This window comes from Cavia porcellus, unplaced genomic scaffold (assembly GCF_034190915.1).
Source record: "Cavia porcellus strain 051 isolate PalLab524CR breed Dunkin Hartley unplaced genomic scaffold, mCavPor4.1 scaffold_17, whole genome shotgun sequence".
Taxonomy (NCBI): domain Eukaryota; kingdom Metazoa; phylum Chordata; class Mammalia; order Rodentia; family Caviidae; genus Cavia; species Cavia porcellus.
Genome location: NW_026947500.1, coordinates 57,735,403 through 57,796,350, shown reverse-complemented (window position 1 = coordinate 57,796,350; position 60,948 = coordinate 57,735,403). Strand labels below are relative to the sequence as shown.

Genomic DNA, 60,948 nt, shown 5'->3' with positions numbered 1-60,948 from the left:
GCCGACCCTGCGGGGTAACTGGACCTGACCCGGCCGGCTGGCAGGGCCTCGGCCGCGGGTATTTTTAGCCGGTAAACATGTTTGCCATTTGGGAGGCCAGGGCCCACTCACGGGCCTGGGAGGAGGGCGCTCGGCCTGGTCCTCACGGGAGGGGTAGGCTGGGAGCTCTAGGAGAGCGACGGGACGGTGGGACTGGGAGGCCGAGGCCGCGCCGTCGCTCAGCCTTTAATAAGATGTGCATGCGCCTGGGAGTGGCTGTGGGAACCGGCTGTAGACCCGGGGACCCAGAGTCCTGCAGAGAGGGAGGTGGGAGGTCTTGGGCAGGGACAGGGACAGGGGCTGGAGTACAGGGGCTGGGACAGTGCCTGCTGGGTGGGGCGCAGAGTCTTTGGGGGTGGTGCCGTGCCGCGGCGCGTGGGCCGCATATCCAGCGGTCCCGGGTCTGCTGGAGGGGGCGTGGAGCTCCGTGGTCCGCCCGCCCCGAGCGCCTGGTGATCCCGGTCCGGCCGGGAGGGGCGGGGCGGGGCGGGGTAGCGGGGGAGGAGAGGGGAGGAGAGGGGGTGGTGCGTCGCCCCGCCCGCCGGGTACAAGAGCCGCCTGCGCGCGCGCTGGGCACCGAGCGCCCGCCCCGCCCGGCCGCGGACGGCGGAGCCCAACCTGAGCCCGACCCATGGGTGCGCGGAGGCCGAGCCAGGTAGGGGCGTGCGGGAGGGCGCGGGAAGGGTCCGAACTGGCGAGCCTGCAGCACGACCGCCGTGCGCCCAGGTGGACGCTGCCCCTGATTCCGTCCCCGATCGCGACCCCGACCCCGTCCCGCTGCCGCCGCCACCCCGTCCTGCGCTCTCCGCGCGGTGGGGCGCTGTTGTGCGCGGGGCCCGCGTTCCCCGAAGTTTTCACGGTGGCCGCCGCCCTTGCTCGATCCCGAACCCGGCTCGGGCCGGCCCTGCTGCAGGATCCTTAGTTTTGGACCGAGCGGGCGTAGCGTGGGGTGGGGTTGGGGGGGTGGAGCGCGACGAGGCGCGGCGCGGACCCCGGCCTCTCCCGGCCGCCCGCCCCCCAGGAATGCGCGGTGACTAATTCAAACCAGACCGCGGGCGCGGCGCGGGGCGGGGCAGTTATGTAAGCGCGCGGAACCGGCCCGGGGCACCCACGGGGGTCGGGAGCCCGTGCGGAGCCCGCGCCGTGACCGACGCCGTTGGACGGCACAGGCCTACAGAATGGCCTCCGTGGGTGGCGCGTCGTGCGTGGGCGCGGCGAGCCACTCTGAGCGTGACGGAGAGTGACCACTGGAGACCCCGCGTGGCTCCCTGGTTCCCGCAAGATGCTGTCGACGGCGCCCACGAAAGGCGCCTGTGTCTTGGAGTCTTGCGTGCCCACAGTGCCTGGGGTGGCAAGGACTTTGGGGCGCGGCGGCGGTGGCGGGCGGTGGCCGTGCCCGGGCTCGGGGCCCTGCCGGTGTGTTTCGGGGCGCGGCTCGGCCCGGCCCCCACCCACGCGGAGGGGGAGAGGGAAGTCCCAAAGGGCGTAGCCCCTTCCGTCCACAGCCGAGGGGGGGCTCCCTCTGCTCCCCAGCACCTTGGGGCGGACGATCCTTCGCAGAGCGTACTGATTGAGGCACAAGGGAGCCTAAGCTGGGGGACACCTGCTTACTGTGAGCTGCGGGCTGAGGAAGCCAGAGAGGTGCCTGGGACCCCAAAACCGTGTCCCCAAAAGGCTATACCCAGGGACGCAGGGGGAGCCTCTGAGGCCACATTCGCGTCCTGGGTGTCTAGGGTCTCCAGCTGACCCCGCAGTTTCGACAGCCCGGTGCAGTGGTGCGAGGGGCAGGGCAGTGGGTCGCGTCCGGCCTGGGCCGGGCGGAGCAGAGCCTGAGGAGCTGGTTCCTGAGGCCGAGCAGAACCCGGGCGGGGAGGTGTGTGGGCTTGGGTGTGGTCACCCTTTTTTAGAGCCTGAGAACCGCCCGGGAGCAGGCAGACCGGGAGAGCGAGTCCAGCTCCGGGAGGCCCTGTGAGCGACCCCGAGGTTCGAGGAGGGGTGACAGGGCAAGGGACTGGCCGAGGTCCTTGGAACTCCTTCGCAGGAGCTTGTGGGTCTCGCCTTCTCACCACCGCTTGCCCCCGCCAGAGCACTGGAGGCTCAAGGTCTGGTGGGCATGGGCAGGCTCCGGGGAGCCCTGTCCTGCTGGCCAGGGCTGGCGCCTGGCTGATCCCGACTCTCCTGGCTGGTTGGTTGACTGTGGCCCTGAGGCCCAGCCTATGCTTAGGGCGCGGCTCCTACACTGCCTGGAGCGGGCGACCCGCGGGTGTGCGGCGTCTATATGGTCATCCTGGACTCGGAGACGGGCAGTGGCCCTGAGCTCTGCCTGCTTGTCATGTCAGCGGAGGGCGGGAGTCACCTGGCCTTCAGAGGGGCATTCTGTGCGGTTTTGGCCGGCGGAGGCCTGGAGCCTGGAGCTGTCCTCGCTGGGCTGGGGGACCCCTGGGCCCTTGCACTGGCGCAGTCTGGCCGCTGGGGGCGAGCGTGGCCCGGTTCCAGGCCAGGCCGGCCAGGGTGGGGCTCATCGAAGGATCCCAGCTGTCCCAATGTGCGGCACAAGGGGTGTTCCCATCCCTGAGGTCTTGGAGAGGCCCAGCTGTTGGTGTCTATGGCCAGGACTGAGATCTCCTGTTAGATCCTGCTCTGATGTTCCCAGGTTGTTATAAGTGGGGCGGAATGGCCGAGTTCTTCAGGGCCAGGTGACTCACTGGAGGTGAGAACCTCGCAGACCTTCTCTCAGGACAGGTGACACAGGCTCAGGGGCTGCCCAGGGCACAGGCTTGGTGATAGGTGTCTGCGAACCAATGAAGGCAGGGTCTCTGGGGAGATGCATGTGTTGGTCTAGATCCCCCTCCCTGTGAATCTCACTTGCCATTGTCACTTTCACGGTGGTGGTTGTAGCAGGTGCCCCTGTAGGTATGCAGTGGTTGTCAGGGACCACCATGGGGGCTGCCCAGGTGGGACTGAGTGTGTTGTGGGTCAGTGCCTTCTTTGAGGGAAGGACTGGTGTGGTCCCTGCCATGGCCCCCCAGGAACCTGGCAGGCAGTGAGCGGAGTTCGGGGACACTCTGGTCTGGACCCCACAGTCCTTGTGGCCCCTTCCCTGAAGTGTGCCTGGGGACTCGTCCTGCACAGCTCCTCGGGGCATCCTGTGGTGTGTTTTTGCTCCCTGTTCCTCTGCTGTTGGCCTTCATTGTCATCAGGCCCTATCGCCTTGGGGTGTTTCCTGTCTTTTTGGTGCCAGCTCTACCATAAAAGGCTGCTGGGGTGGGTGCAAAGCCCTGGCATGGACATGGCCAGCATAGGACCTTCATCCCCCCTTTGTTGCTGCTTCTCCTTGTCAGCGCAGGGCCTGTGTGGGATGTGTGTGAGTGTGCTGTGTGTGTTGTGTGCAGTGTGTGTGGTATGCAGTGAGCAATGTGTTGTGAGTGTGTGTTATGAGTGTGCAGTGTGGTGTGGGTAGTATGTGTGGTGTGGTGTATGTGGTGTGAGTATCCAGTGTGTGTATTGTGTGGTGAGTGTGCAGTGTGAGTGTGATGTGCGGCGTGTGAGTGACGAGCAGCTCCCCCAGACACGTGTTCCCTGTGTGTGTGTGTGTGCATGCGTGCACATGCGTGTATGTGTGCGTGTGTGCCTTCGATGGCCCAAAGCTTTCCCCTGCCCCCACCTGCAATTTGCTCGGACTCCCATGGTGGCTGGGGTGGGCTTGGCTTTTCCCTACCTGTGTGTCGTGTGGAATGTGTAGTGCCTATGGGATCCCATTGTCCCCCTGGAGGAACATGCTGTGCTCATGTTCAGTGTGGGTTTGGGTGTGGGGTTTCAGTTCCTCTGGTCAGTGGCTGGGAGCCAGTGTTCTCCAGAAGCCACCTTGGGCAGAGGACCTCTGTGGGCAGCACCCCGTCCCAGGGTGGCACCCCTGGCAGGTTGGGATTGAGGCTGGCTGTCCTGCCCCTGCCCCTACTCCTGCCTCTGCCCCATGCATCTTCTCACTGGGTAGCCATGTGCCTCCTGCCTGGGCTCTGGGTCTGCTGCGCCTCGCTGTGGTGAGCTTGGAGTGCCTCTGCTGGTTGCCAGCAAAGGCAGAGTTTGGATTTAGTCACCTGCGCCACTGTGCAGGCCAGCCACAGTGCCCAAGGTCTTCCCTGGCCTGGCTGGGGTGCTGGCAGTGACCCTGGAAGCAACAGAGGCCCCCAGTTTGGTCTCCACTACAGGGTACAGCAGAGAGGGTACTTGAGGCCCACCCAGGCTGGGGTCTGGCCACCAGGGCCTTGCCTTCCCTCCCATACATCTACTCACACCCCTGCCCTCAGGGCCCAGCCCCACTGAGGGTGGCATTGTCCAGGATTCTGAGTTTTAGTCAGAGTCTGGGGTCTGGGCCCAGTACTGGGCGTTACCGGCAGAGCCCTGGAGCTGCAGTTGCATGGCTGCATGGGGGTGACTCACAGGCCTGGAGGAGGGGCTGAGTGGGCCTGCGGTTGAAGGCAAGGATGGTGCCATATTGTGGCTTCAGTCCGTTCCTGCAGGGCGGAGTCCACAGTCAGCCTCGAGGTCAGATGCTCCTGGCTGTGCTGCGGCTGGGGAGGGGTCTGCCTGAGGCTAGCTGTGTGGACCTAAGACTCCAGGGCCTCCAAACCGCTTGGTGTTACCTGCTATTTTTAAACATTTTTGGAGTTTGAGGCCTGTTTTCCCAGGCTGAGCTTGAATTTTTATCCTCCTGCCTCACTCTCAGTGCTGGGCTCTGACCCCTGCCCTCAGCTCCTCAGGGCAATCTTGGTACTTGCTGGAGAGCCCCTTGCTCTCAGCTCAGGCTTGGGACAGGCCTGGGACTCGATGACGATGATGTGATGATGTGTGGGGCTCTGCTCTGGTGTCTAGCACCTCGATGGTCGTGGTGGGGGCTCACTTGCTTGCACCCATCCTTTGCTGAATCTCTTGGGGTGGTGCTTTGGGCATGGCACCCCTGGTGTCATGGTGCCACTCATGAAGTTTCCAGGCAGAAGTGTGACATCCCACTTCATAACTCCTCCAGTGTATGCTATTCCTCCCTCATATCCTGTGGTGGAGCAGCTTTGCCTGTGGGCCCGGCCCTGGCCAGAGATGCTGGGGTGGGGAGGTCGAGGTGGCTTTGAGGGCCAGTCCTGACCCCTGATTGGGCGGCCCAGGAAACCTGTCCTCATGAGCTGCTCTGTTCCTGGGGCCCTTATGAGTTTCAAGACATGGAGATAGGGGTGGATGGGACCACCGCCCGAGGATGTGCTGAGCAATAGGGCGTGGAATCTGGTGTTGTTGCTGCAGCGCCTGTGAACCTGTCTCCCCAGGCTTCCTGAGTGACTCTAACGCCAGACACCTTGGGAGAGCACGAAGGGCGGGCTCTTGGCCGGTGTCTGCTCAGGATCGGGACACAGAGGTCAGCGGGGTGGTGGTGGTGGTGGTGGTGGTGGTGGTGGTGGTGGTGGTGGTAGTGGTGATGGTGGTGGTGGGGAGGCCAGGCCTGGGAAAGGGGGACAGGGTCACAGGCACAGGCCTGACCTGAGTGTGCCTCCCAGATGGAGAAGGAAGAAGAGACAACTCGGGAGCTGCTGCTACCCAACTGGCAGGGCAGCGGCTCCCACGGGCTGACCATCGCACAGCGGGCCGATGGCGTGTTTGTGCAGGAGGTGCTGCAGGACTCACCCGCTGCCCGCACTGGTGTGGTCCAGGAAGGTGAGTACTGGGCATGGGTTTGGGCATGGAGAGGGGGAGGGGATACATGTGGGCCCAACTGATTGCTCCTTGTACCTGAGAGGGAGGGGTCTGCCTGGCCCCATGACATCAGTCATGGTGATGAGCATTGCCAGGCCTCAGTTTACTCAGTACACACTTGGAGTCTTGTGGCTGTGGGGCCAGTAGGCCTGACCTCTGGCTGTTTGTCATGTAGGAGACCAGATCGTGGGCGCCACCATCTACTTTGACAACTTGCAGTCGGGGGAGGTAGCTCAGCTGCTGAGCTCCGTGGGCCACCACACCGTGGGCCTGAAGCTGCACCGCCGAGGTGACCGCTCCCCTGAGCCCGGCCAGGCCTGGACACATGAGGCCATGGGCCCCCGCAGCCCAGAGGTAGTTCTGGTGAGTACTGGGTGGCAGCAGCCTGGGTCCCCCGTGGGGCTGCTTGCCCAGCTGGCTCCATCTGCCCCATGCTCCCCAGGCTCCTACCTGCCAGCTGCTTCTGCTTGCTTGCTGGGGCACAGGGGATGTGCGGCCCAATCTTCTCCCGGTCCCTGTAAAGCATCTTGCAGGTACAGTGGCCCCAAAGCTTGGGCCCAACACAGGGGGACAGGGCAGCTTTGCAGGTGGCACCCATCTGGAGCCTTGACATTGTTGTCCTGTGTGTCTGAGGCTGGGGCCCTGCCTGCAGGGTGTATTGTGGCCCTCTATGGAGCTGTGCCTTGGCCTTGCAGATTGATTTCAGTGTGAGAGCAGCTGGGGGGCTTGCTGTTCCCAGTTGGTTTTTTGTGTCTTTTGAGATGGGGTCTTGCTGTATAGCTTCTGCTGTCCTTGAACTCAGGGGAACCTGCCTGCCTGCCTGTGACTGCTCAGATGGCCGCAGGTGCAAGTGGGGGCCTGTAGGCCCCTCTCAACCTGCATGGCTCCTCCCCACTCAGGCCCAATATTCTTAGATGAGGCTGATGTGGCCTTGATGCTTGGCTCCACAGGGACCCTGCATTTCGTGGTCTCTGTTTTTCTGGGAAGCAGTGCTGCATCCCTGGTAGTTGAGGGGGCTCTCTGTAACCTGTGCCTGGCGTGTCTCTGCAGAGCGGGGCTGACGAGGAGTACCAGCGCATCTATGCCACCAAGATCAAGCCGCGGTTGCGGTCAGAGTTTGGGGTGACAGGGGACCCCGGGGAGACTCAGAGCCGCACTATCACTGTGACTCGGAAAGTCACTGCCTACACTGTGGACGTCACTGCCCCCGAAGGAGCCAAGGACATCAACATCAGCAGCCCAGAGTTCATCGTCAAGATTCCAAGGCACGAAGTGACTGAAATCTCCACGGTGGATGTGGAGACCCGGTCTGGCAAGACGATGATCAAGCTGCCCTCAGGGCCAGAGCTCCAGAGTGCTGGCACCTCAGAAGTCCAGGTCTCCGTACCTGGGGACAAGGCAGGGAGCCCGGGTATCAGTGTTAGTGCAAAGGGCTCGGACTCGGGTGGGTGGGCAGCCATCCACCTTCCTGGAGAGCATGTCTCCTCTTCTCTTGACGTAGGGGCAGCAGAGGTGAATAATGGCAAAGTTAAGATTCCCACCTTGAAGATGCCAAAGTTTGGAGTTTCTCCAGGGCCTGAGGGCCAGACTGCTGTAGGCAGTGGCCTGGGTGTGGCTGGAAGTGGGAACATCCAGGGTCCACAGGTGGATGTCAGCATTGTAGGCTTAGAGGGGACACTTAAAGGCCCCCAAGTCCCTGGGCCGTCCCTCAAGGGCGAGGTAGGACTGAAGGGGGATGAACCACGGGGCAGTGTTGGCATGGACCTCTCAGCCCCCCACCTTGTAGCCAGCATCCCAGGCCACAGCACAGAGCTGCCCAAGGTGAAAGGCCCTCACTTCCCCACACTTGCTTCAAATGCAGGGGGCGCTGGCCTTGATGGGGCAGTGGTCTCAGGGAGTGTTAGCCTGCCTGAGGTTGCCCCTGGTGGGCTGGAAGTGAAGACGAAGGGTGCCAAAGTGAAAACTCCTGAAGTGATTATTCAGAAACCCCAAATTTCCATGCAGGATGTGGATCTGAGCCTTAGGTCCCCCAGACTGAAAGGTAGCATTGAAGTTTCAGCTCATGAGGTAGAGAGTGACATTAAGAGCCCCCAAGTGGTACTGAAAGGCTCAAAAGTGGACAGAGAGGCTCCAGACCTGGTGGGGACCTTGACAGGCCCCAAGCTTGACAGTCTTCCAGGGAAGGTTGGTTCGTGCAGGATCTCCATGGCAGATGTGGACTTAAATGTCACTGTGCCGAGAGTGAGAGGGGGTGTGGATGTTTCCCTTCCAAAAGCAGAAGAGAAGGTGAGGGTGCCTGGAGCTGATGTCAGAGGCCCCAGGGTGAATGTCAGTGGCCCAGATGTGGAGCTGCATGGCCCAGAGTGGGACTCGAAGATGTCTAAAGTGAAGATGCCTTCGATCAGCACTCCAGGAGTACAGGGTGATGCCTTGCACATGGATGTGTCCGTCCCCAGAGGGGACATCAGTGTTTGCGGGCCGAAGGTCACTGTGGCAGAGCCAGGGCTACACATGGAAGGTCTTGGAGGCAGAATTAAAGGACCTGATACCAAGCTGCCCAAGGTGGGAATGGAGACACCTGAGGTCTCTATGCCTGGTATGGGTTTGGGTGCTGTAGGAATGGAGGCAGAAGGAGAGTGTAGTGCAGCAAAGCATGAAGCTGATGTGAGAGGCCCCGGAGTGGATGTCAGTGGCCCAGAGGTGGATGTTAAAGGCCCAGACTGGTACCTGAAGATGCCCAAGATGAAAATGCCCAAGTTCAGCGTGCCTGGTTTCAAGGCAGAGGGACCTGAGATGGATGTGACTCTACCCAAGGCTGAGGTGGACATTTCTGGGCCAAAGGTAGAGGCTGGTGCTCCAGATGTGAGCCTTGAAGGACCAGATGGGAAACTGAAAGGGCCTAAATTTAAAATGCCTGAAATGAACATCAAAGCTCCCAAGATTTCCATGCCAGATGTGGACTTGCATTTGAAAGGTCCTCATGCAAGGGGGGAGTACGATGTCACAGTGCCAAGGGCTGAAGGTGAAATTAAAGTACCTGATGTTGAACTTAAAATGGCCAAAGTGGACACTGATGTCCCACATGTGGAAGCTCAGGGCCCAGACTGGCAGCTGAAGATGCCCGTGATGAAAATGCCCAAGTTCAAAGCAGAGGGTCCTGAAGTGGATGTGAACCTGCCCCAGGCCAGCGTAGGTGTCGCAGGTCCCAAAGTGGAAGGAGGAGCTCCAGATGTGAATGTTGAAATCCCTGAAGGGAAGCTGAAGGGACCTAAGCTTAAGATGCCAGAGATGAACATCAAGGCCCCCAAGATCTCCATGCCCGACGTGGATTTGCATGTGAAAGGTCCCAAGGCAAAGGGGGAATATGACGTCACGGTTCCAAACCTAGAAGGAGACCTCAAAAGCCCCAAGATAGATGTCAGTGCCCCAGATGTTGATGTTCATGGTCCTGATTGGAGCCTGAAAATGCCAAAGATTAAAATGCCCAAGTTCAGCATGCCTAGTCTCAAAGGCGAAGGCCTAGATGTGGATGTGACCCTGCCCAAGTCTGACTTGGACATTTCTGCACCAAAGGTCGATATTAGTGCTCCAGATCTGAACCTTGAAGGACCAGAAGGCAAGTTGAAAAGCCCGAAGTTTAAGATGCCAGAGATGCACTTCAAGGCTCCAAAGATGACACTGCCAGATGTTGACATGGATCTTAAAGGGCCGACAGTGAAAGGAAACCTAGCTGTGTCTGCACCAAAAATAGAAGGCGGGATGAAGGTTCCAGATATGGACATCAAAGTACCCAAAGTAGACACTAAAGCACCAGATGTGGATGTTCAAGGCCCAGACTGGCACCTGAAGATGCCCAAGCTAAAGATGCCCAAGTTCAGTATGTCTAGCTTCAAAGCAGAGGGACCTGAGGTGGATGTGAACCTGCCCAAGGCTGACATTGATGTCTCAGTACCCAAGGTGGACATTGATGTTCCCAATGTGGATATCGAATGTCCAGATGCAAAACTGAAAGGCCCCAAGTTCAAGATGCCTGAGATGAACATCAAGGCCCCCAAGATCTCCATGCCTGACATTGATCTGAACCTGAAAGGTCCCAAAGTGAAGGGTGATGTGGACGTTTCTCTGCCCAAAGTAGAAGGTGACCTCAAGGGTCCTGAAGTTGAACTCAAAGGGCCTAAAGTGGACATTGATGTTCCAGATGTGGATGTTAAAGGCCCCGACTGGCATCTGAAGATGCCCAAGGTGAAAATGCCCAAGTTCAGCATGCCTGGCTTCAAAGCAGAGGGACCTGAGGTGGATGTGAACCTGCCCAAAGCTGACATTGATGTCTCAGTGCCCAAGGTGGACATTGATGTTCCCAATGTGGATATCGAAGGTCCAGATGCAAAACTGAAGGGCCTCAAGTTCAAGAAGCCTGAGATGAACATCAAGGCCCCCAAGATCTCCATGCCTGACATTGATCTTAACCTGAAAGGCTCTAAAGTAAAAGGAGATGTGGATGTTTCTCTGCCCAAAGTAGAGGGTGAAATGAAAGTTCCAGATGTTGATGTCAAAGGGCCTAAGTTGGACATTGATGTTCCAGATGTGGATGTTAAAGGCCCTGACTGGCACCTGAAGATGCCCAAGGTAAAGATGCCGAAGTTCAGCATGCCTGGCTTCAAAGCAGAGGGCCCTGAGGTGGACGTGAACCTGCCCAAAGCTGACATTGATGTCTCAGTGCCCAAGGTAGATATTGATGTTCCCGATGTGAATATTGAAGGTCCAGATGCAAAACTGAAAGGCCCCAAGTTTAAGATGCCTGAGATGAACATCAAAACCCCAAATATCTCCATGCCTGACGTTGATCTTAACCTGAAAGCACCGAAAGTGAAGGGTGATGTGGATGTTTCTCTGCCCAAAGTAGAGGGTGACCTCAGGGGCCCTGACCTTGACATCAAAGGGCCCAAGATGGACATTGATGTTCCAGATGTGAATGTTAAAGGCCCTGACTGGCACCTGAAGATGCCCAAGGTAAAGATGCCAAAGTTCAGCATGCCCGGCTTCAAAGCAGAGGGACCCGAGGTGGATGTGAACCTGCCCAAGGCCAACATTGATGTCTCAGCACCCAAGGTGGACATTGATGTTCCTGATGTGGATATTGAAGGTCCAGATGCAAAATTGAAGGGCCCCAAATTTAAGATGCCTGAGATGGACATAAAGGCCCCAAAGATCTCCATGCCTGACATTGATCTTAACCTGAAAGGACCGAAAGTGAAGGGTGATGTGGATGTTTCTCTGCCAAAAGTAGAAGGTGACCTCAGGGGCCCTGAAGTTGAACTCAAAGGGCCTAAAGTGGACATTGATGTTCCAGATGTGGATGTTAAAGGCCCTGACTGGCACCTGAAGATGCCCAAACTAAAGATGCCCAAGTTCAGCATGCCCAGCTTCAAAGCAGAAGGACCTGAAGTGGATGTGAACCTGCCCAAGGCTGATATTGATGTCTCAGTGCCCAAGGTGGACATTGATGTTCCTGATGTGGATATCGAAGGTCCAGATGCAAAACTGAAGGGCCCCAAGTTCAAGATGCCGGAGATGAACATCAAGGCCCCCAAGGTCTCTATGCCTGATGTTGACTTAAACTTGAAAGGGCCCAAGGTCAAGGGAGACATGGACTTGACTCTGCCTGAAGTAGAAGGGGAAGTCAAAGTTCCAGATGTGGACATCAAAGGGACCAAAGTGGATATCGATGTTCCAAGTGTGGATGTCAAAGGCCCCGACTGGCACCTGAAGATGCCTAAAGTAAAGATGCCCAAGTTCAGCATGCCCAGCTTCAAAGCAGAGGGACCTGAGGTGAATGTGAACCTGCCCAAAGCTGACGTTGATGTCTCAGCACCTAAGGTGGACGTTGATATTCCTAATGTGGATATCAAAGGTCCAGATGTGAAACTGAAGGGACCAAAGTTCAAGATGCCTGAGATGAATATAAAGCCTCAAAAGATCTCCATGCCAGATGTTGGTTTGCACTTGAAAGGTCCAAAAGCCAAAGGAGATTATGCTGTTACAGTGCCACGTGTGGAAGGGGAGATCAAAGCCCCTGCTGCTGACCTCAAAGGCCCCAAAGTAGATATTAATGTTCCAGATGTGGATGTCAAAGGCCCCGACTGGCACCTGAAGATGCCCAAGGTAAAAATGCCCAAGTTCAGCATGCCCGGCTTCAAAGCAGAAGGCCCTGAGGTGGACGTGAACCTGCCCAAGACTGACATTGACATCTCATCGCCTAAGGTGAACATTGAAGCTCCAGCTGTGAATATTGAAGGTCCAGAAGGAAAACTAAAAGGCCCCAAGTTCAAGATGCCGAAAATGAATATACAGACACATAAAATCTCAATGCCTGATGTAGGACTTAATCTGAAAGGTCCTAAACTGAAAACTGATGCAGATGTTTCCCTTCCCAAAATAGAAGGAGACTTGAAAGGTCCTGATGTTGAGGTTAAAGTGCCCAAAATGCATGTGGATATTGGTGATACTGATATTGAATGTCCGGAAGGAAAGTTGAAAGGGCCCAAGTTCAAAATGCCAGATTTGCACTTCAAAGCCCCCAAGGTCTCCATGCCAGATGTAGACTTACACCTGAAAGGGCCCAAAGTAAAGGGGGACGTGGATGTGGCTGTGCCCAAAGTAGAGGGTGAAATGAAGGTTCCTGATGTGGACATCAAAGGGCCCAAGGTGGACATTGATGTTCCAGATGTGGATGTTAAAGGCCCTGACTGGCACCTGAAGATGCCCAAGGTGAAAATGCCCAAGTTCAGCATGCCTGGCTTCAAAGCAGAGGGACCTGAGGTGGACGTGAGCCTGCCCAAAGCTGACATTGATGTTTCAGCACCCAAGATGGACATTGAAGGCCTTGATGTGAATATTGAAGGACCAGAAGGAAGGCTGAAAGGTCCGAAGTTCAACATGCCGGAAATGAACATCAAAGCCCCCAAGATCTCCATGCCTGATATTGATTTTAATCTGAAAGGACCCAAAGTGAAGGGTGATGTGGATGTTTCTCTGCCCAAAGTGGAAGGTGACCTCAAGGGCCCTGAAATTGATATCAAAGCCCCGAAAGTGGACATTGATGCTCCAGATGTAGATGTTAAAGGCCCCGACTGGCACCTGAAGATGCCCAAGGTGAAAATGCCCAAGTTCAGCATGCCTGGCTTCAAAGCAGAGGGACCTGAGGTGGACGTGAACCTGCCCAAGGCCAGCATTGATGTCTCAGCACCCAAGGTGGACATTGATGTTCCCGATGTAAGTATCGAAGGTCCCGATGCAAAAGTGAAAGGCCCCAAGTTCAAGATGCCTGAGATGAACATCAAAGCCCCCAAGATCTCCATGCCTGATATTGATTTTAATCTGAAAGGACCCAAAGTGAAGGGTGATGTGGATGTTTCCCTGCCTAAAGTAGAAGGTGACCTCAAGGCTCCTGAAGTTGACATCAAAGGGCCCAAGTTGGACATTGATGTTCCAGATGTGGATGTCAAAGGCCCCGACTGGCACCTGAAGATGCCCAAGGTGAAAATGCCCAAGTTTAGCATGCCCGGCTTCAAAGCAGAGGGACCTGAGATGGATGTGAACCTGCCCAAGGGTGACGTTGATATCTCAGCACCCAAGATGGACATTGATGTTCCTGATGTGAATATCGAAGGTCCTGATGCAAAACTGAAGGGCCCCAAGTTCAAGATGCCTGAGATGAACATCAAGGCCCCCAAGATCTCCATGCCTGACATTGATCTTAACCTGAAAGGCTCTAAAGTAAAAGGAGATGTGGATGTTTCTCTGCCCAAAGTAGAGGGTGAAATGAAAGTTCCAGATGTTGATGTCAAAGGGCCTAAGTTGGACATTGATGTTCCAGATGTGGATGTTAAAGGCCCTGACTGGCACCTGAAGATGCCCAAGGTAAAGATGCCGAAGTTCAGCATGCCTGGCTTCAAAGCAGAGGGCCCTGAGGTGGATGTGAACCTGCCCAAGGCTGACATTGATGTCTCAGCACCCAAGATGGACGTTGATGTTCCTGATGTGAATATCAAAGGTCCAGATGCAAAACTGAAGGGCCCCAAGTTCAAGATGCCTGAGATGAACATCAAAGCCCCCAAGATCTCCATGCCTGACGTTGATTTTAATCTGAAAGGACCCAAAGTGAAGGGTGATGTGGATGTTTCCCTGCCTAAAGTAGAAGGTGACCTCAAGGGTCCTGAAGTTGACATCAAAGGGCCCAAGTTGGACATTGATGTTCCAGATGTGGATGTTAAAGGCCCCGACTGGCACTTGAAGATGCCCAAGGTGAAAATGCCCAAGTTCAGCATGCCTGGCTTCAAAGCAGAGGGACCTGAGGTGGATGTGAACCTGCCCAAGGCTGATGTTGATGTCTCAGCACCCAAGATGGACATTGATATTCCTGATGTGAATATCGAAGGTCCAGATGCAAAACTGAAGGGCCCCAAGTTCAAGATGCCAGAGATGAACATCAAGGCCCCCAAGATCTCCATGCCTGACATTGATGTTAACCTGAAAGGTCCAAAAATTAAGGGTGATGTGGATGTGTCTCTTCCCAATGTGGAAGGTGAAATTAAAGTTCCTGAAGTGGATATTAAAGGCCCAAAAGTGGATGTCGATGTTCCAGATGTGGATGTTCATGGCCCTGACTGGCACCTGAAGATGCCCAAGTTAAAGATGCCCAGGTTCAGCATGCCCAGCTTCAAAGCAGAAGGACCTGACATGGATGTGACCTTGCCCAAGGCCGACATTGATGTCTCAGTGCCCAAGGTGGACATTGAAGGCCCTGATTTGGATATGGAAGTGCCAGAAGCAAAATTGAAAGGCTCCAAATTTAAGATGCCAAAGTTAAATATCAAGGCTCCTAAGGTGTCCATGCAAGATGTGGATTTAAATTTAAAGGGAACTAAGCTGAAAGGAGAGATAGATGCTTCTGTCCCAGAAGTCGAAGGTGACTTCAGAGGTCCACAAGTTGGAATCAAAGGCCCCAGTGTGGATGTGGAGATGCCCGATGTTGATCTGCAGTGTCCTGACCCAAAGTTGAAAGGGCCTAAGTTCAAGATGCCAGACATGCATTTCAAGGCTCCCAAGATCTCCATGCCTGATGTGGACTTACACTTGAAGGGCCCTAAAATCAAGGGGGACGTGGACGTGGGTATTCCCAAGGTAGAAGGTGAAGTAAAGATGCCAGATGTGGACCTCAAGGGGCCCAAGGTGGACATTGATGTTCCAGATATGGATGTTAAAGGCCCCGATTGGCACCTAAAGATGCCCAAGGTGAAAATGCCCAAGTTTAGCATGCCTGGCTTCAAAGCAGAGGGACCCGAGGTGGATGTGAACCTGCCGAAGGCCAACATTGATGTCTCAGTGCCCAAGGTGGACATTGATGTTCCCGATGTGGATATTGAAGGTCCAGATGCAAACCTGAAGGGTCCCAAGTTGAAGATGCCTGAGACGAGCATCAAGGCCCCCAAGATCTCCATGCCGCATGTGGACTTACACCTGAAAGGACCTAAAGTCAAGGGGGACATAGATGTGACTGTGCCAAAATTGGAAGGAGATTTAGAAGGACCAAGTGTGGATTTGGAGGTGCCTGATGTTGATCTTCAGTGTCCTGACCCAAAGTTGAAAGGTCCCAAGTTCAAGATGCCAGACATGCACTTCAAGGCCCCCAAGATTTCCATGCCTGATGTGGATTTCAATTTAAAGGGACACAAAACCAAAGGAGACATTGACATCTCTGCTTCCAACCTTGAGGGGGAGTTCAAGGGTCCTGAACTGGATGTCAAGGGCCCCAAACTGGATGCCGAGATGCCGGATGTAGCTGTGGAAGGCCCAGATGGCAAATGGAAAAGTCCTAAGTTTAAGATGCCAGACATGCACTTTAAACCTCCCAAAATCTCCATGCCAGACATTGATTTACACTTAAAGGGTCCCAAGATAAAGGGTGAGGCAGATGTAGATGTTCCCAAATTAGAAGGAGAGTTTAAAGGGCCATCTGTGGATCTCAGTGGGCCAGATGTTGACACTGATGGACTAGAGGGAAAACTAAAACATCCTAAGTTCAAGATGCCTGAGATGAACATCAAGGCCCCCAAGATATCCATGCCTGACATTGATCTTAATCTGAAAGGCCCTAAAATGAAACGAGATATGGATGTGTCTCTGCCCAAAGTAGAGGGTGAAATGAAAGTTCCGGATGTTGATATCAAAGGGCCCAAGGTGGACATTGATGTTCCAGATGTGGATGTTAAAGGACCCGATTGGCACCTGAAGATGCCCAAAGTGAAAATGCCCAAGTTCAGCATGCCTGGCTTCAAAGCAGAGGTCCCTGATGTGGACGTGAACCTGCCTAAGGGCAATATTGACGTCTCAGCACCCAAGGTGGACACTGATATTCCTGATGTGGATATTGAAGGTCCAGATGTGAAACTGAAGGGCCCCAAATTCAAGATGCCTGAGATGAACATCAATGCCCCCAAGATCTCTGTGCCTGACTTTGACTTAAACCTGAAAGGTCCAAAAATGAAGGGTGATGTGGATGTGTCTCTTCCCAATGTGGAAGGTGAAATTAAAGTTCCTGAAGTGGATATTAAAGGCCCGAAAGTGGATGTCGATGTTCCAGATGTGGATGTTCATGGCCCCGACTGGCACCTGAAGATGCCCAAGCTAAAGATGCCCAAGTTCAGCATGCCTACCTTGAAAGCTGAGGGACCTGAGGTGGACATGAACCTGCCAAAGGCCAACATTGATGTCTCAGTACCAAAGGTGGACATTGAGGTTCCTGATATAGATATCGAAGGTCCAGATGTGAAACTGAAGGGCCCCGAGTTCAAGATGCCTGAGATGAACATCAAGGCCCCCAAGATCTCCATGCCTGACATTGATCTTAACCTGAAAGGTCCCAAAGTGAAGGGTGATGTGGATGTTTCCCTGCCTAAAGTAGAAGGTGACCTCAAGGCTCCTGAAGTTGACATCAAAGGGCCCAAGTTGGACATTGATGTTCCAGATGTGGATGTCAAAGGCCCAGACTGGCACCTGAAGATGCCCAAGTTAAAGATGCCCAAGTTCAACATGCCCGGCTTCAAAGCAGAGGGACCTGAGGTGGATGTGAACCTGCCCAAGGCTGACGTTGATGTCTCAGCACCCAAGATGGACATTGATATTCCCGATGTGGATATTGAAGGTCCAGATGCAAAACTGAAAGGCCCCAAGTTCAAGATGCCTGAGATGAACATCAAAGCCCCCAAGATCTCCATGCCTGACATGGATCTTAACCTGAAAGGCCCTAAAGTAAAAGGAGATGTGGATGTCACACTTCCCAGTGTGGAGGGTGATTTGGAGGGGCCTAAAATTGACTTAAAGGGCCCAGAGTTAGGTGTCGACATTGCAGATATTGACCTCCATGGCCCAGAGGGCAAAATAAAAGGACCAAAATTAAAAGTACCTGACACGCATATCAGTATGCCCAAGATTTCCATGCCCGAAATTGACTTGAATTTGAAGGGCTCAAAGCTGAAGGGAGATGTTGATATAGGTGGCCCCAAATTGGAAGGTGACATTAAAGCTCCTAAACTGGATGTAAAGGGTCCAGAATTAGACATTTCTGGGCCTAAACTCAATGTTGAAGGCAAGTCAAAGAAATCTCGTTTTAAGCTCCCCAAGTTCAATTTTTCTGGCTCCAAAGCTCAGACACCTGAGGTGGACATCAAAATTAAAAAGCCAGATACTGATGTATCTGTTCCAAAAGTTGATATTAATGCTCCTGATATTGAAGTCCAAGGAAAAGTGAAAGGATCCAAGTTCAAAATGCCTTTTTTGAGCATTTCATCTCCCAGAGTGTCTATGCCTGATGTAGAGTTAAACCTGAAAGGCCCGAAAGTCAAAGGAGATTTGGAAGTTCCAGGTGCTATCGTGGAAGGAGACATTAAAGGTCCAAATATGGATATGCAGGCCCCAGATGTCCATCTCAGTGCACCTGATATGGATGTCCACAGTCCTGAGTGGAACCTGAAAATGCCCAAAATGAAAATTCCCAAGTTTAGTGTACCTGGCTTCAAAGCAGAAGGGCCTGATATGTCTGTGGATATACCAAAAGGAGACATTGACATAGGTGCTCCAACTCTGAACATTGAAGGTCCAGAAGTCAGTGTGGAAGGTCCAGAAGGAGGTTTAAAAGGCCCCAAATTCAAGGTGCCTGATATGAACATCAAAGTTCCCAAGATCTCCATGCCAGATGTGGACTTACACCTAAAAGGACCCAAGGTGAAAGGTGACATGGATGTTTCTCTTCCCAAACTTGCAGGAGATCTGAAGGGGCCAGAAGTTGACATCAAAGGGCCCAAAGTAGATGTGGATGTACCAGATGTGGATGTTCATGGCCCAGACTGGCACCTAAAGATGCCCAAAGTGAAAATGCCCAAGTTCAGCATGCCTGGCTTCAAAGCAGAGGGACCTGAGGTGGATGTGAACCTTCCCAGGGCCGACATTGACGTCTCAGCGCCCAAGATGGACATTGAGGTTCCTGATGTGGATTTCGAAGGTCCAGATGCAAAACTGAAGGGCCCCAAGTTCAAGATACCTGAGATGAACATCAAGGCCCCCAAGATCTCCATGCCTGACATTGATCTTAGCCTGAAAGGTCCCAAAGTGAAGGGTGATGTTGATGTTTCCCTGCCCAAAGTGGAAGGTGATCTTAAGGGCCCTGAAGTTGACATCAAAGGGCCTAAGGTGGACATTGATGTTCCAGATGTGGATGTTAAAGGCCCTGACTGGCACCTGAAGATGCCTAAGGTGAAAATGCCCAAGTTCAGCATGCCTGGCTTCAAAGGAGAGGGACCTGAGGTGGACGTGAACCTGCCCAGAGCTGACATTGATGTCTCAGCACCCAAGATGGACATTGGAGGCCCTGATGTGAATATTGAAGGACCAGAAGGAAAGTTGAAAGGTCCGAAGTTCAAGATGCCTGAGGTAAACATCAAAGCCCCCAAGATCTCCATGCCTGACTTTGACCTGAATCTCAAGGGCCCCAAAATAAAGGGTGATGTAGATATGTCTTTGCCTCAAGTGGAAGGTGATCTGAAGGGTCCTGAAGTGGACATCAGAGGGCCCAAGGTGGACATTGACACTCCTGATATTAACATTGAAGGTGTAGAGGGAAAATTAAAGGGTCCCAAATTTAAAATGCCTGAGATGAACATCAAGGCCCCCAAGATCTCCATGCCTAACGTTGATCTTAATATGAAGGGTCCAAAAGTGAAGGGGGATATGGATGTTTCTCTGCCCAAAGTAGAAGGTGACTTCCAGGGCCCTGAGGTTGACATCAAAGGCCCAAGAGTGGACATTGATGTTCCAGATATGGATGTTAAAGGCCCCGACTGGCATCTGAAGATGCCCAAGGTAAAGATGCCGAAGTTCAGCATGCCCGGCTTCAAAGCAGAGGGACCTGAGGTGGATGTGAACCTGCCTAAGACTGACGTTGATGTCTCGGCACCCAAGGTGGACATTGATGTTCCCGATGTGGATATCCAAGGTCCAGATGCAAAACTGAAAGGCCTTAAGTTCAAGATGCCTGAGATGAACATCAAGGCCCCCAAGATCTCCATGCCTGACATTGATCTGAACCTGAAAGGTCCCAAAGTGAAGGGTGATGTGGATGTTTCTCTGCCCAAAGTAGAAGGTGACCTCAAGGGCCCTGAAGTGGATCTCAAAGGGCCTAAAGTAGACATTGATGTTCCAGATTTGGATGTTAAAGGCCCAGACTGGCACCTGAAGATGCCCAAGGTGAAAATGCCGAAGTTCAGCATGCCAGGCTTCAAAGCAGAGGGACCCGAGGTGGATGTGAACCTGCCCGAGGCTGACATTGACCTCTCAGCACCCAAAGTGGACATTGAAGGCCCTGATGTGAATATTGAAGGGCCAGAAGGAAAGCTGAAAGGTCCGAAGTTCAAGATGCCTGAGATGAACATCAAGGCCCCCAAGATCTCTATGCCTGACATTGATCTTAACCTAAAGGGTCCCAAAGTGAAGGGTGATGTGGACGTTTCTCTGCCCAAAGTAGAAGGTGACTTTAAGGGTCCTGAAGTCGATATCAAAGGCCCGAAAGTGGACATCGATGTGCCTGATGTGGATGTTAAAGGCCCTGACTGGCACCTGAAGATGCCCAAGGTGAAAATGCCCAAGTTCAGCATGCCTGGCTTCAAAGCAGAGGGACCTGAGGTGGATGTGAACCTGCCCAAGGCTGACATTGATGTGTCAGTACCCAAGGTGGACATTGAAGGCCCTGATGTGAATATTGAAGGGCCAGAAGGAAAGCTGAAAGGTCCGAAGTTCAAGATACCTGAGATGAACATCAAGGCCCCCAAGATCTCTATGCCTGACATTGATCTTAACCTGAAGGGTCCCAAAGTGAAGGGTGATGTGGATGTTTCTCTGCCCAAAGTAGAAGGTGACCTCAAGGGCCCTGAAGTGGATCTCAAAGGGCCTAAAGTAGACATTGATGTTCCAGATGTGGACGTCAAAGGCCCCGACTGGCACCTGAAGATGCCCAAGGTGAAAATGCCCAAGTTCAGCATGCCTGGCTTCAAAGCAGAGGGACCTGAGGTGGATGTGAACCTGCCCAAGGCTGACATTGATGTCTCAGTACCCAAGGTGGACATTGAAGGCCCTGATGTGAATATTGAAGGGCCAGAAGGAAAGCTGAAAGGTCCAAAGTTCAAGATGCCTGAGATAAACATCAAGGCCCCCAAGATCTCCATGCCTGACATTGATCTTAACCTGAAGGGTCCCAAAGTGAAGGGTGATGTGGACGTTTCTCTGCCCAAAGTAGAAGGTGACCTCAAGGGCCCTGAAGTGGATCTCAAAGGGCCTAAAGTAGACATTGATGTTCCAGATGTGGATGTCAAAGGCCCCGACTGGCACCTGAAAATGCCCAAGGTGAAAATGCCCAAGTTCAGCATGCCTGGCTTCAAAGCAGAGGGACCTGAGGTGGACGTGAACCTGCCCAAGGCTGACATTGATGTCTCAGTACCCAAGGTGGACATTGAAGGCCCTGATGTGAATATTGAAGGGCCAGAAGGAAAGCTGAAAGGTCCAAAGTTCAAGATGCCTGAGATGAACATCAAAGCCCCCAAGATCTCCATGCCTGACCTTGATTTAAATCTCAAAGGACCAAAGGCAAAGACAGATGTGGATCTTTCTCTACCTAAGGTGGAAGGTGATCTTAAGGGACCAGAGATGGATATTGATGGTCCTGAAGGCCAACTCAAGGGTCCTAGATTCAAGATGCCTGATGTCCATTTCAAAACCCCACAGATCTCCATGAGTGACATTGATGTCAACTTGAAAGGACCTAAGGTAAAGGGAGATGTGGATGTTTCCATTCCTAAATTAGAAGGAGATCTCAGATGCCCTAAGGTGGATGTAGATACTCCTGACATGGACATTCAGGGTCCAGAAGCGAAACTGAAGGGACCCAAATTCAAGATGCCTGACTTGCAGCTCAAGGCCCCCAAGATCTCCATGCCTGAAGTTGACCTGAATCTGAAGGGTCCAAAGCTGAGGGGTGATGATGTTTCTCTGCCCAAAGTGGAAGGTGAAATGAAAGTTTCAAATGTTGATATCAAAGGGCCTAAGGTGGACACTGATGTTCCAGATGTGGATGTCAAAGGCTCCGACTGGCATCTGAAGATGCCCAAGGTAAAGATGCCTAAGTTCAGCATGCCTGGCTTCAAAGCAGAGGGACCTGAGGTGGATGTGAACCTGCCCAAGGCTGACATTGATGTCTCAGTACCCAAGGTGGACATTGATGTTCCTGATGTGAATATCGAAGGTCCAGATGCAAAACTGAAGGGCCCCAAGTTCAAGATGCCTGAGGTGAACATCAAGGGCCCCAAGATCTCTATGCCAGATGTTGAGCTGGATGTGAAAGGACCTAAAGTGAAAGGAGATTTTGATGTGTCTGTCCCTAAGATTGAAGGTACTTTCAGAGGCCCCAAAGTGGATCTTAAGGGCCCAGATCTTGATTTTGAAGGACCTGATGCCAAACTCAGTGGCCCTAATTTGAAGTTGCCATCACTGGACATGTCTACTCCTAAAGTAACTGTTCCTGACGTAGATTTGCACTTGAAGATGCCCCAAATTGGAGTTTCTGTTCCCAAAATTGAAGGTGGTGAAGTGGACCTCAAGGGGCCTAAGGTTGACATGGAAGTGCCGAGCTTGGATGTACATGCTGAAAGCCCAGATGTGAACATTGAGGGACCAGATGTGAAAATTCCAAAGTTTAAGAAACCCAAATTTGGATTTGGAGCAAAGGGTCCTAAAACTGACATCAAGCCACCTTCACTTGATATGACCGTGCCTGAGGTAGAGCTGAGCGTGGAAACTCCTGAGGTTGGTGTTAGTGGTAAGGGCAAGAAAAGCAAGTTTAAGATGCCCAAGCTACACATGAGTGGGCCTAAGGTGAAGACCAAGAAGCAGGGCTTTGATCTGAATGCTCCCGGGGGTGACATTGATGCTAGTCTCAAGGCTCCTGACATGGACGTTGGTGTTGCTGGCTTGGACACTGCAATCAGAGTTGACATGAAATCCCCCAGAACCAAGAAGACTATGTTTGGGAAAATGTACTTTCCAGATGTAGAATTTGACATTAAATCACCTAAGTTTAAAGCTGAGGTTCCCCTGCCCAGCCCCAAGATGGAGGGTGAGATCCAGGCGCCTGATCTGGACCTCTCTTCACCAGGGATCAGTGTGGAGGGTCCAGACGTGAAGGTGAAGGCCCCCAAGTTCAAGATGCCAGGTGTGGACATCTCAGGGCCAAAGATAGAAGGGGACTTGAAATGCCCCAACGTGCAGGCCACACTGTGCACACCAGAAGCCACCATGGAAGGCCCAGATCCTGAGGTCAGAGCTCCTGCTTTTGGCATTTCCACTCCGCAGGTCTCCATGCCCCATGTGAGTGTGGACTTGAAAGGACCAAAGATAAAGGGCGACGTCCCCAGCGTGGGACTCCAAGGACCAGGCGTAGATTTGCAAGGTCCAGAAGCAACAATCAAGTTCCCCAAGTTTTCAGTGCCCAAGGTTGGCGTCCCTGGTGTTACCATGGAGGCTGGGGGCACTGCAGCTGAGGTGCAGCTGCCTTCTCTTGAAGGATGCCTGAGCGCTCCAGACCTTGGGCTCCAAAGGCCCCAGGTTGTGCTAACCGGGCCTGGTGTGGACCTGCCCTCCATGAGCCTCAGTATGCCCAAAATCTCTGGGCCTGACATTGATCTGAACTTGAAAGGACCAAGTCTGAAGGGAGAGCTGGACACCTCCGTTCCCAGTGTGAAGGCACACAGCCCAGGACTAGGCCTTGGAGGTGGAGCTGGGAGGGTGCAGGTGGGAGGAGATGGTATGAAATTGCCAGGCATTGAGGTTGGAGCCCCAGACGTGACACTGAAGGGACCAAGCCTGCAGAGAGATCTGGCCATCTCTGGTGACATCAGTGGTCCCAAGATCTCCATGTGCAGTCCTGACCTGAGCTCAGCAGCCCCGGAAGTCGGAATTAAACTTCCCCAAATGAAGCTCCCCCAGTTTGGTGTCTCTACGCCAGGTTCCAACGTGGACATGGGTGTCAAGGAGGCACAAGTTGTAGGGGAGCTCCAAGGAGTGGATGTGAGCCTGAAAGGGCCACGGCTTTCTTCGCAGGACATGGACTTGAACTTTCGGGGACCAAAAGTGACAGGGAGCCTTGGGGCAACTGGAGAGGTGAAAGGGGCTCTTCCGGGAGTCAGCAGTCAAGGCCTGGAAGGAAATCTGCAGATGCCCGGAGGTGGTGTGGATCTGCCTGGAGTGGCAGCAACTGTCCCAGTGGGGCTCGTTGCTGGTCCTGACATCCAAGGCAGCCTGAAGCTCTCCGGGCTGGACCTCTATAGGGCCGCTCCCGAGGTCAGTGTCAAGGGGCCGTCCTTAAGCTTTGTCTCCCCAGAGTCGGATTTTGCTGTCAGCTTGAAGGGTCCGAAAGTCAAAGGTGGCATGGACATGTCAGATGGTGTCAGCGCCCCCAATCTCAGTGTCAGAGGCTCTGGGGCAGAGTGGAAAGGACCCCAGATCTCCTTGGCTCAAAGTGCGGGCCTTCACTTCTCGGGACCAAAGTTGGAAGAAGGTGTGAAAGAGGGCGAGCTTGGGCTGAACATGTCGGGGTCCCAGGGCCATATAGAGAGTGGGTCCGGAAAAGTAACATTCCCCAAGATGAAGATCCCCAAGTTCACCTTCTCTAGCCGCGAGCTGGTAGGCCGAGAGGTGGGCGTGGACGTCGCCTTTCCTGAGGCAGAGGCCCGAATACAGGCTGGTGCTGCAGAAGGCGAGTGGGAAGAATCTGAGGCAAAGCTAAAGAAATCCAAGATCAAGATGCCAAAGTTCACCTTCTCCAAGTCCAAGGGCAAGGGCAGCACTGCAGGCTCCCCCGAGGCGTCTGTCTGTGGGTCCAGAGGGGACTTGAAGAGCTCCAAGGCCAGCCTGGGTTCCCTGGAGGGGGATGTGGAGGTGGAGACGGCATCTCCCAAAGGCAAGTTCTCTCTGTTTAAGAGCAGGAAGCCGAGGCACCGCTCCAGCTCCTTCAGTGATGACAGGGAGCTCTCTGCACCTTCCACCCCAACGGGGACATTGGAGCTCGAGGGCAGCGAGTTGGCCGCAGAAGGTGGAAAAGCGAGAGGCAAGCATGGCAAGCTGAAGTTCGGTACCTTTGGTGGGTTGGGATCGAAGAGCAAAGGTCACTATGAGGTGACCGGCAGCGATGAGGAGTCAGGCAAGTTGCAGGGCAGTGGTGCATCCTTGGCCTCGAAGTCCCGACTGTCCTCCTCTTCCAGCAATGACAGTGGGACGAAGGTGGGTATCCAGCTTCCCGACGTGGAGCTGTCACTGTCTGCCAAAGAGTAGCAGCCACATCGTGCATGCACCTGTGTAGACTCAGCCGCGGAGGAGTGTGCAGTGAGGCTGGTAGCCTCGGTGATGTGCAGGGCTGGCTGCTCTGGTGCCAGGGTGGCAGCTGGGTGGCCACCACCGCCCTGGGCTCCTGGACAGCGTGCTCCGTGAGGTTCTGTTCGCCAGCCCTGGGCAGAGCCAACAGTATTTGCCTTACGATTTCAGTTTTCTTTCTCTTTTTTTTTTTTTGTTTGTTTTTTGTTTTTTTTTTTTGCATTGAACGCTGAGAGCTCCTGTTTACTAAGCAAGCTTTGTGTTTATTACCCTCATTTGTACTGAAAATTTAATGTTGGGATAATGGAGACCCACTTTTCTCATTGCAATAACTTTCGGGGCTTTTGTTGCTGAGGGAGGGTGGGAAGCAGCCACTCTTTGGGGATGAGACCTGTGCCAGTGGCCCCGCCTATGCAGCCTGGAGCAGTTGGCTACCGGTGGTGAGGTGGGTGGCAGGCGGTCAGGAGCAGGGAACTGGGATCTGTGTGCAAGCTACTCGGCCTGCTGGCTGGACATGCGGGGCTTCCCTCCTGGGTTTTGTAAGGGAAAAGTTCCATTGGTGAGAACCATGCTCCTGATAATAGTTCTGGTTTCTTTTTAACAAATGTTACTATGATTAAGAAAATTTCCGGCACTTTAATGGCAAAATTAATTGAGAATGTAAGGAAGTGGATGCTGTACAAGGTAAATAAAGCTGTTTATTAACCCTGATGGTCGTACCTTGGCATTCTGTGTTTGGGGATGAGGTTGGGGTGGCTCCAGTGTGGAGGAGCCCCTGGCCCAGGCTGTTGAAGGTGGGTGTTGGAACCTTGCTGAGTGGGCAGGAGGCAGGTGCATCTCAGACAAACTCTGCACTCAGGCGTGGTTCCGGAGGGATGAAGATGAGCATGGTGCAGCCTCTCTGCCTGCAAGCACTTGGCCTCAGGTGCCACCCACCTTGCTTCCTTTCTGCATCATGGATGTAATCTTGGGTTGGACAACATCCTGGTCCCCTCTGCTCCCTCCAGGCCTGCCTGGTGGAAGCCTTTTCCTACCCGAGCCCATTGAGGTTCCTGGTCCACAGTGTGAAGGTGTGGGAGGCATCTCCCTGCCAAGGCAGGAGTGGTGGTGGTGCTGCATGTGATCCCAGCTTGCAGGGCCCAGGGTCCTGGTGCATGGTCTAGCATGGCTCCAGGCTTTGGAAAGAAGTTGGGCAACTTGGAAAACTGGACCAGACCTTCCTGTCCCAGTCTCCTTCTCACTCCGAGATGAGGGTGGCATTGCAGGGCCAGGGCCCTGCAGGTGTGGAGCAGTGTGGGTACCTTCGGAGATGTCCAAGTTGGAAGTGTTTGTGGTTACACTGTCTTGGATTCGGGCCCTCTGCACATACATCAGAAGAGATCTGGGGAGGGGACCCAGATCTAGCTGTGAGAGTCCTTCATGCTTTGCTGCCTCATGCATAGCTGCAGATAGTCACATGTGATATTTCAAATAGTTTTGTGCATAAAGCAAGCCCTGGTGTGGCGTTTTCCTCCGTGGTTCAGGTCAGTGCTCTGGACTTGGGGCATTGTAGGGGCAGGTTTGGGGCTGCTCCCCAACCCTGGTGTGGGGGTGCAGTGAAGGGGTCTCAACAGGGCCCTGAAGAGCAGACTGCAGTGCTCGTCTGCAGCCAGATGCCTCCTGGCCCTGCACGGAGCACATCCTGCCAAGCGCCCCCCACTGCTTCTTCAGGGTTCTGGCAGGGTTTGTGAGTGCCTTGCTGTGAGTACCCCAACAGTACACAGGTAGGGCTGCAGGACTCTGGGGACATTTGTTGTTTCTGAGCTCAGAGAGGGCTGGGCTGGTGAGTGGAGTGAAGCCCGGAAGTCTCCAATCCCTGATAAGATTCGTCTTGCAGGAACAGTGACACTGGTGCTGGGTCCCAGGTCCCCTGGCCGGACCAGATGGGTGTGTGTGTGTAGTGCTGGAGAAGGCACTCAAATCGCTCCTTGCCCCTCACTGCTGCCCACTTCTGCTGCAACCACACCATAGCCCTTACCCTCCCTCCCTCACTGGGGACTCCTCCTGATGCCCTCACTGCCCCTTCACTGATTGGCTGGGCTGGCCCATGTCACGAGGTCTTGCAGGGCCCAAGTGCTTCCCTCTGAGGCCCCAGTTCCTATCTTTATGCTATCAGTAGCCCCAAGTCCTCCCTGAGATCCCCCCAGCCCAAGCAGCACAGCTGGATGAGCGTGTCCAAGGCCACAGCTGGGTTGTGGTCCAGTCTGGGAGCATTTCCATCTCTGTCAGGATCCCCATACCCAAGTTCCACCCAAATGCATCAGTCTGAGGCCAAAGCTGGGAGTTGGGGAGGGGCAGGGAGACCCTGGGATGGGACCCTGGCTGTATCCCTGGGCCTGGAGGGAGCAAGACAAGAGCATAGGACAGGGAATCAGGGTTTTTCTTTTAGACAGAGTCTCACTATGTAATGTAAATTGGCCTTGAATTCTATTTTGTTGCCCAGGCTTTCCTCAAACTCAGAGCAATCCTCCTGCCTCAGCCTCCTGAGAGCTGGGATTGCGATTGCATGCCATCACACCTACCTAGAGGTAATTATTATTGTTCTTGCTGAACTCTTGGAGAGTTAATTGTGCCCATCACTTCACTGTTTGTACTATGTAACTCCAATAATTATAACTAAATTCAAAAACCCATGTTATACTTTCTGATATGGAACCCAAATCTAAATTTCTCAATTGTCCAATAATTTCCTTCATAACAGTTTTTCTTTTAAAATCTTCCAGCGAGGCTTCAAATGTCTCTAACCCCACTTGGCAGTTAGCATTGGTCTCTCTGGGCTTTTCCCTTAGCCTGGCTCTGTGGCCAGGGCTGGTTTCTCGGTGCTCTCTTGCCTACAGCTCTGGGGCGGGGAGTCAGTATCATCACTGCCATTTGGCCCTGGCTCTTGTAGGACGTCCCTTGGCCTATGTATCACTGCAGTTCTGGGAATCTGGGGTACCAGGCTGAGTCCATCTGGGTTCAGCCCCCAGAGGGGGGCCATTTCAGTTTTGCAGCCTCTCTGTCATTATCTGGCCTTGTTTTCCCACTGGAAGTGAGATACCACTTTTGGGCAACCTGATTTCACAAACTGGCTTTGGAAGGCAGCTGGGGCCTGGGCCCCGAAGCACAGAGCAGTCAGTGCCTCGAGGGCTGTGCTGTTTACTGGCTCACAGTGGCCATGGCCATGTGTGGAGCCCTGTGTTCCTGCAGCCTCTGCCAGGAGCTGAGAGAGATCCCAGGCACAGCCCAGGATGCAGCGGCTAAGCTCGGCTTGGCATGGGCTCGGGCAAGGCCCGTGCATCCTCCCTTTGGACCTGAGTCCGCAACTCTGCCCAGGAAAGCAGCAGGAAGATGCAGCTCCGGAGGAGGCCAGGTCTCCAGGTCAGAACCCCAGAGCCCTGGGGTAGAGGGTTCAGCCAGCCTGGCTGGCTGGCTTTTTGCTTAGGCAGGAAAGGGTGTTTTTCTTCCACATTTCTTCCTGAGGAAGCTGGGGGACCCAGGGGGAGGCTCAAGAATGGGACTTTCTCCTGAAACCTGAGAGTCCTGCGCCTTCCACAGCCCCAAGAGACCCTGAGTACCTGGCCGGAAGGACCCTGGGCAACAATGGTGACAGCAGCTCAGACTTGCTCCCTTGCTGTTGTCATGGGAGGCCCAGGCTTTCCCAGCCTCAGTTTCCCAATCTGCAGGCTGATGTGAATTAGCAGGCATAAGGTCTTAGGTTTGGGAAACGCAGGGTGAGCTGTCCCCACATGGCAGGGCACCCACCAGCCCAAATGTGTGTATTGTAGTGAAGGGCGTGTGGTCAGGGCTGGCACGCTTGTCTGAAGGAACCCAGAGTGAGAAGTATTGGAGGAGATTCATAGCAATGTTTTACTGTTAGAATTTTTTTTTTTTTTTTTTTTTTTTTTTGCAGTACCAGGGATTGAACTCACAACCTCGTACTTGCCAGACAGGTGCTGTAATGAATTTTTAAAAAGTAAACATTCACCATATTTTTCGATCACCCCCTCATTGATCAAATGTTCCTGGCAGTTCCTGTCAAATAAAAACATTATTATGTCCTCAGCCACCTCATCCCCTGGATCTGGCACCATGTGACCTTCAGATCTTGCCCAAGGTCACAGTGACCAGGCAAGGTCAAAGTCCAGAATCCACTCAGGACATCTAAGCTTCGAGGACAGCACCCTGAGGACGTCAGGCAGGAACCAGCCAGAGCTTCCAGAAGTGGTGGGGACGATGGACCAGTGCGCCAACGGCCAGGGGGAGGACTCTGAGGTAGCTCATAGCGTTACTGTCATAGGATTCTTTGAGACAGGGTCCCACTATGCAATTCTGGCGGGCCTTGAACTCCCTGTGACCCTCGTGCCTCAGCTCCGGAGTGCTGCGATTACGGGCTTGCAACGCAGCCTCCGGCTCTGGCACGCATTTTAAAAGTGTACCTTCGCCAGTCACCGATCACACCCGGTGCGTGCCGCCCCGACTTCGCGCCACCGCACTGTGTGTCGCACTTTCTCTCCGGGCTCCCACAGCAGGCCCCCCGAGGGCGGTGTCGGCCTCCGCGGCCGGGTCCGGTTGGATTGGGCTCGGGGGCGGTGCCGCGGTGTGTGGGCTCCTAGGAAGCGGGAGGCGCCCGGAAACTCGGTCTGCACTGAGCTGCGCTCTTGGCGACCCACAGGAAGCCCGCGATCCGCGGGAGGGCGGGGCTGACGATAGCCTTGCCCTTCGCCGCCCCCTCCCGGTCTCTCCGCCGTGGCCCTGCCAGTCCTCGCTTGTTCATCCCAATGCGTCACCTGTTGTTGGGCAGGTGCCTTACCCCGCTGGGCGGGGCCGGTATGGGCGGGGAGGGGAGGAGCGCAGCCGCCCTAGGTGGGTGCTTGGGGCAGCGAAGACAAGGGTGAGTCCGGGAGCCGGGGTGTGGCCCGAGGGCGCCCAGAGGCTTTAGCCTTTGCAGGGAGAGCGACTTGCTCCTCTCACCATCCGAATTCTCCTTAAACATTAATGCTTTAAGCAGAGGGCCTTAAGTTTATTTTTCCAGTGTCCAGGATGGAGCCAGGGCCGCCACGTGGCCCGGAGCCACCAGCTCTGTTTAGAATTTTATTCGGAGACTGGACCGAACCTACCTCGGCCTGCTGGTTTGAGGAGGGAACTGCAGACCTTTGGTGAAGGTGCAGGTGCCCTCTACACCCTTTTTGGTGACTGCTGTTTGTTTTGAAGTCATTGTTATCCCTGAAAATGGAAAACCACACAGGACTGTTTAGCAAGGGGAAATTGATGCCAGTATCAGCGGGCTCCCCAATGGAGATCCCAGCTCCGATCCAGGCAGGTGCAGTGTAACCTGTGCCCTGTACCCTATGAGGAGGTGGAGGTGGGGCCCCTTACTCGTGGGACCTGTGTGTCTGTGACCTGTGGGGGACTCAGGGGCTGTCCTTACTGAATGGGGAGCTTGAGTATAGTCTGAGCTTCGTCTGTCCATCTGTCTTATCTCAGAGGAAGGTGACTGAGCCTGTGTGCCTGTGACCCTCGGGGCCTGTTTTCCCTCTGGCCTTCTTCAGCCAATGTGGCTCTGGGCTTGGTCACCACGCCCAGCTCTCTCCAAGGTGGCCCTGCCTCTCCTTGGGGTCCAGCCTGCCCAACTGTCAGGGGCTGTAGGGTGGCAGCTGGTGCCAGGGGCTTCATGGGGAAGGAGCATTATGGTCAAGCCAAGCTGAACTGAAAGGAATACTCTGCACCGAGGAGATAAGAAGGCAGCATTTAGTCTTTACACCAGTGGACGATTAGGTCTTCATTTTTTTAACCTTTCTTTTCTTTTTTTTTTTTTTTTTTGGTACCAGGCATTGAACTCACGACCTCATGCCTGGCAGGCAGGTGCTGTGCCACGGAGCTATGTCCCTGGTCTGACTGTTGGATCTTCAGCTGGTGAATTTGTGGAATAATCATTCAAAGGCCACATTTAGGAAGAGTTTAGTTTATACAGAAGTTTAGTTTAATTTAGGAAGAGTTTAGTTTATACAGAATTTAGAAGTGGGAGGTACGAAGCAAGTGACAAAACCTTACACATTGAATCACGTGCTGACAGGCAGTCTAGTCTTGAATAAAGAAATTGTATATCATAATATTGAAACACCCCAGGAACCAGGGGAGGGGCCTTACAGAGTGATCGCAATGAGGGGCATTACCATAACACAGGAGCAGCCCAGGGTACCATAAGAAGGTACACACAGTTAGTGTGACTCAGTGCTCCTCTGAGGTGTGCAGCTGGGCTGTAATCAACGGCAAGGTCAGTTGTATTCAGCAGAAGCTTGGTCAGAGCCTTCTAATTGATCATGAAATACCTGTAAATTTGCTGTCTTATAAATGTGCTCTTGGGGCTGGGAATTTAGCTCAGCGGCATAAGTGCCTGCCTTTCAAGCAGGCAGTCATGAGTTCGATCCCTGGTACCGATAAAAATGAAAAAGACAATAAATAAATAAATTAAAAAATAAATAAATAAATAAATGTGCTCCTACATTATAATTGTGTCCCAATAGGAGGACAGCAGATGAGGGTGAAAGCTGGTCAGGCGAGTGGACGAGTGCTGGGGCTGGGACATATGACTTTGGATCGTTTGGTTCCCCATTGATTAGTTTTGTTTTTAAAAACAAGTTGTGGGGGCTGGGGATTTAGCTCAGCGGCATGAGCGCCTGCCTTGCAAGCAGGCAGTCATGAGTTCGATCCCTGGTATCGATAAAAAGGAAAAAGACAAAAAACAAAACAAAACAAAACAAAAAAACTAGTTGTGGTGGTGCATACCCAGCTACTTGGGAGACTGAGGCAGGAGAATTGTTTGAGTTTAAGAAGTAAGACCAGTATAGGTAGCATAACAAGACCTGTCTTGAAACAGAAGTATTAAAATTAAACACAATTTTATTAGGTTGAATGCCCTGAGCGAGCTTTGTCTCATTAAAGGAATAAAACAGTACCTTCATGTTCCCCCTCCCCAGCTGCTTGCCCAGAACAGCCCAGCCAGGATGCAGATGGCTATTTGCCACCTGAAGCCAAATGAAGCTGCTTTGATTTTTTTTTTATTGTTGTGGGATGAACCCAGGGCTTTTACAGTGAACTACTTTTCTAGCCTTTTAAAATGTTTATTTGATACAGATTCTTGCTAAATCACCAAGTTGCTCATGTTGAACTCAAACCTGTGATCCTCCTGCCTCAGCCTCCCAAGTACTAGGAATACAAGCGTGCACCACTATGCCCACCAGATGATCCTCTAGTTTGAGTTCCAGGGTGTTAACCAGTTAACTAGTTTGAGGGCTCAGGGGCCACTTGGATTTTACAAATTGCTGGTGCAGTCCAGCTGCCTATCGCACCTGCGTCTTGGGGCTCTGCCTGCATGTAGGCAGAAGGAACAGGTTGGAGACCTTCTCACCGGTATTAAGCCCGGCAGGGACGGGCTCCCTGCACCTGCTTGCCGAGCCCCAAGAAAGCCACTGCTGACAGCAATCTGGGACGACACCTTGGGAGAGGCAGTTGGGAGTGTTGGCAGTGGCAGCTGCCCTGCTGCCTGAGTGAGAAGCTGGTGCTTCCTGTCTGAGACGCACGTCCTTGCCTGTCCTCTGTGGGGGTCCTCTTGCCTCTTTCACTGAAGCTTTCCTTGCACAGCCTTGGCAGTGGCTCTCAGGATAGCCACAAACTCAGTGCCCCCTCCCCATCCCTCTTCAGCTCCATGCAGACAGGAAGCCTCGGGGCCATGACCTGGCAGGGATCATGGCCTCTGACTAGGACTTTCTGGCCCTGGAGGGCAGGTGGGGCCAGGCCTGGGGTCAGCTGGGCAGGACAGGAGACCACCTGCCCTCTGGCCACAGTGAGCCTATCTGAGACTTCCCTGTTCCATGTCCCCTTCCACCTGTGCATGTCCCCACGCTGGTTGTCGCTGTCCTTTGCCTTCCCCCTCTGTGCCACTGTCATCCTGTGTGGTAGTGTACAGTCACCGGGCGCCCCTCACCCAGCACACCCCGTGCTGCTTCCGTCCCCCAGCAGGACAGAGACCACAAAAGGAGGGGCTAGCTGGCTGCTGTGGTCTGCACCAAAACCTCAGAGTACAGTCCAGTGTCCGGCTCAGCCATGCTCAGTGAATCCCTGCTGCAGGAACCCCTCTGGGCGATCGTGGCTGGCGGGCACTCTCAGCAGGTGGGCAGGTGGAGAACTGATGTCCCGAAGACTGATTGACTGATTAATCTCCAGTCCTGAGGATTGAACCCAGGGCCTTCACACTGAGCTACCTACCCAACCCTTCTGTCCATCTTTTACAAAACTTTTTGAGATACTAGATTTCTCAGACTGGGTTTAAACTTGCAATTCTCCTGCCTCAGCCTCCAGAGTGCTGGGGCGACAGGTGTGTACCACCATACCTAGTTTAATTTTTAATTATTTGTCAGTGAAATTGTTTTTTTTTTTTTGACAGTGAAATTCTGTATTTCTTAATTTCTTTAGTTTTTTTAAAGATAGAGTTTCACTATGCAGTTCAGGCTGACCTCGATCTCACAGTGATCCTCCTGCCTCAGCCTCCTGAGTGCTGGGATTACAGGTCTGTGCCACCACACCCCATCTTTCTTTTCCTCTTCCCCTTCTCTTTCCCCTTCCTCCTCGTCCTTTTCCTTCTCCTCTTCCTCCTCTTCTTTCTCCTCCTCCTTCTTTTTTTGGAAAATTCAGACAATAGAGGGAAAGTTCCTGTGTCCCACCCCATTGTACCCACCTCCTCTTCTGTCCTGAGCACTGGGTGGGTGATCAGCTTTGTGATCTGAGACTCATCATGGAATCTCACTGCATGGACAGTGCTGTCTGTGCTCGTCTACCTGCTCTCTGGAAGATTCATGCCTCCCACTTCTGGGCACAAAGGCCTGGCTTCTTGGTACCCAGTCCATCTTCAGGTCACTTCTTGTCCACCAGTCTCTGGGCCCACACAGTTGTAATAAAATCCTCCAACTTCTCCTGTGGTGGCTGGAGGGACCACATGGTGTGCTGGAGGCTTTGGGTGTCCCTTTCCGATGCCTGCAGTCACGGGTCTCCTCCAAGCTGCTCGATGCTCAACTGTGAACTTCAGGTCAGGGCTTGGAGAGTTGTGGGTCTCAGCCTCGATCCTTTCTGCTCAGCCTCCTACTGGATGGGCTCTGAGGATTCCTCTTGCCCCAGCTCTCTCTGTGGCCTCTGCACAGCAAACCATGGTGGGCACCTTCCATGCCTGCCTGGCCTCCCTTTCTGTCCACTCTAAGTGCCTCAGCCAGTGTCGCTGGGTGCTGCCACCCGTGCAGCCAGCCCTTGAAGTTCTGGAGTGAAGGACCTTGAAAGGATGACAAAATAAGAGACAAAGCTGGGGTCAGGTGGAGCCCTTGTCTACCTGATGGGAGGAAAGGAACTGCTCAACCAGTGCTGCATGTTTATATACTGGGGAGGATGATGTCAATTTCATCCCCTCTGCCCAGCAACCCATTGCTTGGATTGTCTAGGAGCTTGGTACTTTTCTGAGCTGTAGCAACCTCTTCACATGGCTGACCTGGTTGGGTGCTCTTTGTTTTTGGGACAGTCATACCCAGCCATATGGCAGCCTCGCATGTGTAGTCAATTTCCAGCTTCAGTGGCTCCCAAAAGCTGGGTTTGCTCTTTGCCCAGCTCTGATGGTTTTGAGCATCCATGGAACTTTTTTGGGTGCCTCAAAATCTTGGCTGGACTAGCACCAGGTCACCCCTCGCCTGTCCAGTTTACCACTGATGGCTCTGGGCACCAACTGCCTGAAGCCAGGTAGCCTGACATGCCTGGAAGTGTCACCTTTCCTTGGCCTCCATAGTGAATGTGATACCAGCAGAAGGCTGATCTCACGCTCGTAGGAGACCATTTTCTAAAGTGGACGGTGCCACATTTGTGTCTGACCCCTTCATTTCACCTGACTGCTACAGTGTCTGTAATGCCCTGTTACTTCATTTTTTAGTTTTTAAAATTTTATTTAGAATTAGTAAAAATACAACAGAACAAGATAAAACAAAGCCAATTGAGACAATGTAGTGACATTGGTACAGAACTTCAAAGCAGGATTCCAGGATAGTAGTAAGAGGTACTACAATACATCTCATTATCTTCACAATAGTTGTCCGGTCAGTTAGGTATAGCAAAATCAAACCAGTAACAGACCATTGTAAAACCAATTGAAGGAGAATATTGAATAGAGCATAACAATCATTACAAAACGTAACAGTGAAAAAAACTTTGCCTTCAAACAGAGCATAGAAGGAAATCCCCTTTATTTGCCATATTGCATGCGGTCATCCTCCCAGGAGATGCTCAGAACTCTGTCCCCAGTTGCTGGGGTGGGGAGATGTTTGATTCTCAGCCCACACACTAGTAGGCTCACAAGGAACAGCTGACTGGTTCTCCTCCCAGCTGGCACCAGGAGCGCTTACTAAGAGGGTGGAATGCCCTGTTACTTCTAAAATGCTGTCCTCTGGGCCAGGAATTCAAGGAACAGGACCCTAAGTGAGCAGGGCTATGTTTTCATGAAGTCGCTTCTCACCTGGAATATACTGGCAGCTGTGCTGTGGGCTTTTTCTTCCATTTCTTTCAAATCTTGGAAACGTGCAGCATGTGAGTAGATGGTGTGGGATCAGATGTGGCTCACAGCACTGGGTTCCCTGCTCCACCACCATCTTCACTGTGACTGAGCTCAGCCCGCTCACACCTCGAGCCTGTGTCTGCCAGGAGCTCTGAAGTTGTGAGGAGTCAGCGAAGCTCAGGGTTAGGCATACAGTAAGCGATGATGCATCTGCTGTTACCTTTGCTTCCAGAGGGGAAAATGTTCCTTTCTCTGATTATTTGGACTCATTCTGAGATTTGTTTAAAAATAATAAATTGAAATCCAGGGAAGAATCATCAAGTGTTTTTTTGAATTTGTTTTTTTCGTTTTTATCGGTACCAGGGATCAAACTCATGACTGCACACTTGCAAGGCAGGCGCTTATGCCGGTGAGCTAAATCCCCAGCCCTGTCAAGTGTTTTTTTGAGATAGAGTCTTTCTTGTGTGAGTGAGCTTAAATTCACTTATGTAAACCAGGCTGGCCTCAGACTCTCGTAAATCTTCTTGCCTCAGCTTCCCAAGTGCTAGGATCACAAGTGCACACTGTGCTGGGTTTGAATCATCAAATGTTTAGTCAAGCAAGCAAACCCTTTTTGGGAAAAGCAAGGTTTTTTTTTTGTAAAATAATTCGTGTCTGATTAATTAGAGTTTTTAAAAATTTATAAAACCCCCCCAACCCACTGTGCCCCAGAAGAGTCTGGGGTGGGACTGATGGGGCGTTGTTATTGAATGCCTTGCAATTCTCTGGCCATCGATGGCTAAAAGGGATGCAGCCAAAGGTTATTTAATTGTTCACTCTTCCATTTGTCACTCAGCTGCCCGAATCATGACATCCCAGAAGGCCTGGGACTGTGCTGGTGGAGGTCCAGGTTCCACATTGTTCCAGCCCTGAAGAGGTTCCCATGATGTGGTGGATCTTTCCTTGCAGAGATGAAGACCCTAAGCAGCTAGCATGGGCCAGTAGCCTGGGTCAGGGAGCACAGACCGCCGCAGGGAAGCATGAGTGGGGGCCTTGTGTAAAGGCAGGGCTCCAGACTCACCGCGCATCTGCGTCCTCCAGGAACCAGTGTCCTGGTTACCCTAAATGGACACCTGGCCCAGCCCAGGAACCCCGTGGGACCCTGCCTCAGTGTGGGGACCCCTAGTCTGAAGATCTGCCACACTGGCCTCAGAGTACATGGGGTTCTATGACCTCGTGGCTGCCCTGGCCCCACCCTGTGCTCCATGCTAGATGAGGAGACACTTCCTGGCCCACGGAAATCTCCTTCCTCATGGTTCCTCAGTCAACTCGGCCTTCACTTATCTGCCACTGCAGAGGCCCTGGGGACGGGGCCAGGCTCTGGTGGTCAGTGAATCTGCAAGACCCTCGTACCTTGTCCAGGCCTCAGGTCATGTCTGGTCCTCGGGCTCTGCATGGCCAGAGCTTTGGGCTAGGGTAGCTGGGGGTGCAGTGCCTGAAGTCAGGAGCCTGGGTCTGCTCCTCCCTTCTGTGAGTTCCTCAGTGGTGTCCGTGGCTTCCCACCTGGGCTGAGGCATCGGTGTGGGAAGCTCTGGGTGGAGAGGCATTGAGGCTGGGATTTGGAGGGCACATGGCCTCTGTGCTCCTGAACCTACTCATTCCATGCCTGGCCTCCACAGGTGCCCAGGGCCGAGTCCCATACAGCTAGGGCTGATCTGTGTCTGTCTGTCGGGGCCTCCTCCCAACAGTGGCCCAGCCCGGCTGTTCCTGGCCCTGCTCTCTGGCCTGCCTGGCTGTCCTGCCTAGTCCCCCCTCACCGTGATGTCCACCCAGCCTTCCTGGCCATGGAGCCTCTTATGGGAAGATCTCCTTGGGAGATGCAGGCAACTACTCTCTGTGGCATGGTTCTCTGGGTCCTCGAGGGCCTGCAGTGATGGACCTGCCCTTGAGGTCGCTGCTAGCTTTGGCGTGGCATCCCATTTATAGTCGAGTGTTTATTCTGTATTTGAATTCACTGGGAGCAACCACAGTGCAAGTGTGGAGAAAGCTCCAGATAACAGTCACTGTGCAGCCCTCACGGCATGCAGCTCCGGGCTCGTTCCATGTCCCCCACTAAAACCCCAGAGCCCCGCACTCCATCCTCCTCCCTGGCCCCGGCAGCTGCTGCCCCATCTCTGGCTCCGTGAATCTGACTGCTCTGGGTCTTTGTGGAGTGGATCCCACAACATTTGATGTCTGCCCTTTGTGTCTGCTTCCTTCTCTTAGGGCAGTGTTATCAGGGTTCAGCTCTGCTGTGGCCTGTGTTGAATTTCATTTCTTAAAGTTGAGTGAGTTGGGTGTTGAGCCACATGCCTATGATACCAGGGCTCAGGAAGCTGAGGCAGGAGGAACACCTCGAGTTTCAGGCCAGCCTGCACTACACAGTGAGAACTTGTCTCAAAAAAACAGAGCACCAGGGCTGGGGATGTGGCTCAGCATAGAGTTCCTTGCCTCGCATGCACAAGGCCCCAGCACCACACACACACACACACACACACACACACACACACACACACACAAAAAAAAAAAAAAGTGGAGACAGAAAGACAGACAGAGCAGGAGGGTGGCTGCCCCTTGCTCACCACCCGTGTGTGACCAGCTTCAAGCTGGACCTGCCCTCTGGCCATTATGAGAGTTGGGCTAGGCCCTGGCCCCTTGCTCCTTACTTCTCCAGGCCTCCTGTGTGGCAGGGGTGCAGATCAGATGCAGGCTCTTAACCTGATGCTCTTTACACACCGGAGGTCTGAGCCTGAGGACCCCCCAACCCCCAGGCAGGGGCTTGGAACACGCACTGATCACAAGGTGCTAGGCAAACACCTTGCATTTTTTACAGGCTGAAACTTGACATCCTCTGGTGCTCCTCTTATTTTTCTCAAAGATCCTCCTGGCTCAGCCTCTTGAGCTCTAGGATCACAGGCATGTACGATCAAGCCTGGCTTTCCTGTGTCCTTTGTGTCTGATACACCCTTGCCATTCCCATGGGCTCCCACTTCCACACCCAGTTGCTTTTCCCATCTGGGCCACTCTTACCAGAGCCACCTGGATGTGGCCATGGCTTCCTCGCCAGCCCCACTTCCCCACAGGCTTCTCGGCTCCGCTTCTTTCAGCACAAGACCAGAGGCCTGAAGACGTCTGCATCTGCAGTTCTCAGTGCCCCATGCTCCAGACTGCACCTTTCACTTTTCATCCTGCTTCCCGGTCTGTGGCTGCTGATCAGTACTTCTGTTGGCCATGGCTGTGCGTGGGTGTCATCTGCTGTACCTGCTCTGCCTTGGCGAAGACATCCCATGTCCCTTTACAGGCCGTGGCCATGTGCCCCTCTCCTGCCCTCTGCACACCAGCCTGTTGGCCTTGCCTGTCACTTTCTCCTGCTCTCTGGTGCTCAGGCTCCAGGACAGTGCCCTCTCTTCTCCCTGGGCTCCTGGCTGCATTCCCATCTGCCCGCAGCTGCAGATCCTTCCTTTCAGTGCAGGTGCCAGGCAGAGGCACCTGCTGGATCCTGGAAAGCACCAGCACTGAGCCAAAGTGGTGCCCTGAGGATGACCAGCAGCCAGGGCCTCTACCCAGCCTGGCTTCTTCCTGTGGCTACTCTGGAAGGCAAAGACTATGGCCTCCCCTGCTTACCTACCCTGCTTGCTTCGTTCCTCTTCTTTCCTGTGCAGGTGAAGAAGGGACCTAGTTGATTCCTCTGGGTCATTTCTGACCCCTGTCTTCTTTCCAGAGCTTGGGAGTGGAGCTCATGTGCAGCCGTGCCTGCTTCCCGTCTGTGCTCATTTCCTGTGCCGAGTGGAGCAGGGGCTTCCAGTCCTGTAGAGGGCTTTCCTCTGACCTGGCTCCACATATCCTCCCACAGCTGGACCTGTGCATGGAGGTCCTTCACTGTGGCACTGTGGGCCAGGAGGGATGAGAAACACATCTCATTCCTATGTGCAGAACTGCCGAGGTGCAGGCTTCATTTCCACTGCTGATGACAGAAGCTGGGGCTTGCACCCACTGCTGCTCGCTAACCCAGCTGTGTCCACCCTGTCCATGCCAGGAGGCCTGTGCAGGCCGGCGCCGGAGACTGCAGAAAGGACGACTGGCACAGGTCAGGACACTGTGACCAGCTGACCTGCTACTATCCTCTGCTTGCACGTAACCCTCCCATTTGGAGCTGGAAAAGTTGGGATGCCCCAAGATGCAAAGGGGTCACTGAGGAGCCTGGAGCCCACCCGACCCTGCTGCTGCTCTGCGACCCTGGCTGTGGGTCTCCTGTGACCTTCAGCACAGCCCCACCTCTGTCTGGGCCCCATGCAGGCAAGAGCCTCCAGGGAGACACCAAGTTCCCATGCTCTAGGGTGGGGAGCATGGGCCCAGGGCCGCCCAATGTTTGGAGCTGCATCCTCAGGCTCCTGAGTTTGCCTTTGGGGGTTAAATGCCATCAGGAAGCCACAGAGCCAGCTTTCCTTGGTTTTTCACAAGAATGAGAAGCATTCGAGTCCCTCCCTGGACCACTGCTTATTGGAGTGATGACTACAGATAAACGGTCCAGCTCTGCTTGCTCCCTGTAGAGTCCTGGTGAGCAGTGTCAGGTGGCCTGTGGCGTGGGCTCTGTTACAGGAGGGAAACAGGCAGGGGAGGAGGATGGAAGACAGCAGAGCCAAGTGGAGGCTGGGCCCTGGTGAGTGCTTTCTGGGGACCTCACCCTTAAGTGCAGGGGAAAGGTCAAGCACTGTCTTGGCTACTTTTCTCTCCTTGCTGAGTCAAAATACCCAACACCCAAAATGAAGTAAGGAAAGGATTACTTAGCTCACAGTTTGTGGAGGTTTCAATCCATACTCTGCTAGGTCCAAGGCAGGGTGGCGTGGCAGAGTGTGACGGTTCATGGCAGCAGAAAAGAGCAGAGATGACAAGCAAAAAGGGAGGAGCACTGAAGACTCTTTTTGTCCTTGATGTAGGCCACCCACCCTAGGACAGGCATAGCACTGACCTGTAACCCCAACACTGGACTGTGAATCAGTCACAAAGTTTAGAAGCTCACCCCAAGATGGCATGGGGCTTTGGGAGGACATTCAGACTTGAACCATAATAGGCACCGAAAGTTCCTAGATTTGCTGAAGTCTTGGGAGCCGGGCAGTCAGGACAGGGATCCATTTGCTGGCTTCAATCCTGCCTCTCACTTGTGCTTCCCTTGCAGCAAAGGCTGTAGCAAGAACCAGGCCCTGAGCTCACACTGGGGCGAGCAGGTCCCCACCAAGGGACAAACCTGCGGCTGGTGGCCAAGCTGGATCAAGCAAGCAGATGCCATGGGCAGAGTGCCACCTTACTCTGCTGGAGCCTAGGGATTCAGGGGGTCAATGGTCCGGGTTTATCAGCCGGGCAGAGGAACTGGTCTGGCACCAGTTCTGGAGATGGCTGGGGACTCCTCAAGAGCAGAGGTCTGGGGAGGTTGGGCCATGCAACTGGGTCTGAGGAGAGTGTGGGTGCCTAGTTGGTGCAGAGGAGCAGGGAGGGAGCCCCAGTCCTCATGGCCCAGCCTGGCCTTCCCAGCTCCACAGCCTCTCAGGGTGTGATAGGGAGCACTCTCTGGGGTCTGGTTCCTCCACAAGGCCAGAATAGAACCAGAACTTGGCAAATGTAGGGGGGTGTTAACTGTTGTAGAATTCCTTGCATAGCGCAGTGCTCTGAAAGAAAGGCACTGTTTGGGGACAAAGGTCAGAGCTCTCATTCACGACTCATTTGGAAAGGTTCAGGCCTTTCCACACTTATCCTGGATTTGCTTGGTTGGCCTCAGAGTGGATGGGCTGAGTGGATGGTGAGGGCTGCATTTAACCCTTGAGCTGGATTTTCTTGCAGCATCAGCGATGGAATTTGGGAAGGAAGATGATGAGGGTCATGGGATGGGGTCTGGGTAGGGCAGGAAGCAGCCTCTCCCTCCTGCTGGATGTGTTGCCTCCCTCCAACAGGGCCACCCTGCACCTTATCTGCTAACCCCATTCCAGCTCTCTGCAACAGCCAATGAGTTTTTATTGACGTGAGAAGCAGTCGAGTTATGCGTGTTCCCTGGAGCTGTCCTGGAAGAGGTTCAAGAACAGTTTCACAGCAAAACAGGCGAAAGGACAAGCCAGCACACAGCGGTTCAGCTGCCTGCCTGCCGGGGGAGCTGAGCTGCAGGGGGGGCCTGGGGCTCTCTTCTGGAATGGGGCTGGAACATCCCCTCCCCTCCACAGGGTACCCAGACTGGGGGCGCTGTTTTTTAGAAACCAGCTCTGCAAAGTCCAGCCTCCTCCTGACCCTCCTTATCCCCAAACAAAAATGTTGGCCAGGTCAAAGTGTGGAGGTGATTTCCAGACCCCAGGCTATGCAGGTAGTGGGTCTCTTCAAACATCGACATTCTTCAGGAAGCGCCTGGCTATCCTGTCAGTCAGCGCTGGAGCAAGTGGGCTGTGTGGTGACCTGGTCAACATGGGTGAAAACCGAGGTTTGAAGTGGGCAGGGATCTGTTTTTGTGATGTCCATGGTGGCACCACCATCCACTCTCCTAAGCACTGAGTTCAGCAGGCAGAGTGGGACAAGTGACAGGAGCAGACAGAAGGAGCCTTTGCCCCTGCGTTCTGGAGTCCAGAGGTTCCCCTGCGGCAGATGTGGGCCTCTGGGACCACTGGGCCTCTGGAAACGCTGGCTTGGATTTTCTTTGGGGAACCAAGGATTGGCCAAGACTGATCTTGTCGTAGTTTTTAAAAAGTGCAGAAAATGCACGTAATCAAATTCACCACTTGGCCACTTTCAGGTTTGCTGTTGGTGGTGTGATCCGGTGGCTGCTGGAGCTGGCCTCTGGATTTCCATCTTTTCCAGCTTCAGTGCCAGTGCCTGTGTGATCCCAGCCCCCACGTATCCCCTGATGTCAGCTGCACGGTGACCTGGAATTGGGGAGGCAGAGGATAGGGTCCTTTTGATCCTGGTCTTTCTCTCTGCCCTGCAGTGCACACAAGCCTCCAGGTCCCTGTCTGGTCTGGGCCTTTCTGTGCATGGGTGTAATGGGTGGAGGGAGGGTTGGGAGGGATGCCCTGATCCAGGTGTGGAGCCCAGGGTGGGGAGGAGGAGGTGGCCAGTGGTGACCCAGGGCCCATCTGGCAGGCACTGCTGAGGGCCAGGTCACTGGCCAGCCCAGACCTGGGGAACTTGGGACCTGTGAGCAGCACCCAGGAGGTGAGAGGGGCTGGGGAGCATGGGTGAGCACACAGCCACCACCCAGGCACAGGTGCTGGGACCCACTCAGGTCCAGAGGACACTGTGGAAGGTGGCACAGGGCAGCAGGGTCAGGAGCTGCCTGAGGAGGCTCTCTGGGGCTGTGTAGCAGAGGGGATGCCATGTCTGCAGGCTGCAGTTAACTGAGATGCCCCAGAAAAACCATCCAAAGCCCATGGGGTGGGGGTGGCCTTGCTGTCACCATGGTCCTGTGGGGCCTTTTGACACCATCACCACAGCTTCAGTGCATCCTAGGCAGCTCATCTTCAGGCACTCAGCAACCAAGCAGGGATGTGCAAAGCAGCGTCTCTTGTTGGGCCTGGTGTCTGCCAGGGTACTTGGAATCCTGAGCCTGCAAGGGGACCTGGGGTCAGCATGTATCCTGCTGAGCTGGTGTTGACTGGTATCCTGGGTCTGCAGGGATGGCAGGGCCTTTGTGGTGACGGGAGATGTGTTGCACGGGCCTCACCACCATTTGCTTTCCTCCCCCGACCCTGCCCTCCCACTCCCAGCTCCCCTCTCCTCCTGGGCTCTCTGGCCTTCCCTGGAATGAAACGAGCCTGCTTTCACTGTCCCACCTACAGCTTGCAGTCACCATCCTGCCTCCTCCACCCTGGCCTCCTGGCCATAGGCAGCTCCACTTGTCTCTGTGCCTGTTTTCTCAGCAATGTCGCCTGTGTGGCCCGACCCGGGTAGGTGAGAGGGTTTGTGTACAGGGCTCAGGATGGTGCTTGGACTGGTGTTAGCACCAGAAAAGGTCTCCCACATACCTGGAGGGGTATGGGGGCTGTTGGAGTCCTCTAGCCTAGTCTTCTACATAGCTGGAGGCAGAAGGGCTGAGGCCACGCAGTGAGTGCGGTGCTGGCTGGCTGGAGCCTCTACTAGTATTCAGTGCCTTTGGGATCAGGGCAGCCCTCAGAAGCTGAGATGCTGGAGAGAGAGCAGGTGTTCGTGTGGTCAGGTCCTTATGGGGACTGGGAAGCACTGGGTGGCCTTGGCCATCATGCATGGCACAGGATGGCCATCCTGCTGAAGGTTCTAGAGCAGCAGGAGCTTCAGCTTACTCAGTGAACCATGCAGGTGGTGACCAAAGAAAGGGACACTGGAAGGACCCAAGGTAGATCCTTCCTGGAAGCACTTTGGGAGGACGCAGGCAGCTGTCTGAGTGGAGTGTGTGTGTGTATATGTGCATATCGTGATGCATGTGTATGCACACACGGGTGCATCAGTCTGTCTATATGTGCACACACACATAAACAAAGGTGTGTATATGTAAATAACTGTGCATGCACGTGTATATTTGAATGCACGCACATGTGTACATGGAGATATATGCATGTGGGTACATTATGCACACTCATAGCCACACATGTTTTACAGTGCATATGTGTGCCTAGGTATGTGTACAATGTACTGTGTACATACTTGTGTGTGCATGTGTTTGTATACCTGCATGTGTCTGTGTAAGTGTAAGTGCACATGGGGATGCAGTGTGCATGAGTGTCTGTGTGTATATGTGTGTGTATGTATGCTGGGGGTGGTGGAAGCCAGGGCCCTACACAGCCAAGAACCAATGACAGCTGTGTCCTTGAAGATGCTCCTCTTTTATTCTGGCCCAGGCAAGTGAAGTTACACAGTTACTAGTCAAAGACTGTGTTGCCTCTGCAGGTTAAAAATTAGTTTTCTGGGTTTTTTTGAAAAATTTGGTGCAGGCTACTTATCTTAGTTACTTTCCCCTGTTTTGTTTTGATTTTAGTTTTGTTGAGACGGGGTCTCACTATGTATTTCAGGTTGGCTTTGAACTCTCTATGGAGGCCAGGCAGGCCTCAAACTCATGGTGAAAGTCCTGCCTCAGACTCCTGAGTGCTGGGATTACAGGTGTGCACTATCGTGCCTGGCTTAGTCACTCTTCTTAATCCTGGCACAAGATACTCAATATCCAGGAGTTAAAGAAAGGAAGCCTTATTTTAGCTCACAGTTGCAGAGATTTCAGTCCGTAGTTGCCTGGCTCCAAGGCAGGGTAGCATGGCAGAGGGGCACTGCAGAGGAGAAACAATCCATGGCAGGGCAGGCAAGAGTCAGTGAGCAACCGGCCTCCGTTTACCTTTATTCCATCCCTCCTACAAGCCTTTTGGATAGTGCCCTCCATACACATAAGGAGCTTCCAGTTATCTACAGCCATAACTATGCTAAGCCAATCCTGGACTAGTTTAGCGCACACATCCTTTTTTTTTTTTTTTTTTGTCTTTTCGTTTTTTTTTTTTTTATCGGTACCAGGGATCCAACTCACAACCGCACACTTGCAAGGCAGGCACTTATGCCGCTGAGCTAAATCCCCAGCCCCAGTGCACACATCCTTAATCCCAGCATCACACACCAGCCAGCTCCCATGAGCCCCACCTCTGACCACAAGAGCCTATGGGGGAGCTGGGTGTACTGGTGCACACCTATAATCCCAGCACTCAGGAGGCTGAGGCAGGAGGATTGTTACAAGTTCCAGACTAGCCTGGGCTACCAAGTGAGCTTGAGGCCAGCCTGAACTGCATGGCGAGACTGTGTCTCAAGAAAAAAAAGGAGACTATGGAGGACACTAGATACAGGTCATAGCTTGAGAGCTGTCAGAGGGCCTAGCTCTTCTCCTTGAGGGTACAGATATAGATCTAGACTGGATGGAGGATCCCTCCTCTCCAAAAGGTAGAAGGAGCCCTGCAGGGTCATCTTGGGGCTCTGGCCTGTCTTCATTCCTGGGCCACCCTGTGTCTGTTTCACCCTGCGTTCTCCCTGTCCTTTGTCCTTGCTTTGTCCTCTGGACACTGTCCTCATCTGAGTGCTTCCCCTCCCAGGAGGATGGCATAGGCTGTTACCACCGGAGTCCAGCTGGTGTCTAGGGGCACAGGGCAGGGAGCGGCTCTAGGGCCAGCAAGGCCTCCCTTGAGAAAGAGCTCACTGGCTCAAACGTCAAGTGTCACTGCTGAGAAACCACTTTCGGGCCTTGTGAGCCTGGTTCCTATCAGGAGGACTCTGGTAAGCACCAGCCAGGCCCTCAACTCAGGTCAGGTACTGGTGGCTCTGTCCTCAGCCTGTAGCTCCAGGATGCAGAAGTGTTCCTAGATCCTCGGAAGGGATGTGCGTGTCCTGGAAGTGCTCCTGCCTGTGTGACCTGGAAGTCCTCCTGCCTGCTGATCTGGTTGGTGTGTGAATGGAGCAGGCCCAGCTTCCTGTGTTACTATTGTTGCTTTGAGCCCCATGGGCTGGGAAGCACCTGCTGTGGCTGTCATGAACAAGGCAGCTGGTTAGATTTTACTTCTTCTTCTAGAGAAAGGGCTGGGAGACACACCTTGGCTGCAGATGGGTACGTGATACAAACTGTGCTGCCATGGTTCCAGTCCTACCTGCACCGGGCTTCTTGCGGCCCACGGAGCTTCTGGACATCTGTTGTCAAATTCTCCGTCTTTGTGGGTTTGGCAGCCGGGAACCAGGCCTTAGTCCTCTCCAGCGCCACGAGGTTTTTCCGTGTGAGATTTGGTTTGTAATTACATGCAGACCTGGGAAACCATGCTTCCTGCACTGTCCACCTTGAGCTGCTCTGTCCTTGAGCCTCCATCCCAGTGGGGTTACCTGGCTCTTTGCCTGTGAGCACACACACCCCTCAACTCCAGCTCCTAGGGCAGCGTGGTTGTGGGAAAACAACTCCTGGATAATCACTGTGACTCACCCCGCTCCCCCCGGAGGCGGGGGAGGACGCTGAGGCTGGGCGCTGCTGTGCGCTCACCTTGGAGCCCTCAAGCCGTGTTTGAGGCGTGGTGAGGCCGCAGGAAGTCTGTGTGAGCGGAACTGAGCTTCAAAGGAGGGAAACGCGCCAGCACATTGCAGCCACCAGCAGGGCTTCGGCAGGGCAAGCTGGATGGCCAGAGAGAACATCCGCAGTCCTTTCCCAGGGCAGTGGAGCTGCTAAAACCATTTCCTGTGTCAGAGGGTTGGGCAGATTCCAGGACCATAAACACTGAGACTTTCAATGAGCACCTTCTAATGAGATCTCTGCAAGGTGTAGATTATAGAATGTGTATTTTCTGCAAATGCAATTTACATAGTTTCAAAAAAATACATTAAAACCAGGTGTGGTGGCGCATACCTGTAATCCCAGCACTTGGAAGGCTGAGGCAGGAGGATCACTGAGAAGTCAAAACCAGCCTGGCCTACAATGTGAGCTCAAGCCCAACTGAACTGCACAGTGGAATCCTGTCTCAAAAGACAAGATGTACTGACATAGCATTTAAGAAATAGTTTAGGCTTTGCAGAACCACCAAGGAAATGAAAGGTCTTGAGAGAGTTCCTCCCGTGCCCAGTGAGTACAGGCTGAGGCATAGCTGACAGCAGCTCTGCAAACGGCTTTTTACACTGTGCGGCTGCCGTGCGCCTGGGCCTTGGTTATGCTGCTTGTTTACTTGGCAACCCAAGTTTAGATGACCCCAGACTCAGTTGGTAATGTGGGAATCAGCATGGTGTGATGCCCTCCCCAACGGCTGTGTGTCCAGCGCCCCTGGTGTCCAGGTCCCACGGAGGATGGAGGGCAAAGAACAGCCTGAGCCCTCCTCCCCTTCTTCAAACATTCACAGCCACCAGGACCACAGCAGGTGGGAGAGGGAACACCTTGGGTACAGAGCTGAGGGCCTGGCAGTGAGGGCGATCAGGGTGACTCCCTGGGCTGGGTCTGGATGGTAGAGGGTTAGGGCCCAACTCACTGAGTTGGGGATTGAAAAGGGGAGGCTGGGTCAGGAGATGCAGGCTGTTTTGGACATGTTAAATCTGAGATCTTGGGGGTGGGAGGGTGACCAGGCAAAGCTGTCACCTACAGGGCCAGGGACTCTGGTGTTAGGGGTCGGTCCAGCTGCAAGAGAGAAAGGGTTTGCAGGTTCCTTAGGGCCGCTAAGGGCTGCTAAAACAGGCACACCCTTGGGGGGTCGTCACAGCAACAGAGATCTACTGTTTAGGATTTTGGAGGCTGTGGGTGCCGAGGAAAGTGGGCAGGGAAGGGAGGACCCTTCCTCAGTTCTGGCGTACTCCACACTCCTGGCTGAGGCTGCCACCCAGCACCTGCCTCTGTCCCTGAACAACCACATCTCTTGTGTCCTGGGAGGAGGATGCATCTGCAAAGACCCTGTTTCCATATAAGGTCATGCTAACGAGGGCTGCTGGTTAGGACCTGGCTGTGCTTGGGGGACGAAGCTCTGCCCCTGGCGGAGGTCAGCAGTGGCAGACATCTTTACAATCAGGACAGGTCAGCAGGAGTCTGGGGAGCACGGAGATTTTAGTAGAGAAGAGCTGGGAAGCAGGCCTGAAAACCCGAATTCCCCAGGTGGGGCAGGAGGATCAGGGCAGCTTTGGGAGGGGGAAGCTTGCTGCTGATTTCTGGAGGTGCTGTCCTGGCTGCTGATCCCAGTCCCTCCTCATTGCAGGAGTGGGGCCGGCAGCTTTTACCGCATCTGACACAACTTGGACCCTGTAATAGGGGTGGATTTTCCTGTATTTAAGACATTTTAAATAAACACAAAAATTAAGTGTATCATTGGGTGCGGTGTGATGCTTTCTCGCATGCGTGCCATGCATGCTGTGAAGGACAGGACGTGGAGCCTTCTCCATGGGGCGTCCAGGGCCGCTCTGCTGCTGTTGTGCCTGCCTTTCCTCCAGTTCTTCCTCCCAGTGGTCTCCAACCCGCACTCCTCAACCCACGCTGACTGCTGGGTAAGGCCAGGGCCATGACTTGTTCTGCTGTGAGGGGATGGAGCCTGGTGGGTGCTGTCGCCCAAGAGCAGCAGCAGGAAGAGGACTCAGCCCTTTCAAAGGGCTGTGCTGAGGATGGCTGGGAGCTTGGAAATGACCCAGCGGCCAGAAAACAGGATCCAGGACAGGAGGATGCAGAGCTGCAGCCCTGAAGTTGGGGAGCAGAGAGGGACCCAGGCTCTGTACCTGGACAGTGGCCTCCCATAGGAAGAAATAGGGAGGCTCCAAATTTAGAGTAACCTGCTAGTTTAGGTGCTGAAAGTCCACTTTAAAACAGAAAGTTCCACATCCCAGGCAGCCTTTAGCCCCACACCTACTGGGGCAGTCCATCACCTAAGCAAAGGACAGACCTGAGCCAGCAGCAGGAGGGGATCACACCTCTCATCCTGGCACTCTGGGAGGCCGAGACAGGAGGATCGCAAGTTCTTGTGCAGACTGTGCAGTTTCATGAGACCCTGTCTCAAAATTAAGAAAAAAAATCAAGGGAGCTGGGGCTAAGCTCAGTGGCATAAGTGTCTGCCTGGCAAGGTCCTAAGTTCAGTTCCCAGTTACCCCCCCCCCCCCCCGCCGCCCAAATCATAAAGGGCTGAAGATGTGGCTCAGTGCTGCCTGGGTTCAGGCCCAGTGGGGCAGTGGGAGCCAGGATAGGGGGGCCAGAGGTCTTGCTGTGGCCTCCAGGTTCTGGAAGATGCAGGGATGAGGTTGCAAACCGCAGCAGAGGGAGGGGCTGGGCTGGATGCAGCAGTGTGCTGCCTTCCTTGAAAAGCGGGGCATGCAGGATGTTAAAACGGGCACCACAGGGAGCATTCTCTGTCCCTGGGGCAGGCAGCCATGTCTCCCCTCCAGCACTGGCCTCTATCTGAGTCTGAGGTCATCCACAGAGTCCAGGCAGCCTGGGGCGTGGTGTGTGTGTGTGTGTGTGTGTGTGTGGGGCCTGGGTCAGGTTACAGCTCTGGTCACTGGCCAGGGCTGGGGCCAACCCATAAACCCTAGTGTTATCGTGGAAATGCGGTACAGCAAAGCTCCTGCACTGGCCCCCTGAGGGTGTGAGGTCTCAGACACTAGGGTGAGAGCCTGTTGGGTCAGGGGGCTGCTGGCGGCCGTGGGGCTGGCCTCAGTGGCTTCTGGGACACAGGAAACTGCTGAGCTGGGTGTGGCTGGCAGCTTTTTCTTTTTAAAAATGTTTTTTTCTTCAGTGCTGGGTGTTGAACTCAGGGCCTTTGCACTGAGCTCCCTCGCCAGCCTTTCTATTTTTATTTTGAGGCAGGGTCTCTATCAGTTGCCCTGGTTGTCCTTGGACTCTCCTGCCTCAGCCTCCCAGGTAGCTGTCATTATAGACAGGCATGTGCCACCAAGCCTGGAGGCAGCTGAATTGAAATAAGCGGCAGTGGTCAGGAGGCTGAGGCTGGGGCTACATTTATTTATGATGGAGAACTTGGAATATTTTTGAGGAATTACCTTGAAAATCCTCAGGCATTGCCCTTCTTTTACCTCTGAGGGAAAAGTGGGGATGTTGCCTGCTCTCTACCAGCATCCTCAATGTGGTCCCCCTCCTGGTGCTGGAGAGTCAAAGTTGGGACCTTGCACATGCTGGGCACCAGCTCTACCACTGAGCTGCACCCCCAGTAACCCTTTTACAATTTATTTAGGAAGGTCTTGCTGAATTGCCTAGGCTGAGACTGGGCGTGGTGGAGCACCCCTGAAATCCCAGCACTTGGGAGACTGAGCCAGGCGGACCTCTGCAAGTTCCAGGTCAACTGGGCTACAGAGTGAGATCCCCCCGCAAAAGCCTAAGTTGTTTTGAGACAGGGTCCCAAGTGCTGGGGTTACAGGTGTGCCAACATGTGCCCGGTCTCAGGCTGGTCTTGAATTCACAATCCTCTTGCCTCTGCCTCCCGAGGAGTGGGATTAGGGTTGTACACCACTGTGCCCAGCTTTTGTCTGACTCTGTTTTTTTTTTTATCTTTTTCCTTTTTATCCGTACCAGGGATCAAACTCACAACTGCCTGCTTGCAAGGCAGGCGCTTATGCCGCTGAGCTAAATCGCCAGCCTGACTGTTTTTGAAAGCAGCCTGTACTCTGCTTTAGGACAGTGCTCCGCAGGACCCCAGCCTGCTTACCTCTGCCTCCCTCTCAGGAGTCCCAGGCCACACCCTCTGTCACTACCAGGCTGGGACAGGCTCTGTGCTTCTCTCCCACTGCCCACGGAGGGAAGAGCTTTACTGTCATTATCTTTTAAAGATGTCATTAATTCTTTCCTCCGATTCAGAGTTGTTAAAGCAGAAAATGGGAGTCGCCCTGTCAGTCCCCACCCCAGGGCTCTCTCCTGGGCAGTCCTTGGCCCAGGTCTGCTGGACGCTGTCACCAGAGCCTGCTGCAGCCTTCAAACTGGCAGACATCAGGCAGTGGCCACATCTGGGGATGGAAGGGGTGTTTCTTGTCTGGCCCAGGGGAGATGTCTGACTCAGCCTCTATGCCTGTGGAACTTAGGGTCCGGGCCATGAGGCCTCACACTCTTTTGTCCGCCATCCACAGGCCTGGCCTCCCTTCCTGCCCTCACCCCCAGGAGGGCTGGCGTGGGTGCGGTTACAGAAGGCCTGCGCCATGGTCACTGGCTGTGCCCGTGGTGCTGCCCTGCTCACCTCCGAGTCCCTGGGCTCTGGTCACTCACCTGAGGGGAGTGTACTCAGAACTGAGTGTTCTCTAAGGGTCCTTGTGGTTCCGACCCCCCTCCCCCGCCCAGGGCAGGCAGCTGGGGTGGCCCTGGGCTGAGTGAGGGACCCGTTGCCAGCGGCCTGAGTCAGTTCCTTGTGGCTTGATCCTATTTTTCATCTCCAGTGTTGCGAAATCCCACCTCCCTGGCCACACCCGTGCCGACTGTGAGTCCATCTGTGGCTTGGGCCTTGGACTTTGGAGCTGTCTCCTCGCAAGCTTAGAGGTCCCATGCCGCCCATGCCGCCCATGCCGCCCTGGTGGGGATGTGAGATATGTAGGGGACCTGCCGTCCACTCCACCCCATGCTGTCTTGTGTCCCTGGGATGAGGTCTGCCTGCCAGGTGACCACTGGACACCGGCCACAGAGAGGCAGCCAGGACATTGTGCCCTGGAGGTGCCCGAAGAGCTGGAGCTCATATCTCACAAGAACCTCAGGCCCTGGTTGTGTGAGGATTGAAGTGCTGGCCTGAGGCGGCCAGATGCAGGATGGCAGCTTCCCAGATGCAGCAAAGTACAGGCTGCGGGGTACAGGGTGTGGAGTACAGGGTAAGGGTGAGAGGGAGACCATGGACTCAGAACGGTCTGCTCTTTTCTCTTCTACCTCCTGGAGTCCCCATTGCGATGCCAGTGACTAACCATCCTCTGGCCTCTCATTGGGGGAACGCAGCTTCATTCATTTAGGGTGCTGCTCTGAGACAGAGTGGGTGGAGGCACTGGCTCTGCCTCTGTGGGCCCCAGGGCAGCCACTGTCCCGTGTGCCCTCTCCACGGGGAACTGAGGCCCTGCGGGCTGCTTGTGGCTCCTGGGCCTGGGCCTGGGCTGCTGCCCTGTGCTTCCACCCTCCGACATCTAGGGTGTGGGGCAGCAACTGGGGGAGCCGAGGCTCAGGGGCACTCTCTCCCTTGGGCCTGCCCATTGTTCCCTCCATGGCTCTGCCTGGCCTGGTGAGGCGAGGTTGGCAGTGGGTCCTGCCTGGGCCCCAGGCCGAGCCCTGCCCCGTGCCTAGAGCTATGTAGTGCTGAGATGCAGAGCAGACAGAGATGTCCCCCCGCACAGCCCAGAACTGCACTGGTGGCTCTGAGATTCCTGTGTCCTTGGTACAGGGGGCAGAGTGGGGCAGGGAGACTCAGAGTGTGGGCCTCATCTAGGAGTGGCATCTTGGGCAAGGTTTCTGGGGAAGGGACAGAGCTGATGTTTTGTTTTGTTTGTGGCATTGGGGATCGAACTCAGGCCTTTATACATGCCAGAGCTACATTCTCAGTCCATGAGACAACTTTTTTTAGAGACAAGGTCTTGCTAAATTGTCCCAGATGGTTTTAAATTAGTGATCCTTCTGCCTCAGCCTTCTGGTTAGCTGGGATCACAGTCATAACAAAGGCGCCACTCCATGGAGCACTGGGTATGTTCTGTGGATGTGGCAGCAAGCTCCCTCATGCACTGTGGACGTGGCAGGAACCTCCCTTGAATACTCCGTCAGGCCAGAGCCCCATCCCATCCCCCAGCCGCTCTCTACCTCCCTGTCCTGACTGCAGGGACCAGCAGACAAATCCTTCTGCTAACCTTGGATATGTGTCAGGTGCTGGCCTGGGGCCTGGCACCCTAGAGGGCACAGGAAGTGTTAGTCACTGCTGTTTTGGTCACTGTTGTCTGTTTTACAGCAGCTACCTTCATGCCAGGTGCCTGGCCGCACCCTTGGAACTGTGGGGGTTGGACCCCATGCCCTAAGTCGTAAAGCTACTTCCTGGTGTGAAGTCAACCCCGTTGCTGCAGTTGCAGCCTGATTGCCTGGCTCTGTGCTTAGTCCCTGTACAGCGCAGGACTGGGTGACCCTGTGCCCCCCACCACAGTTCTGCCTCCTGAGTTTCAGTATATTGATGCAGGGGTTGCTGAGCCTGAGGTGCATGGTCTTGGTGGCAAGGACGGGGCAGGGGGCCCCACATAGCATGGCAGGAGACCCCTGAGCCTAGGGTTGGGTTGTAGCAGCCGTGGACAGGAGGGGAGGCCTGTGCAGCCCCAGCCCCACGTGTACAGTCCCTGTCCTGAAGACATATCCCATTGCCCTGCCCTGCTCTGGCTTGAGTCTTCTCCGTCTCAGTGCCCCTCACCAATGCCTAGCCCTGGCCCTCAGCAGGGAATGGTAGGGGACGACAGCTTGGGGCCCTGCTTCATTGCAGCTAGAAACGCCTCCCACAGCCTGGAGCCCCTTGAGACTTCAGCCATGGGGACCTTGGGGCCACGGATGCCTGACCCCATGCCCCAAAATGCCCAGCTGTGTGTGGTACAGCTGTCACCTCCCTTGGCCTAGCTCTGCACCAGCCCCAGTCTCCCAAGGCCCATCCCTCTCCTCACACAGCTCTGCTGTGTCTCACACCTCCCCCTCAGGTCCTGTCACCATCTCCATCTCTGAACCTGTGACCCATCCTTGTGACCTTTGTCCCCACTCTCCACCTCCACCCCATCCCCTGCCCCCCATTTCCCATCCTTGTCCCCACGCAGCTCTGCATCATGGCCCTTCCTCTGGTCCTGTCACCTGCCACTGGTCCCCACTGTCACTCCTGGGGCTGCCCCTCCCCTGGCTGGCACCTCCTCCTCCTCTTCCTCTTTCCAGCCCCAGCCTTGAGCCCTGTCAGTTCATTGGGGGCTCGCTGCTGACATCTGAGCTCTTACTGTTGGGACCCAGCTGTAGGGCTCTGGCCAGGGCAAGCAGGGCTTTCTTCTTCTCTTGAGGTCACTGTGGCCTTCCTGCCACCCCCGTGTGGGGCACCGGTCCTTGTGTCCTTCCTGTGCAGGAGGCAGGAGGGCTGGGTCCTCCTCAGCCCTCTGTGCCCTTTTCCTTTTGTGGGGATTGAACTCGGCCTGGCAAGCCCTCGGAAATCCCTGCCCGGAGCTGCTCCCAGCCCCGCTGTGCCTGGTTTACCAGCCAGGGCCTCTCTGTCCTGCCCTCGCTCGGGCAGGGCCCTGTGCTCCCAGGTGCAGAGTGGCCAAAGTTAGACCAGGTGTGGAGCATCCAGCTGGGCAGACCTGGTAGCCAAGTGACTGCAGAGGCAGAGGCTGCGGGACAGTGCAGCAGGGCTGAGGGGGTGCAAGTAGGGCAGTGCCTTCAGCTCAGACTGGGCCATGTGGACCCCCAGGTGGCTGAGTTTGTCACTGCTAGGAGGTGACAAGGCTCAGGAACGGGTGTCTACCTAGCGCCCAGCTCTGGCTCTGACTCTGCCTGGAGCCTGAAGCCGTGGCCAAGGTCGCCCCCCACTTCTGTGCTGGGCTCCTCAGTGCTGATCACAAGGGGAGGCATGCAGGGCTGGTCAGGGTGAGTGACAGATGAGATGCTTATGTTTTGAACACGGTCCACTCAGGGGCCCATGTGGCAGTGACCTCCCCTCTCTGGGTGCCCTTCTGCCCCGTGGACCCTTGAGTGGCTGCACACAGAGCTGGGGACAAAGCTTAGCTTGGGCTCTGCTTTGAGAGGCAAGCAGCAGTTTGGAGCAATGCCGGTCCCCTGCAGTCCCTAGGTGCCTCAGTGCAGGAGGGTAGATGGGACTCAGAGTCCATCTGTCCTGGAGACTCTGGGTCCCAGAGGCTGCCCCTCTCAGCTGCCCAGCCCACTCGGCTGGCATCAGCTGCACAGCCTGGCTTCCTCTGCTCTGTGGGGAGGGACAGTTCAGCCCAGCCAACGGGTGGCCTGCCTGTCCTTTGCCTGTGCTGGTCGCCATGGACCCGGGGAAAGCAAACAGAGCCAGCAGGCGGGGCTGAGTGTCTGCTGGTGCGGGGGCGGCATCAACAGGGCCTGTGACTGTGTGAGTAGCAGCTGCTCAGTGGGGAGGTCACCTGCAGACGCTGGTACTGCCTTGGGGGCTGCGGATGTCCTAGTCAGTGAGTTTGGGCTGGTGGGGGAGCCATGCTTTCCTGGAGGCCCATCCACTGTGTGGGGCCAGCCCGGACCCAACACCAGGCTGTATGTCTGCTGCACTGTGAGGAGGCTGAGCCTAGGGATGCACAGGGTGCCTGGACCCTGTGTGGTCTGAAGGTGGGCCTTTGGTGGGGCACGACGCATCTGCACCTGTGAGGCTTTCGATGGAGTCTGCATAGCCTCAGCCTCGCTCCTGGCCTCGGTCTGCCTGAGTAGAATCAGTGAGTCAGTCAAGAAGCATGAAGTCCTTGGACTGCGTCCACATTGTGTGCTGTGGAGAAGGAGCCCTGGGCGTGCCCCTGCCCTCCAGGAATCAGCCCGGAAGGAGACAGGACACTACGTGCATGGACAGTGCGTGGGCCTGGGGACACTGGGTGCCTGGAGGCATGGGCCCGCATTGTGGTGGTGCCCTGGGTTGTACTCGGCCTTTGGTTGTCTTTGGAGAGGCCTGAGGCCTGCGGGGTGGGGCAGCGCCCTGGATGGCATAGAATGAAGCGAGTGTCCAAGAAGGGGCAGGTGTGGACACTGGGCTCGCACGGGGCAGGGCAGATATGGGGAGGGCCCCCATGCGGGTGGCCTCAGGGCCCTGCTCACCTCTCTGTCCACCCCTTGAGGCCTTGCCACTGCTGGTTTGATATTTTTTCATGTAAATTTATTTTTACTTTTTATGTATGTGTTTATTTTATTTTATTTTTTTGTCTTTTTCATTTTTATCGGTACCAGGGATTGAACTCACGACTGCCTGTTTGCAAGGCAGGGGCTTATGCTGCTAAGCTAAATCCCCAGCCCCGTATGTGTTTATTTTAAAGAAGAAAAAATAGAACAAAATTTCAAAACAAGGTATTAGTAGGTAACAATGGTTAATGCATTGCAAATTATTGTCAATTTATTTCTAAAAACAAGTTTCATAAAAAGAAATCTTCAGCTGAGTGTGGTGGAGCCCACCTATCATCCTGGCTTCTAGGAGACTGAGTCAGGAGGCTCACTTACCATTGAGCGGCCTAGTGAGATTCTGTCTCAGAATAAAAAATAGAAAAGGTTGGGGTCACAGGTCAGTGTGGAGGCCTGTGCCCAGTATTTCTATTTGAAACAAGGTCTCCCTATGTAGTCAGGCTTGCCTGACACTCTCAGAGATCCTCCTGCCTCAGCCTCTCTAGTGCTAAGATTACTCCCCTGCACCATCATGCCTGGCTCTCTCATCTTTTGTTTTTGTGATTCAACACCTGGGATGTTATGAGCGAGGTTTGTTTTGGCCCCAAGTTCTCAGGCCAGAAAGGTGTGGCAGGGTCCTCGGGAGTAAGGACAGAGGACCTAGCCCTTCACCCTGTAGCACTGGGCACCAAGTCAACCCTGTCCCACAAGATCTGTTCACCTTCAGGTTCTGGAGGAAGACCTGATGCATGTGGGACGGAGCCCAGGAGCCCCACTTCTGTTTGGCTGCCCAAAGTGCCACAGCTCTGTGGCTTTGGGGGACAAACCTAGGGCAGAGGCTGTGGTCTCTAGGATGGAGGACTCTGCTCCCCACCCCGGCAGCCTCCTGGTTGGAGTCCTGTCCCGTGATCACAAGATCGGAAGAGAGTGGTCACCTCGTGACCCTTGGTCATCGCAGTCTGCCAGAGGCTGGGGTGGGGACGGGTGGGTGGAGCTGCGGCAGGAGAGGACAGGAGGGGATGGCTGCTGAGCCATCTGCCCTCAGGGGCTGGACACAGCAGCCCGGGATCCTGGTTTCCTGTTTGGCCTGGCACCGGCCAAGGTCCCCTCCCCTTCTGCCTCCTCCCCAGGATCTGCTTCCTCCTTTGAGACACAGGGCTGTAGGGGCAGGGGGCGGGAGGAGGGTCACAGCCCCAGCCCCTTGGGCCTGGAAAGCTGGGGTGCGGTCTCAGCCTGCTGCTCCTTGTTCCTTGGCTCTGCAAGGGGAGGGGAGGTCAGGTTGGGCAGAGACCTAGGGAGCAGAGCAGCAGCTGCCCTGCTCCGGGGAAGGGGAGAAGGGTAGAGAAGCCTTGGTGGGGGGGCGGTAAATGCCAGAAACTATGGCAAAGGGCTCAGACAGGGTGATGGGCAGTGGTGGGCAGCAGGGGCGCACTTTGGATGAGGTTGTGGGTTGGCCCCAGCCCAAGGAAGAGCTGTAGCTGCTGGCCTCAGGGTACAGACCTGAATCAAAGGGCTGGGCTGCAGGAGGGAGGAGGAGGAGCCTAGAGTGGTGGGACCAACCCCTCGTTCCCCTGGTGGTGACTGGTCCTCCTCCCCATCCCCAGCAGCCACCAGAGCCCGAGTCCATAGGCAGCCTGATCTCAGACTGGAAACTAACAGCCAACCCAGCCTTTGTTTCTCCATCTCAGTTATCTGCAGGGTTTCATCACATCAGGCAAAGCCGTGGGAGCCTCTTCCCCTCCTCTGTCTCCCCGAGCAGGGACCCACCCTGGTGCTTGGCGGACAGCCAGCACCTGGTCCGTCCTGGAGGACAAGGCCAGGTGGTCTTGAGACCCCCAGTCACTTCCACATCAGCACTGCCTAACCCAGTGTCTCTCTCAGGGAACTTTGCTCACTGTTTAAGCAAAAGCCAACCCATTCCTGTCCACCCCTAAGGGAAGACTTGGAAAATTAGGAGTAGAGAGGAGGTGTGCAGGGCCTTGGGAGCAGAAATTTCCAGAATAGAAGATGAAAGCACAATTAAAAGCCTCTCTCCAGCCTAAGGTGCCGTTTAAATACAATGGGTCCCAGACCTGAAGATCTCAACCTGCACCCGCATGCACCTGCCAAAGAGTTTGTATCCAGACTCAACAAAAAGAAGCCAGCCCGCAAAAAACAGGCTTAAGCTCTGGTGGGTATCCCGAAAGAGAACTCTGGGGCAGCAGCATGCAAGGAAACGCTCTCAGCACTGCTGAGAGAGGAGGGCAGACGAAGGCCACGAAGGCCATGGGAGATACTGACCCCTGTGGGGTGTGTGGAGACGGTGCTGCCCCAGCTTCCCTCCTGGTGAATCTGCTCCCCAGAGACCAGCGCCTGTGCGAAAGAAAGGGTGTGCAAAGTCCAGGGAGTTTTCTGCCTTGACACCCACGGCCCATGGAGGCCTGGAGAACCTTGATGGCAAGTCCATGCCTCCGAGGATGAGCAATCAGAAGATCCCTGCCTGCTTCATGGATGCAGAGCTGAGTGGTTGGTAAAGCAGCTCCACCATGGGTCCTGTCAGGTGGGGCGTGACAGGCAGGTGCTCAGGGGGCTTCTGGGGAGCTGGGGGTCCCCTGTCTGGGCTGGGTGCCCATGGGTGCCTGCAAGTGAAAGTGGCCAAGCAACTCATCAGGGTGAGTATTTTGTACTCTTACTGAGTACATATTAGACTTCTGCCAGATATGTCCATGGAAGCAATCATAATTTACTGGACAAACATGCTTTTTATTTACTGATTTATTTCTGGCTCTTTTTTTTTTTTTTTTTTTTTTTGAGATAGGGCCTCGCTCTGCAGTTCAGGCTGAATTTGAACTCACTTGGAGCCCAGGCTGGCCTCAGAGATCCTCCTGCCTCAGCCTCCCGAGTGCCACCTTGCCTGGCTTCTCTCACTTTAGAAAGGACAGAAGGCTACAGAGGACAGCTTGTCTCACAGTGGTGGGAGAAGGACAGGGACTTGAATCTACCGTGTCTGTATGGTTAGGGATCCTGAGCGTATTCCCTGGTGCAGCATGCAGGTTTCCTGACTTGCTTCCCCAAGCACCAGAGGCTGAAGGCACTGCTCTCAGTGGGTCGCACCATGGCCCTGAAATCCCAGGAATCATCGGTCTCACCCTCTTGAAATCCAGACACAGACTGAGGCTCCACCCTATGAGCTTGAGTCACTGGATCAGAGCCTGGGGCCCTGCCCGCCCCGTGTCCCCACAGCCAGGCGGTTAGGCCTTCCTGGAGGAGTGTGGAGGCCGGGAGTTGGTGTGAGCCCAGCTTAGCTCCTCTAGCCTGGGAGGCGCCTGGGCAGTGAGCTGAGGCCTCCGGTTCCCAGCCTGCCTGCATGCAGTGAACACAGTGCCCACCTCACAGCAGCCTGACATGCATTCTTGGTGGTGGCTGTGTGTACCTGCCGGGTGCCGTTTCCTCCCGGGCCCCACAGAGGCATAGACAGCACCTTCCTCCTCTGGGCCGACCTGTGTTGCTTTAATAATGTGGTTGGGGCAGAGTACTTTACAAAGGAAAGGGTTTTGTTCAGCTCACAGCTCTGGGGGTTCAGAGCACTGCGTCTCCATGATGGGTGGGAGGGGACCAGGTCAGGCACAGTGGGCCTGCTTTTTCCTGGCCACTGTCTAGAGTAGAGGGGACAGAACGCGTCCAAAGGTTTGGACAAAGCTCCTTCCAGGGCAGCACCACAGCCCAGTCACCTGCACAGATGCCCATGCCCCAACAGCCCCCAGCACTCCCTGGACTGGGCCACGCCACATGCACTGGACGTGAGGTTCTGCTCAGTGGTTGCCTACTGAGGGCCAGGTGGAGTCTGGCACCAGAGAGGCTAGAGGTTGCATGGGGTGGGCCAGGTCACAGGTGGGTCTGAGGCCCTGAGGGACACTGAAGTGAGAAGGGTCAAAGGTGGCCAGGCACAGGGAGAGGGCTGAGGGCTGGGAGCTGAGATGGGTACATGGGAGCAAGGGGTGGGCGCCAGGGGAAGGCCAGGGCCCTGGAGTCATGAAGCTGCTGCTTGGTCCCTGGAAAAAAGGCAGAGGAGAGAGCCAATCTGGAGAGACCGGGATTGGAGTCCCCATGTACGGAGCGCAGGTGGGCACTGTCTGGGCACAGAGGGGCACAGTGGGGCTGCCTCAAGGCCGTGGGAGGCCTTAGCTGCCTTGCCTCGCCTCAGAGTCGTTGTCACGTGGGGTTCCTGAGAACACTCTGTCCCTAGCATGAGCTTTCTTGAGAGGTGGGTCCACACCCAAAGGGGTCAGCAGCTGTAGCTCAACTCCCCCCGCCCAGACTTTGTCCCGTACCCAGGTTTATGGGATGTGCAAACAGGTTTTGAATATAAACCCCTGCGCTGTTTGTTTTGCAGGGCTGTCCCAGCGGCCAGGAAGAAAACCGCCTCTCCGAATGTTGTTTGGTGACTGTTGTTTGGAGCATTGTTCTAAAAATGGGAAATGACAGGGCCACCGTGCCAAAGGAAGCTAACTCCTGCCTCCTTGAAGGCTGCCTCCCCAGGCGGCTTTCCCTATGGCAGGGTTACAGCCCACATCCCTGGTGGGAGGCAGGGCTCACGGGTCCACCAGGCAGCATGGGTGTGGGTTCGGGCTGCCCTCATGCACAGCCCCCTCCCCCAGTTGCTGGCCAGTGCTGTCCCCTCCCTGCTCCTCAGAGCCCTGGGCGGTGGCCCTGGGCAGCCGGCTGTCTCCTCCCTCCTCCAGAGTCATGTGTGGCGCACGTCCTTGGGGGGCTGAAAACCCCAGCCCAGCCACCAACACACTTCTTTTGGTACATGGCTTTCCTAAGTATTTTGTACTGCGGAAGTGGGGTGTGCTCTGACATTCTTATTCTGTGGGCTAGACTGGAGACGATTTGGGGGTCACTTGGTTAATAGTTAACATCTACCAATATGGCTGTAGTTGCATAATAATCAGGCCCTGAAACTGATCAAGTGTGAATGAGTACGTGTCAAATGGATTTGTGGTTTAGGAAGAAGCTGGTGTTGTAAGCTGATTTCATCTTCATCCAGAAACAGAAAGCAGCCTCAACTATGGCCCAGGGAGCCCACACCTTGTGGCATTTGGGTGGAACTTCCTGCCCGTGCTGCGGGTGGATTTCTCAGGCGGCGGTGGCTAGGGATCCTGGGAGTCTTTCTGGGCCCTGGAGTCTTCTCTCTGGGACTTCTCAAGGACCACCCCGGTCCTGCTGGGGAGCAGGGTCCTGCCTTGGTTCGGGGACTTGGCTTCTCCCAGCCTCATGTGTGGGGTCCTGGTCACAAGGTTTGCATGCCAGCAGCTTT

At 54.6% G+C, this 60,948-nt stretch overlaps 1 protein-coding gene and 1 long non-coding RNA gene across 4 annotated transcripts; both read left to right on the top strand.

Annotated features, from left to right (window-relative positions):
* The first annotated feature begins 552 nt into the window (after positions 1 to 552).
* Ahnak (AHNAK nucleoprotein) lies at positions 553 to 25,458 on the top strand. 3 transcript variants are annotated; one of them, XM_063228251.1, is made up of 5 exons: positions 553 to 694; positions 5,355 to 5,443; positions 5,583 to 5,739; positions 5,954 to 6,141; positions 6,829 to 25,458. In XM_063228251.1, exons 3-5 carry the CDS (start codon positions 5,583 to 5,585, stop codon positions 24,706 to 24,708), a joined length of 18,225 nt encoding a protein of 6,074 aa, XP_063084321.1. In that variant the 5' UTR covers positions 553 to 694; positions 5,355 to 5,443; the 3' UTR covers positions 24,709 to 25,458. The 3 variants fall into 3 exon arrangements, with proteins under 3 accessions (XP_063084321.1, XP_063084320.1, XP_063084322.1); XM_063228250.1 differs by lacking the exon at positions 553 to 694 and adding an exon at positions 1,629 to 1,651; XM_063228252.1 differs by lacking the exon at positions 553 to 694 and adding an exon at positions 1,662 to 1,680.
* A 28,807-nt stretch (positions 25,459 to 54,265) lies between these two features.
* Positions 54,266 to 60,596, top strand: LOC134470992 (uncharacterized). The gene is made up of 2 exons (XR_010040292.1): positions 54,266 to 59,750; positions 60,022 to 60,596. It is a non-coding gene; the product is annotated as an uncharacterized LOC134470992 (long non-coding RNA).
* Positions 60,597 to 60,948: the final 352 nt, after the last annotated feature.

Bases quoted from the DNA above. Each gene is read 5' to 3' on its own strand.
- Ahnak (XM_063228251.1), top strand. From the start codon at position 5,583: ATGGAGAAGGAAGAAGAGACAACTCGGGAGCTGCTGCTACCCAACTGG. The intron at 5,740-5,953 runs GTGAGTACTGGG...TTTGTCATGTAG, and splicing joins CACTGGTGTGGTCCAGGAAG to GAGACCAGATCGTGGGCGCC. The intron at 6,142-6,828 runs GTGAGTACTGGG...GTGTCTCTGCAG, and splicing joins GCAGCCCAGAGGTAGTTCTG to AGCGGGGCTGACGAGGAGTA.